Source organism: Paroedura picta, chromosome 1 (genome assembly GCF_049243985.1).
Source record: "Paroedura picta isolate Pp20150507F chromosome 1, Ppicta_v3.0, whole genome shotgun sequence".
NCBI classification, from domain to species: Eukaryota; Metazoa; Chordata; class Lepidosauria; order Squamata; family Gekkonidae; genus Paroedura; species Paroedura picta.
Window position 1 is genome coordinate 45,847,655 of NC_135369.1, and position 65,347 is coordinate 45,913,001.

The 65,347-nt window shown below is 44.1% G+C and overlaps 1 protein-coding gene across 3 annotated transcripts; it reads left to right on the top strand.

Annotated features, from left to right (window-relative positions):
- The first annotated feature begins 2,601 nt into the window (after positions 1–2,601).
- Positions 2,602–44,002, top strand: STPG4 (sperm-tail PG-rich repeat containing 4). Of its 3 annotated transcripts, XR_013230952.1 has the most exons (8): positions 2,602–2,888; positions 12,110–12,166; positions 16,029–16,289; positions 21,612–21,676; positions 24,534–24,582; positions 40,013–40,117; positions 41,270–41,368; positions 43,856–44,002. XR_013230952.1 is itself a non-coding variant. In XM_077336927.1 (7 exons), the coding sequence occupies exons 1-7, from the start codon at positions 2,835–2,837 to the stop codon at positions 43,970–43,972; spliced, it is 708 nt and encodes a 235-aa protein (XP_077193042.1). In that variant the 5' UTR covers positions 2,602–2,834; the 3' UTR covers positions 43,973–44,002. The 3 variants fall into 3 exon arrangements, 2 of the variants coding, with proteins under 2 accessions (XP_077193042.1, XP_077193050.1); XM_077336927.1 differs by lacking the exon at positions 41,270–41,368; XM_077336935.1 differs by lacking the exons at positions 2,602–2,888; positions 41,270–41,368 and adding an exon at positions 10,105–10,204.
- Positions 44,003–65,347: the final 21,345 nt, after the last annotated feature.

Here is a 65,347-nt window from a genome sequence, read left to right on the forward strand (position 1 = left end):
TGTGGGCCACGGACCACATGTGGTTCTTCGACTAATTGGAGGTGGGCCCCGAAGGATGCCTTCTCTCCCCCCCCCCCGGCCCTTTACTTCATTCCCCCCGTCCCTATACAACATACTTTGGGTGTCATTGTCTCCCATCACTCCCAGATGGGACTATCTCATTGCAGAGAAACAAGCTCAGGGTTCCCATTGATTTGTCATTGTCATGAGTTAAAATTTCCATGAAAATAAAATGTTCCTTATGTTCATTGTTGTGGCGTGTCTGTATCTTATTTTGAAGGGATGTTTAAACATTACCATAGCGATCAGAGCGCTAGGGCAGTGGTTGAGAGTAGAGGAGTAAACTACCCCCCCCCCCGGGCCTCAGTAAAAGGCGTTGAGTGGTAGCCGGCGTTGAGTGGTCCCCGGTGATAAAAAGGTTGGGGACCACTGCTCCAGTCTACAGATAATCTGCAGTAATATTGATTTCTCATCATGTCCAATCAGAAATGATAGATCTAACCCCATTGTTGCTGTTTTCTGTTGGACTGATGCTGACCAGTTGGACACAAAGGAATCTTTCAGTAGATTAGAAACCAGACTCCACTGGCAGGTCTTAAAGTACAACCCAAGCCAGTACTTAAAAGTTTGCTTCCATGCTCTTGTTGCAATCAGGTGCTGACCAAGTTCTGTAACCAGGGTTTTATTGTCTACAGCAGTGGTCCCCAACCTTTCTGAGGTTGGGGACCGGCAGGGCATTGGGGCGCGGCCCATGGCCGCGCGGGCCACACCCACGCATCGGGCCGCGCCCGCACGGGCGCAGCCCGCCCCCGATTCCCTCTCCTTGCCCTCCCGCAGTAAGAAGCTTCCCGGGCCGCAAGCTTGCGGCCTGGGAAGTTTTTTACTGCGGGGGGGGGGGGCGGGGAGAGGGAGCCGCGGCCTGGCGCCATAGCCTTTGCGGCCCGACACCGGGCCGCGGCCCGCAGGTTGGGGACCACTGGTCTACAGAATAAGGCACTCCAAGCAATGACTGCAGGAAAGAGGTTTGTAATTATTCAAGACATATATTTGCTGCCTCAATCCAAACTGGCACCCCATAGAAGAGACAAGGCAATATTTTGGATTCGAGGATGGACTTCCGGTCAGAGTGGAAGCATGAGTCCTTGCTCCATCTGGGAGTATTTTAATTTTATTTTAAGCTATATATAGATACGTTTAATTGACCTGTCCTGGCTTTATACCATCTACTATGGTCTAGTTAAGCCCTATCTTTTAGTTGTTGCTTTTATTATTCAGACCTTGAGCTTCTTTGATAGGACCAGAGAGGTGACTACACTTGTGGGCTCAGCACCCCCTTTTGCTTTGGAGCAACTTTCACGGGATTAAGGACTGCACCTCACAGGGTTGAGAAGCTGTAAGTTCCACTGTAAGTGGGGAAGGTGTGGCTGGAGCTGCCAGAGATAGAGAATTGCTGCAGGACTCAGCTGTACCCTGTTTTTCTGACCCTCGATTTCCCTTCCACCTGTGGACTGCCTTGCTGCCTCACTTTTGAATTCCCTTGAATCTCCTCAACCCTTTGTGAGGACTACAGTGGTTTTCCCAGCTCGACTAGCCTGTCGCTCACCTAGTCCGCTTGCTGCCGGTCCTGTGGGCTGAACTCCAAGTATAGCTTCTGCTTGCTATTTGAGCCGGGTACAACGGGCAGCGAGAGGAAAAATGGTGCAGAGACTTCGAACTCCCTGAGGTGCATCTAGTTCCTTCTGAAAAGGCTAAGTGTTGACCTGCACCTATATTGCTTGATAACTTCAGTGACTTGAAAGGTATGACTGAGTTCATTGGGCAGTTCTCTCATTTGTGAGAGTTTTTCTCATGTACAACTTTTAACTGGGAAGAATCTACTCTTGAAATCAAAGTAACAAGCATTACATTTCTCAAGATTTGTGAAGCTTGAGTTGTGTTCACAATCTCTGCTGTGGTGGATTTCAGTTTTGCCTGAAACATTTGGGTGCCAGAAAGTCTTTAAGAATGCAGTGCTTCCTTATAACAGCAGCAGTTTCTGTTTCCTGTGTGAACTGAGAATGTACCCATGGGTCTTTGCAATACAAGTGTCTTAAAATACATGGAAAAGAGACTCTGAACAGGCTTATATAAATCACTGTCTTCGTGAATACCCTTTCATAGAAGGGCAGCCTATAAAAAGCTCAGAAAAAAATCAGTCAACAGACATACTGGTGGGCACCAAGTTAGGGAATTCTGTTATACCCTTTCCCACCTTATATTATGAATTCTATTCTACTGAAAGATCAGGATTGATAAGCACCTGGGCTTTCCTTAGTCAGTGTGTGATTCCATTCCTTTTTCAGGCTTTCCATCACCTGCAGAAGCCATTTGGGGTCTGGCTGCCTCATCTGGAAGCTGTTTTTGGGGTGGCAATCACTACCCCTTCTCAAAATTCCTAATGTGCCCATCAACTCAAAGTTTGGGGACCTCTGGATAGAATATGGACTCTGTTGACAGTACGTAATTGTTAATGTATTTCTGCTTAATGCTATTGTTCCCAAAACTGGCCTCTCTGGTAAGAGGTTAGGGTACTTGCATCATAATGGGAAAACTATATCAGTTGCTAGGCTGGGTGATGGTGGGTGAAGGATGGCAGCTAAGGAAGAAGTACTGTCACTCCTCTGTTTTGCCATATAGGGATGAAATAGATACAATATACAGCCAGTGCTGGAAATGAAGCATAGCAACACCTGTATACATCAGAGAAAACTTGCCAGTGAAGAGAACTTTCACCTACTTTTGGCTGTAGCAGCAGCATAGCAACCAACCATAAGGAGACCTAACACAAAACAAAAATGCTCGGCCGCCGTTTACAAATTGAGATCCCATCAACTGAATCTTTAGAAAAGGTATGTATGTCACAGCTTGTTTCCATTAGGCTTGGGACAATCCTAACATTACTCATACTTGGACCTCAATTGTGATACCATTTAGAAACTGACCTAACAGCTGAAATTGGTAACCTATGTAATCCAGAATGCACTTACTATTAAACTAATGGGAAACAATATAATTGTTAAAACATATTTCAGATGTCCCTCAGGCTAGGGCAAAGAGCTCTGAAGCTACAGCTACTACGATATAGATACACTCTTCCCCCGCAAACTTTTTTTTTTGGGGGGGGGGGGGTTAAGGTTTCTGACAATAATTTCATGGGAAACTGGAATGAGGGGTTCTGGCAGCAATAAGGGGCACAATCTGCTTGCAAATTGTAGTCATTTTTGTCACATCTAAGAGGTTGAGGTCAAAAGCTCTTAGATCGTCATGCTGTTAGGCTCAGATAAGTAGAGGTTTGCCCAATCCCTTTCCTAGTGTTTCCAGTGTCAATGCTTGGTTCAGAAGGGACATTTGAGCAATGCAAGTTGCTACACTAGCAGAATTATCTAGACATTACTTACCTTGTGGTCATTTGGTTACCTTCAATGTTCAGTTGCTAATACATTGCTAGATTACTTTTGCGGAGAGAGCTGTTGTGTGGACATGGTGCTCTCAGCATAAGCCAAGTAGCGCTTCAAGTGTGATGGTATTTATTGTATGGCAGAGTTACACCCATAAGGCAATTCTAGCTCTCCTCCTCATGGTGTACTCTGGATAACGCTAAAGAGCTGGAACTTTTGGCTACCACACGACGAAGGATCTGCTGGCTATGCTACACACATGGAAACCAACAGTCTTTCTTAGGACTACTTGACAAGGTGGAGGAAGCTTCCAAATCTGCCAAATGAATATTGAGTTTAGTGGTGTTAGATTACAACGGGGGAATCTAGATTTGAATCCTTCCTTGGCTGTTACCCTTGCTCACCTTATGCCAGTGGCTCATAATGTTACCTTACAAGTTTGTTGTGGGGGGGGGGGGGAATGCAGGATATGACATATACTCTTGAGCTCCTTTGCAGAGGGACAGTATGAACACCTAAAGTATTTTACATCAGATTTCCTGTAATGGTTTATAATGAAGAGATTCCATTTAATTTAAATGCAAGAGTAAGGAGGGCAGCAAAGGAAACTTATAGCTGGGGGACTCCTAGGAACAAACAGAGCACATGCAAAGCATGTAACTGGTCTTGGGGGTGAGAAATCTACTTGTAACGAGGATAAAATATTAAGCATGTAATTCAAAAGCATTCCTAGAGGTAGCATCAGATCAAAAACATCTGTAAACTGGGAGCGGTAAGAATGAAAGGGTAAGGCCTATGTGGGAGGAGAAAGGGGCGGGGCGATTCCAGGATAAAAACTCGAAGAATGTCAGTCTGCTGCGCGTGGCTCCTGATTAGCCCCTTGGCCCGTCCCAGATGAGCTGGCCCTGCTCTGGGGGGGGGGGCGGCGGAGGCTTCGGCGCAGCCAAAGGAGCAGGCCCGCCGTGTCAGAGACACGGCGGGCCTGCTCCTTTGCCCGCCCTGAAGCCGGGGACTCGGGCAGGAGGCGGGTGGGGGGAAAGACTTTGTGGTGGGGGTCCCGCAACCAGGAGGGGGGCGCCCAGGCCGGGGGGCTGGGGGGCCAGGGGGGCCCTCCCGCACCCAGCCTCTGGTCCACTTGCGCCCGCTGTATTGGGCCTACAACGGGCCTTAAACCCTAGTCTATAATTTGTGCCATTATATAAAGTGATTATTCATTGGAGTGTTTTTCTTCCTTCAGTATATATGTTAATAGAGCCTCTTGTGGCGCAGTGGTAAGGCAGTGACATGCTGTCTGAAGCTCTGCCGATTAGGCTGGGAGTTTAATCCCAGCAGCCGGCTCAAGGTTGACTCAGCCTTCCATCCTTCCGAGGTCAGTAAAATGGGTACCCAGCTTGCTGGGGGGTAAACGGTAGTGACTGGGGAAGGCACTGGCAAATCACCCCGTATTGAGTCTGCCATGAAAATGCTAGAGGGCATCACCCCAGACATAGCCTGTCTTTTCTTTCAAACAGTACATCCTTTTTGAATGGTTGTTAATTTGACCTGAAGGGTGGGAAACTTGTACCTTATCCTATGGCCCTTTCCATGATATCATCAGGATGGGGTAGTGTTAAAACCAACTGTGAAGTTTCTTCTCCAAGTGGTGTCTAAGTAACTCCTAAGTCAAGATGTCTCCCTCCCAACCTCCCCCCTCCCACGCCTAACTCAGAAGCAGAGAGGACTCTGCATACAGGAGATGTTCTCAGGGCCACACTCTTTTAGTTTCATGGAGTGGGCTGATCTCGGCAATAGAGAAACCTCTTAATTGTTTTACTGACCTGGGAAAGGGTATAAGGGCCTCAATACAGACATTATGTTGGATGATGTCATCCATTAAACTGGCTTAATCTCTGCCTAAGGTAGATAGCCGTATTGGTATCTCTCTCCATAACACATGTGCTCAGAGTTCTTTTCTGCAGATTTCACAGCTGGATTGTTTCTGATAGATCATATAGTGGTGTCTATGAATGTAGAGTGGGCAGTCTGAGCAGGATGTATCAGACTCATTACAAATCGTCCATCCAAGACAAGCACATCAGGGTAATTTTTGATAGAATCATAGAGTTGGAAGGGACCATACAGGCCATCTAGTCCAACCCCTTGCTCAACGCAGGATTAGCCCTAAGCATCCTAAAGCATCCAAGAAAAGTGTGTATCCAACCTTTGCATGAAGACTGCCAGTGAGGGGGAGCTCACCACCTCCTTAGGCAGCCTATTCCACTGCTGATCTACTCTGACTGTGAAATTTTTTCCCTGATATCTAGCCTATATTGTTGTACTTGTAGTTTAAACCCATTACTGCATATCCTCTCCTCTGCAGCCAGCAGAAACAGCATCCTGCCCTCCTCCAAGTGACAACCTTTCAAATACTTAAAGAGGGCTATCATGTCCCCTCTCAACCTCCTTTTCTCCAGGCTGAACATTCGCAAGTCCCTCAACCTCATAGGACTTGGTCCTTTGGCCCCAGATCATCTTCGTCGCTCTCCTCTGTACCCTTTCAATTTTATTTACGTCCTTTTTGAAGTGAGGCCTTCAGAACTGCACACAGTACTCCAGGGGTGGTCTGACCAGTGCTGTATACAATGGGACTATGACATCTTGTGATTTTGATGTGATGCCCCTGTTGATACAGCCCAAAATGGCATTCGTCTTTTTTACCGCTGCATCACACTGCCTGCTCATGTTTAGTTTACAATCCACAAGTACCCCAAGGTCTCATTCACACACAGTGTTACCTAGAAGCGTATCCCCCATCCAGTAGGCATGCTTTTCATTTTTCTGACCCAGATGCAGAACTTTACACTTATCTTTATTAAATTGCATCTTGTTCTCATTTGCCCATTTTTCCACTGTGTTCAGATCTCATTGAACTGTGTCTCTATCTTCCGGAGTATTTGCCAGTCCTCCCAATTTTGTGTCATCTGCAAACTTGATGAATAGTCCCTCCACCCCCTCATCTAGATCATTAATAAATATGTTAAAAAGTACCGGGCCGAGCACCGAGCCCTGAGGTACCACGCTACTCACCTCTCTCCAGTCTGATGAAACACCATTGACAACAACTCTTTGAGTGCGGTTCTCTAACCAATTCCCTATCCACCTAACTATCTAAAAATCCAGATTGCAGTCCTTCAACTTATCCATCAGAAAATCATGGGGAACCTTATCAAAAGCTTTACTAAAATCCAAGTAAACTACATCAACCGAATTTCCATGATCCAGCAAACCTGTTACTTGGTCAAAAAAGGAAACCAGGTTGGTCTGACAGGATCTGTTGGAGACAAATCCATGCTGACTTCCTTGGATCACCAAATTGTCCTCCAGATGTTTGCAGATCGCTCCCTTTAATATCTGCTCCATTATCTTCCCCACAACAGATGTCAGACTCACTGGTCTGTAGTTTCCCGGGTCACCCTTCCTCCATTTTTTGAAGATCAGAATAATGTTTGCTCTCTTCCAGTCCTCCGGGACATCTCCAGTCCTTAAAGAGGTCCCGAAGATGATGGACAAGGGCTGTGCAAGTTCTCTGGAAAGTTCTTTGAGCACTCTTGGGTGTATTTCATCCGGACCAGGGGATTTGAACTCATCCAATGCAGCTAAATGCCTCTCGACAACCTCTCTATCCATGTTAACCTGCCACCCAGACACTATCCTTTGGCTACTGCCATCTCTAGATGTACCTAAACCCTTTGACCTGTGGGAAAAAAACAGATGTAAAATAGGCACTAAGCCTTTCTGCTTTCTCTGCATCTTCTGTTAGAGTTTGCCCATCCGCACCCAACAGTGGGCCTATTGCCTCCTTTACTTTACGTTTGCTCCTCACATAACTGAAAAATCTTCTTTTGTTACAATGGGCTTCCCTGGCCAATCTTAGCTCACTCTCAGCTTTGGCCTTTCTGATGATTGATCTACAGTGCCTAAAAACCTGTAGGTACTCTTCTTTAGAGCTCTGTCCTTCCCTCCATTTCCTGAACATTTTCCTTTTCTTTCTTAGTTCCTCTTGAAGTTCTCTGTTCATCCAAATAGGCTTCTTAGAGCTCCTGCAGTGTTTTCGTCTTTCTGGGATAGTCATTGATTGAGCATGCAATAGCTCCTGTTTGAGTAGCGCCCACCCTTCACATGCTCCCTTCCCTTCCAGCATTCTCGTCCATGGTATGACACTCATCATGTCTCTGAGTTTATTAAAGTTTGCCCTACGAAAATCCAACATCCGCGTCTGGCTACAAGCTTCCTTGGCTCCCCATCTCAAAAGGAATTCTATGAGGACATGGTCACTTCCCTCTAGGGTCCCCACCTCCTTCACCTCATCCACCAACTCTTGCCTGTTGGTCAGTATTAAGTCCAGTATGGCTGAACCTCTTGTGGGTTCATCTACCATTTGATAAATTGTCAGCCAGGCAGGTCAGAAAGTTGTATGACTGAGGACTCTTCGCAGAGTTTGTGTCCCAGCACACATCTGGGAAATTGAACTGTTTGCCACTGTTGAGTGTAGTGAAGTTCCAGAATTCTGCTCTTTGGCAAGCAAGCAGCCCAGCCTCTCTGCGGGATGCTTTTCAGAACCCCTGGTTGGGCACTTTGTTCTATGTGTTACCCCCCTCCCCTCTCTTGAGCAGGTTTATACTGAAGATCAAACAGAGGGCTCCCTGGGGGATCCCTTCTGGCCTTGCCAGATTTCTTTCCATCCAGTTCCAGTCAGATTGTTAAAGCAGGGGTCTCTCTTACACCTAAATGTTACAAGATTACATTTGACAGCATGGAAGATTGATTCTTCATTCTCCCAGGGAGTTAAGGCGGTCCTATTACAAAGCCACAAACCCTCGACTAGATACTTCTATGACAGCTACACAGTAGCTGGAAAGCCATGCCCTATCAATATGAAAGCATAGGGCTTGGCAGCAGCTTTTTATACACAAGAGCCAGCTTGGTGCAGTGGTTAGGAATACAGACTTCTAATCTGGCGAGCCAGGTTTGATTCTGTGCTCCCCCACATGCAACCAGCTGGGTGACTTTGGGCTTGCCGCAGCTCTGATAAAGCTGTTCTGACCGAGCAGTGATATCAGGGCTCTCTCAGCCTCACCTCCCTCACAGGGTGTCTGTTGTGGGGAGAGGAAAGGGAAGGCGACTGTAAGCTGCTTTGAGACTCCTTCTGGTAGGGAAAAGCGGCATATGAAAACCAACTTATCTTCTTCTTTGGACATCTGCAAGGCAGCAAGCTGTTCAATAGGGGACATTTTTATGAAACATTACACTTTGGACTTGCCTTTGAGAAAGGATGTGGCCAAGGCTATTCTACAGACTTTGTTCCATTGAGAGACACACTCCGACTCCTCTAGTGAGTAGCTTGCTAATAGTCCCAATGTGGGGCTGCACGAGAAAATGGAAGATGAGAACAGAATCACACTTACCTGTAACTGTTTCCATTGATGTCTTCTGTGTAGACACACATTTCCTTCCTCCTGCCCTACTGTGAACACTCACAGCACCTTTGGGGGGGCATTAAAATAATGAATGAAATAATAATAATAATAATAATAATAATAATAATAATAATAATAATAATAATAATAATAATAAATGTGAGGACGTGGTGGTTTAGCAGGAACTGAGGGACGGGGTGACCCACTGTCGGAACCCATGCAACAGGTGGTGGGAAGCCTGCTCACGTGCTGGCTGTAGAAGGAGTAGAGTGCCCCCACTATGGAGCCTTAAGCTAGAAACAAACTATCCACCATGAGTATCCACAGGCTTAGTCCCCAACGTCTTTCTGCACAGAAGATGACAATGAACCACAATTACGGATAAGTGTAACTCTGTTTTCCTTTTCTCTTCTTGTTGCCTCCAGGTAAGCAAATTATGCAGATTTTCTGCAAAACTGTTAATGGACACAAAAATAGGAAAGATTTCTCTAACAACAGCAGCAATCTGCCTTCTCAGCTACTTTTAGTATCGTAAAACAGGGGTTGTCAACCCCTGGTTCGTGGCCTGAAGGCCTTGGTACTGGGCCGCCGGCAGCCGCACCTGCCTCCCCCACCCCACAGCAAGAAGCTCACCAGGCCATGAGCGAAGCGGCCCCCAAAGCGGCCGCTTCGCTCGTGACCCGGCTAGCTTCTTGCTGTGAGAGGGAGGGGAAGAGGCAGGCGCGGCCTCTGGCACACCAGCGGATGCAAACGCGCATGCGCTGAGCTGCCACACATGCATGTTAGTACCCCCTGCTGATGAAAACGCACATGTGTGGCTACTCTGCGCATGCACGTTTCCGCCACCTGCTGGCGAAAACGCGCATGCACGGCGCCCGGGCTGGCAGTCTCTCCTACCCCCGGAGGCGGTCCTCAACCGCAAAAAGGTTGGAGACTGCTGTCGTAAAAAGTGCTCATTCTGCACACATTGGATGATGCACTTTCAATACACTTTAGAAATATATTTTCCTGTTTTGCATAGGAAAATTCAGCTGCAAAAGTGCACTGAAAGTGCACTTTTGTGGAAAGCTGATGTGGAAAGTGCACTTTTGTGGAAAGCTGATGATCCAACCTTTGTGGAAAGCTGATGTCTGATTCCAGCTTTTGACCACCTTTCCATTCTCCTTCTCTGTGGAAGAACTCTGTATTGTGATGTCACTGCTGCCATTGCGGTGCTGTGGTCACCCAGCAGAAGTAGTCAGTTCCTTAAAACAGGAGAACATGACATCCAGCAGTAGTGAGGGAACAAGCAGACTTAGCAAACATGCTGAGGTAAATGGTAGACACACATCTTTAATTGGGTAGAGGGGGGAGCTGTTAACTTGGGAAATGATTTTTTTCCAAATTAAGAAGCATCCTTTAAGTGCCCTAAGAGTGGATTTTCAGAAGCACTTAATGGAGTTTATTGGGCAATTATCCCCCAGTGAATGGCAGATCCCTCTGGTTCTGGATCTTTAAAAAAAAATGGAACCCTTCTTTTTGTAGTCAAAATGAGTTTCATTGTCCTTAGCCTTACTTGACTCCTTCAGATCCACTTAAAAAAAATGTTGTAAGTGTTACATCTTCCTCAGTCACACCAAAGATTGTAGCTGAACAATTGTATATTAGTGTTTGCATGTTCAGAATTGGGAGTTTTAAAGCCTATTTTTATAGGCAAGTATGATCTGGGGAATGCATTTGGGATGGAGCTGACACTAGTGATTGTCAGGTAGAAGCACATGGGCCATATCTGGTCCACAAAGTGATTCAGAGGAGGGCCCTTAAAATACAATAAAAGCTTTTGAGGCCAACTTTAAATGCTTTTCATAAAAAGTTTAAGGGACTGAGATGCTTTGATCGTGCACCTTTCTTTGAGTGCTGTATGTCTAAGAGCCCTGATAAATCAGACAGAGAGTCCAGGTAGCTGAATACCCTGTTTCCCACAGCACCTGGCACCTGGCACCAAACAAAAACATCTTTATTTTTCTCCCTTTGCCCTCTTCCCCATTTTTCACCTGCTGCTACTACTTAAGTGTTTTTGGTGCCTTGGGCTTATGCTGGTCTCTGATTTTATGCCAGCTCTGTATGTTTGATCTTAGTTATAATTTATCTGACTCTGCTCATTACTGATAGCCACCTGGGGAACCACAGTTGAGGCTTTGTGACTGGAACATTTTAAATGAATAAAGAGTAAATAGGACAGCTGTAACATGATTTTTGAGATCTGGAATGGCACAGTATAGCTCGATTGCATTGGAAGCGAAGCAGAGTCAGAACTTCGATGGAGGACCACTAAGAAGACTACTGAGCCAGGCAATGGCAAACCACCTCTGCTACTTGCTTGCCTTCAAAACTCTTGTTTGCTCTAGGTTGGTTGCAACTTGATGGTGCATATATAAATACACAGAATACAACTTTTATGTCTTGCTCTTAGATTATAGGGAAATAAACCTCCCCAACCTTAAATCTGGTATTTTACCCTCATGATTTCTGTATTACAAAGGAGAACTTGTTTCCAGGGAAGTCTGGAGCATTCCTTCCTTGTTTTGGATTCTTCAACCAGAAAGGCCGACTTCATGAGGGTGGAAAGGAGGTTCAGAAATTGGACTTGAAGGCAGTGTTCTAAAACGGTTATTCTGTTGTTCCAGAAAATCACTATGGCACCTTGAATTACTGTCTGAGGGGATGAATATCTGCTGTGTGGCTCCTTTAAGAGAAAGAGCTAGGACCTAGGAGACCAGCTTCTGGAGAGAGCAGGCTCATCTAAGCAAGGTCCAGCAGGGCAAGGGTGGAAAAAGGTGTTTTATTGTTTAAAAGGACCAGTTGTGCAACTCCAAGCAGATGGAAATCAACATTACTTTGTTGAACAAATTGCACAGCCTGGAATCCTAGCTTGCAATTTGCTATGTCTTTCTTTTGTAGTCTGCAGTTTTCATCCCAAAGCATTGCCTCTAGTATCTCTATAAGACAGTGTAATGTTCTGCTCACACCTTAGAGTCTTTAAATGAGGAGGGTGCAGGAAATCCATGCATCTACCGAATTCCTCCCTGCATCAGGGTGTGTCTGCCTTTGTGCTTTATTGACAAAAATGAAGGTTCAAATTGGTGGACATATACACATATGTGTATAAATAAAATGCATGCATTTATAAATATTTATTCCAAACATTAAACTCTGTGTTTTTTTGCATTTAACAAGGATAAAGAAATAATTGACTCAAATCCAAGAGAAACATGGTGGAGGGAGTCCCTCAGGGTAAGTATGATATTCATTGAATTATTCATAGCATGATAAAAACATAGAAGTTGTATAATGATCAAGGGTGTGTGCGTGCTTATAAGTCCCAGTGTAAATATACACAATATAATTAAATCATCCATTATAATTTTTAAACAAAACCACTTATATGCAGTCCATCAAACTATAGGGCTTGAATATGTTGACACCAATATGCTGAAACTTTGAAACTTCTTCCCCAGGGAGATTAATCTGTCTCCTATCATTGTCTTCTGCCAGCAGGTGAAGACTTACTTTTATTTATTTATTAATTGGACTTATAGCCCCCCACTCCCACGAGGCTTGTGGCAGGTCACATTCAATAAAACCACCATAGAAACTCCTAATACAATAAAATCCCACCTAAAACCAGCCTAACCCAACCTAGACCTCCTCCCTGTCTGCATGCTTTTATTATTATATTAGATAAGATTGGTTTTAATTAATTTTTTTAATAATGCTTTTTAATGTCTGTAATGTTCCTATGTTTTGTTTTAATGTTCTCTTCCTTGGGAACCCACAACTGGGTGGAAAGGTGGAACATAAATGTTTTAAATAAAATAAATAAATATACACACAGTAGGCTTCCAGGTAAATTATTATTTTATCATTATTATTATTATTTGATCTGTTTCTCGCCACTCTCTTATGGCTCGTGGCGGGTTACAGTGTCTTAAAATCCCCATTAAAACCCATAAAACATTACCGACATGGCGGAAATCAGTAAAATCAACTCCCCCCCCCCACTACTGACAGGTGGAGAGGAAGTCCTGATGATGTTCACTTCAGGTCCCAGATCCCAGGGGGGGGGGGGGCATAGATCTATGTTGTCAGCCCTGCCCTCAACCATATACCTGGCGGAAGAGCTCCGTTTTGCAGGCCCTGGGGAACGATGAAAGATCCCGCAGGGCCCGCAGCTCTCCCGGGAGCTCATTCCACCAGGTTGGGGCCAAGACCGAAAAGGCCCTGGCCCTGGTTGAGGCCAGGCATGCTTCCATAGGGCCAGGAATGACCAGCAGATTTTCACCCGCAGAGCGCAAGGCCCAGCTGGGGGCATAGGGCGACACGTGGTCCCTCATGTATGTGGGTCCCAACCCGCGTTAAAACCAAAACCTTGAACTGGATCTGGACAGAAATTGGCAACCAATGCAGCTGCCTCAGCACCGGCTGGATGTGGGCCCTCCAAGATGTGCCGGTGAGGACCCTAGCAGCTGCGTTTTGCACTAGCTGAAGTTTCCGGATCAAGGACAAGGGTAGGCCCGCGTAGAGCGAGTTACAGAAATCTATTCTGGAGGTGACCGTTGCATGGATCACTGGGTTGGATCTGGTATGGGGCGTTGGCTTACGCAAGTTATGCAGAACTATGCAAACCCCCCCAAATTCTAGCAATCTGTTCTAGCAATCAGCAGCAGTTCAAAACAGAAAAGCATTCAAATCCTTCCCCCCCCCCCAGGCCAAACCTGTTAGGTGCTGTTGGCTTGTTCCTAACAAATGCCAAAAAGGGTAGAATCCTTTACCCAAGATGCTGCATCGTAGTACTGGATGGGTCAATGGATCTTGAAAAGCAACCTGCCCAATGTCCAATGCAAGATTTCCATTAACTCACCGCACAGTAGCAATGCTTCAGTAGAGCAGCAATTGCTTCCAAATGACTGTGGCTCCAGTCTACTCTAAGAGCCTCTAGTGGTGCAGGTTGTTAAGGCAGCAGAAATGCTGTCTGAAGCTATCTGCCCATGAGGTTGGGAGTTCGATCCCAGCAGCCGACTCAAGGTTGACTCAGCCTTCCATCCTTCCAAGGTCGGTAAAATGAGTACCCAGCTTGCTGGGGGGTAAACTGTAATGACTGGGGAAGGCACTGGCAAACCACCCCGGATTGAGTCTGCCATGAAAACGCTAGAGGGCGTCACCCCAAGGGTCAGACATGACCCGGTGCTTGCACAGGGGATACCTTTACCTTTACCTTTACCAGTCTACTCTAGCTAGGGTGGCCAACTGCCTGTAGAAAAAAAACATTGTTACTTGAAGATAGATTTAATAGGACAGTACCAATTGATGATATTTACCTGCATGCCATGAAATGCTTCTGGATACCCAGCAGTAAGTCTCTATTAAACGGACTGAGCATTTTCCTGAGTTCCAGGGAGTAATCCTGATTCCAGCACCCTTACTACTCTTGGGAGTCCAGCTTCTTATAGTGAGTGGGGAAGGAAATGGGCAGTTGGATCGCAAGTGGAGCATGACTGGAAAGCACAACCCATTCCATCCTCTCCTCTTGTTTCTGCACTTCAAAAGGACAGGCCAGATTTCTAGTTTGCATATTGAAATGTCTGTACTTGCTGTTTACATAAATAAATGTCTGTACTCACTGTTTGACTATATCAGGGCAAATGAACTAGAAGAAGAAGAAGAGTTGTTTCTTATATGCCACTTTTCTCTACCCAAAGGAGGCTCAAAGTGGCTTACAGTCACTTTCCCTTTCCTCTCCCCACAACAGGTGGGTGAGGCTGAGAGAGCCCTGATATCACTGCTCGGTCAGAACAGTTTTATCAGAGCCGTGGCGAGCCCAAGGTCACCCAGCTGGCTGCATGTGGGGGAGCGCAGAATCAAACATGGCATGCCAGATTAGAAGTCCGCACTCCTAACCATTACACCAAACTGGCTGTCTCTAGCTACACTTAGAAGAGTCCTTGGAATGACTTCCCTAGCATTTGAGTGGTGCTGTATCTTTCCAAGTCTATGGAAACCAGTGGCTCAACCCACTATAGTTTTCCATGTGGTCAGCTTGACCTCTGCATGCTCAGAGGCCTCTTTCAGTGACATCCTCCACATATATATTTAAACTGCCTGCAATGACATCCAAAATGTCAATGGGTTTGCTATTTGGACAAGGGTTTATTAACATGAGAAGTGCTTTGGTGAATTAGAGCAACGCCCAGGAGGATAGGCACGTGCCATTTCCCAGAGGTGGACGAGCAGATGCCTCTTGAGCTTCCAAGCCAGGCATGCCGTTGATACCCTTTTCAAAGTCCGGTGTCCCTAGAACCAGTGTGGTATAGCAGTTAGATGGCTGGACTAGGGTCCAGGAGACTCTGGTTCAAATCCCTGCTCTGCTATGGAAACCCTTACCAGTTTACCTTGGTTCGGTCACACACTCTCAGGCTAACCTGCCTCTCAGGATTGTGAGAATAAAATGCAGGTAAGGAGTGTTGGAATAGGCAAGATCTGTCATGTGTGTGGTCCATAAGGATATGAAGATAATCCTTCAGGGGCATCAGGTGAGATGTGTATTTAGTATTTTCTGATGTTTCTCAAATAATCTCCTCCAGTGTCCTGACTGACTCATTGGAGACTTCTTGCTCCTTTGAGTACACTTCCTCTCTGTTTGCCCCCAGAATGAACAGACTGAATAAATGAAGAACAGAACAGTTAGACAGTTAGTTAGCTCTCTATCTCTCCTCTTTCTGTACTCAGCTTGTTTCTCTTCTTAATAAAACTGTTTTATTCTTTTAGGCAGCTGGGTGCTTTGATTCTCTTGCATATTTAAACTTTGGCAAGGACAATGCTGTAAACAGGTTTGGGTCACCAGAAGAAAGGCAGGATATAAAAGGAATAAATACATTACTTCTGAACACAATTATAATGTTTAATTATCCTGCTTTAATAGCCCTTAATAGGCTTATCTTCTATTAGTTTGTCTAAACATTGTAAACCATCTAAGCGAACTGTGTTGAATTTTGTATGTTAATTATTATGAGTTGTATGCATGTGATGTTTGGTTGGAACCAAACATCTGGAATCCAAGGGCATAATGACATTTACATGTTATATATCTTTCCACCAGCCAACACCGACCCCTGGGTCTTACCCAGTCCGAGACTTTCTTGAAGATGCTCAGCTGAACCCAGTGAAAGCAACATATAATTTTAAAGGTGAAGGCAGAAAGAGACTCTCCATCTTCCAGCAGATGCCTGATCTGACATTGCCAGATACCTTCAGATTCATCCCTCCATCGTTTGTGGAAATAGCACAGAAAAGGCCAGCGACCTATTCTTTTAAGAGCACTTCAAGGCAAAGTCCTACTAGTACATTGTACAGAGACAAGGTAAATGTTAATGAACAATGTGGGCATTTTAATCTTAATGTGTAAACTGTAAAGCAGTATCGCATAGAAGCAAAACATGGCTGGGCTCCACAAGTAGTAATGAACATGGTTTTTCATGACCATGTACTTGTGAGAACCAGAGCAACTGCCTCGCTGGATTAGACCAAGGAATCATCTCAGGCAGCATCATATCTTTGTTAGCAGGCAGTCAGGTGCGGGACATGCTTTCAATCAGCACGTGATCATTAGAGGTATACGGTTCTCAGACATGGGGGAATAAATGGACAGTTCTTGCAATGGAATTATGATGATGCTAATTTAATTTCTATATCACCCATCCCCATATGTGGTCAGGGCAGATTGCAGCAATGAAACCATATTTGGAACTGCTTGCGGTATTAAAATAAAAAGCTAAGGGGTAGGTAGGTGGAGAGTGGATGGAAAATGAGCGGAGAGTGGGCGGGGCATATCCGATCTTTGGGCCCACCCCTCCAGCCCAGCCAGGGGCAATCTGGTGCCATCACTGCCAGTTTGCTCCTGCCCGCTGACGGTGCCACAGGTAAGTGTAGGGGGCTGTGGAGGGGCAAGGCTCCAGTTCCCCCAGGGCCAGGAAGGTCCTCCCAGCCCACCAGTAGGTGCAAGGAGGGGAGGGATGGCTGCACTCCCCCCTGGCCCAGCCTTATTCATGTTTCTCTCTCCTCTCTCTTTCCTTTCTACCTCTTCCTACATCTCTCCTTCTATATCTCTCTCTTTCTTTCTTCCTCTTTCACTCCCTGTCTCACCCTTTCTTATTCTTACTCTTTCATAGAATCATAGAATCATAGAGTTGGAAGGGGCCATACAGGCCATCTAGTCCAACCCCCTGCTCAACGCAGGATTAGCCCTAAGCATCCTAAAGCACCCAAGAAAAGTGTGTATCCAACCTTTGCTTGAAGACTGCCAGTGAGGGGGAGCTCACCACCTCCTTAGGCAGCCTATTCCACTGCTGAACTACTCTGACTGTGAAAAACTTTTTCCTGATATCTAGCCTATATCGTTGTACTTGAAGTTTAAACCCATTACTGCGTGTCCTCTCCTCTGCAGCCAGCAGAAACAGCATCCTGCCCTCCTCCAAGTGACAACCTTTCAATACTTAAAGAGGGCTATCATGTCCCCTCTCAACCTCCTTTTCTCCAGGCTGAACATTCCCAAGTCCCTCAACCTTTCTCTCACTCTTTTACTTTTCCTTTCTCTCTATTGCTCTCTATACTTCTCTCCTTCTTTCTTCCCCTCTCTTCCTTTACTTCTGCCCCTCTCTTAATTTCTATACCTTTCATTCTCTCTCTTTCTCTGTAATTCTCTCTTGATCTTCTTCTCCCTCTCTTTCTACATTTCTCTCTGTCCTTTCTATCTCTCTCTCTTACTTAGTTTCTTTCCTTCTATCTATACTCCTGGCTGACACTCTGTTTCCCCTCTCTCCTTTCTTTTCTTTCTCTTTCTTCCTCTTTTTCTATCTCTCTTAATCACTCCATTCCTTTCTACCTCCCTGTCTCCTTGCTATTTCTCCCCCTCCCCCATGCCCATTGTATCAGCTACCACAGGCTTTAATTCTAGTATACAATAAAATACAATATGATAATAAAATACAATATTGAAACATAGTTTAATAACTGCACCCCTGCCTCCCTGATCCTCTTAACTCCCTCTGCCAGCTACCCCAGACTGGAAACTGCGTACTAAATTGGGGGGGGGGGGAGACAAGGAAGAGGAGATGGACGGAGGCCTGTAAAGCTTTGAACAGCCTTGGCCTCAACCATCGGCCAGGAGGAAGAGCGTCATATTGCAAGTCTTGTGGAACTGCGTCAGCACCACCAGGGCCTGATCTCTATCTCAGCTGGCAACTCATTACATCAGGCTGGAGTCTGGGCCTTTTCGGCTGAGACCAGCTGAATGTCTTTGGGGCCAGGGATGACCAGCAAGTTGGTGGTTGCAGGGTGCAATGCTCTTTGGGGACTACATCAGGAGAAGTGGTCCCTTAGATATACAGGGCTCAGACCATGTAGAGCCTTAAAAGTCAGTACCAAAACTTTGATGCAAGTTATGGGTTTTCAAGAGGATCAACACTGAGACTGGTGCTATTTAATTTGTTCACAAATGGTCTGGAATTAGGAGGTCCACACTGGCCATGTTTGCAGATGATACCAAATTATATTAGATAGTTAAAATATAAGCAGATAATGCATTTATTTATTTCCTTTCTTTACACACTGCCTTTCTCCTCAATGGGTGCTCTAAAGTGCCTACATCATTCGCTTTACCTCCATTTTATTTTCACATCAACCCTGTGAGGTTGTTAGACTGAGGGAGTATGACTGGCCCAAAATTACCTGTCAAGCTTCCATGACAGAGTGAGGATTCCAACCTCCTAGATCCCAGTTTAACAATCTAATACCACAAGTAGAGGTTCCTAAGGTAGGTGGTATGCCTCTCCTGGGTGTCTGTGCGTGAAAGGATTCAGGGGGTCAGTGAGGAATTTTGGGCAGTAGGGAAGAGCAGTCTGACTCTTCCTGCTGCAGTTGAGTTTTCCTAGTAAGAGACGTTCCAAGATAGCTTGCCATTGCCTGCCTCTAGGTAGTAAATGGACTTCCCTGATGCTCTCTCATCCCAGTGCTGACCATGGCCAACCCTGCTTAGCTTCTTGAAGAAAGCAACAGCTTCAGAAGGTGGGCTGGATGGGATCCTATTCCTGCTGAGCTCCTTCCCTTCACAGACTCTCCTTCCCAGGCTCTCCCCAAGATCTCCAGGAATTTCTTAAGACAGGGTTGCCATCCTTTCCCTAAAAATATCTACTTTTGAGAGGCTGGAAAAGCCTTCTCCTTCTGCTCCTGGCCATGAGATTTTCCATCCCCCACCCCTCTAGACTAAAATATGGCTGCTGCACAGTAACCCAAAAAGAAGTGTAGGCAATATAGCATGTTTTGAATTTGCAGTAGACCTAACATCAGGAAAGAGCTGTGTGTTCATATGTGGTGGCTAGAAGCCCAAGTGGGTGGCAGCCCAAAACAGTTTGAGAACCACTGTTCTAAAAGGACAAGAAAAAGAGCTTCTCTGAGCATTTGCTCAGAAAGTGTCTCTTTACTGCTGAGGAATCCATAATCCCATAATCTGAACATGGAGGAGCTAAACGTGATCCAGAATAAAGGCTTTTGTAAAAATTTTGTTCAGCTCCCATTGGGTTTCAAGCAGTCCATGTTGCAGCCTCAACCTGACTAGCTAAAACTGCAGTCAGAGGCTTGTAGTTTCCATGTAGCCCCAAGTCCCTGTGTCTGTAGTGGTTGCACAGGAGGAGGAAGAAGTTGGAGGTTGGAATTTCCCCCTTTATGGTGTTACAGGAACAAACCTTTCCCAGGTGCTCCTTTCAGCATAACTGCTTAGAATCCATACATACTTTTCATTTTTAAAAATGCATATTCTTCCATGTTCTGCCTGACACAGGCCCTTGTAGTGAATTTTCAAGCCAAATTAAAAATGATATATGGCATTAAATAACAATCTGTTATAATAATTGAGAGCCAGCATTCCAAGAGCCCTTGAAACAGCGAGCAGATGCCACCCCAGCCCTGCATGAATAAATCTGAGTTTGATTGATGCCCACAGGAGAAGTTGGTTGGAGAATGTATCCTGAGTCGTGTATTTAGTAGTCATGAGGAGGAGGAACGCAGAGCAGGGCCTTCCCAGAAGATTTGAAAGCAAGGCAAGGACCAGAGAAGAAGAGCTGGATTATTTATGGGGTTTTATTTTATTTTATCATTTTGTTGTGTGTGAACTGCCTCGAGACCACTGGAAGAGCGGTCTTATAAAATCAATCAATCAATCAATCCCTAACACAACTGCTCTGTGAGAACATCACTGAGAGTACTGTGATTAACCCAAGGTCACTCAGCTGGCTGCATGTGAAGGAGTGGGGATTTAAACCTGGCTCTTCAGGGAAGAGGAACTGAGCTTTTTATATCCAACTTTTCACTATCCGAAAGAGTCCCAAAGCAGCTTTCCTTTTCCTGCAATAAGCACCCTGTGCTGTAGGTGGAACTGAGGGATCTGATCTGCAGGCCCCTATTGTTGAATACCCTGAGCATGCTTCAAGGGAGTCACTACACTACAAATGTCTATCTGTACCCTTGAAGGCATTAGTCAAGATGTGTGTGATTCCAGTCATCTGATAAGGTGAGAAATTGGAGACCTTCCCATTTTCTTTGCCTGACTCCTGTCTTCAACCCATGGCTCCGGAGCGGGTTCATGACCCTCTAATAAATTCACCTCATGGTTGCTGCTTTTGGGAATGGACTGCCAACCTGCAGCTGGCGTGCTTAGAGAGAAAGAGTGCCGTGCTCCTGCATCTCTTTGCATGGCTACTTAGAGGGGCAGAAAGATAGAGAGATGAGACAGGGGATAGGATATGTGGTTTTAGTCCCACTAAAACTGCTGTAATGCCAGTACAGAGAAGGGGGATGTCTACAGTTCCTTGCAGCTGGAGTACTCTGAGAGCAGTTCTGCGCATTGAAAAACATAGCGGTATGCCAGTGAAATGACGTAATGCTAAAAATTATCGCACCTCTGGCCATTCCACACCTTCTGGCACTCTCGCTTTTGTCTGCTGCTCTGCATGCCTGCATGAAATGGTGGAAGAGAGCAACACACTTTACACGTGACTCTCTTCTGCCTGTCAGTCAAGCCAGGAAGCCAATCACCTTTCACAAAGTTGTAAAGGGCCCTCAATGCCAGCTAATTTTAAAAAAGTAAAACTTCTCCATTGAAATAATGCTTTTTATAATACAATCCTTTATGGAATCATGAGCCTTGAATCTTTAAAAAAAAATTATTTTTTTTTTGCTTACTGAATGCCTGCATGATTGAATGCCTATTTGTTGCTCCAGGCAGTTTGCTTAAAAAAAACATCCCTGGGAGAAGGGAGAGGGGGGCTGGTGCAAGGGCGGGAATTGGAGGTGGAGATAGTGCTTCTTTGCCTCCACACATTTCCTTAGTGTATGGCTTGCTGGTCGCTCTCCTGTGGCTCTCGCTTTTTAAGTTGGGGAATTCATTTTATGCGGTTTCCCAGCTAGTACTTTAAAATGGAGGATGTAGCTACTGGTTTGCTGCTTGGACCCTGGATGTTGGCGACGTCGTGCAAAATGCAAAAATAAGGTGTCTTCATAAGGTGAACATTTCACTATATTTATTGGGTCCGAAATGGCCCTGATTTTCAACAAAACCATATTTTCATTACATAGCTCAAATAAAATGAATTACTTACCGTTCTCTTGTATGTACTTGTTTTCCCCACAGAATTTAACAACTGACCCTGGACAGTATGATCTTTTCCCTCCTCCAGTTCCCACTTTCCCATCCAAGTAAGTCTTGCCACATCTGGCTTTGAGAATGGATAAGGATGCTAAAATATTATCTACTTGGATTTCCAAAAGGTTTTGGCAAGGTTCTTCTCTGAAGACTCATGAGTAAATGTAACATTATTATTTAAAAAAAATTAATTTGATTTTTTGAACATAAGCAATAGAAAAAGAAAAGAAAGATATAGAAATTCAGACTGATAAAACTGTAGACCCCAACTTATAATTCTTTAATAACATATTTGATTAGCATTATTCTATATCAAAATAGATTTTAAAACAATTATTGTTTTTTTCTGATATTTTAGAAAACAATTCTTTGTTGTTATGTGCAAAGTCGTGTCAGACCCATCGCGACCCCATGGACAATGATCCTCCACGCCTTCCTGTCCTCTACCATTACCCGGTGTCCATTTAAGTTTGCACCTACTGCTTCAGTGACTCCATCCAGCCACCTCATTCTCTGTCGTCCCCTTCTTCTTTTGCCCTCGATCGCTCCCAGCATTAGGCTCTTCTCCAGGGAGTCCTTCCTTCTCATGAGGTGGCCAAAGTATTTGAGTTTCATCTTCAGGATCTGGCCTTCTAAAGAGCAGTCAGGGTTGATCTCCTCTAGGACTGACCGGTTTGTTCGCCTTGCAGTCCAAGGGACTCGCAAGAGTCTTCTCCAGCACCAGAGTTCAAAAGCCTCAATTCTTTGACGCTCGGCCTTCCTTATGGTCCAACTTTCGCAGCCATACATTGCAACTGGGAATACCATAGCATTGACTAAACGCACTTTTGTTGGCAGGGTGATGTCTCTGCTTTTTAGGATGCTGTCTAGATTTGCCATAGCTTTCCTCCCCAGGAGCAAGCGTCTTTTAATTTCTTTGCTGCAGTCCCCATCTGCAGTGATCTTGGAGCCCAGGAAAATAAAATCTGTCACTATCTCCATTTCTTCCCCATCTATTTGCCAGGAATTGAGAGGGCCGGATGCCATGATCTTTGTTTTCTTGATGTTGAGTTTCAAGCCAACTTTTGCACTCTCCTCCTTCACCTGCATCAACAGGCTCTTTAGTTCCTCTTCACTTTCTGCCATTAGAGTGGTATCATCTGCATATCTGAGATTGTTGATATTTCTCCCTGCAATCTTGATCCCAATTTGTGACTCCTCTAATCCCGCATTTCTCATGATGTGCTCTGCATACAAGTTAAATAGGCAAGGCGACAGTAAAACAATTCTAGAGTTCCACAAATGCTTCATATGGTTCTCTGTGCATTAGATTCATTCATTCATTCAATTTTTAGCCTGCCACTCTTCATAAACTCAAGGTGGGTTACAGTTGGTACAAAACCCATTAAAATCTCTACTCCATACCCCATAAAACCGACATAAAAGCAAGCCCCAAGATTAGTGACGCACTCTATAACTCCCCCCTACCCTGCAGCCATTCATCTCAGGGGGTTTCCTCGATGTTGATGCATAGCCTGAGGAGGGGCTCCATAGATCTTAGTCTTGGTCTCAACTGAGGACCTGGTGGAAGAGCTCCATTTTGCAAGCCCTGTGGAACTGTAGTAGCTCTGTCAGGACCCTCAGCTCTCTCGGGAGCTCATTCCACAAGGTCAGGGCCAGGACCGAAAAGGCTCTGTTCCCGGGTCGAGACCAGACATACTTTCCTAAGGCCAGGTACATGCAGGACATTAGCACCTGCATAGCCAGGTGCCCTGCGGGGGTCATAAGCAGACAAGTGATCCTTCAAATAGGTAGGGCCCAAGCCATGCATGACCTTAAAGGTCAGAACCAAAACCTTGAACCTGATCTGGGTTACAACCAGTAATCGATGCACAGGATGGATACAGGCACATGATGGATATGGGCCCTCCAAGGTATCCTGGTGATTCCTCAAACCTTTATCTAAGTGAATTACCAAATATTTTACCTTATCTGGATTCACCAGATATGATAAAAACCAAAGCAGATTATGAAATGCTCCAAGAATATCTCTCCAAACTGGGGAAGTGAGGAGGTGTGTTGCATATTAAGGGCAATGTATGTAAGAATAAACGGATGCACTTTGGAGCAAAAATTGCTCACTTATATATGCTCATGGGGGTCTGAATTGATGGTGACAGACCAAAAAGAAATGTTGGGTCATAATAATGGACAACTCAATGAAAATGTTGACTCGGTGTGTGGCAGGGGTGAAAAAGGCAAATTCTATGCTGGGGATTATTACAAATGGGATAGAAAATAAAACATCCAATATTGTAATGTCTTGAATAGATCTATGTTGTGGCCACAACACAGTAGTAGGACTTTGTGGCACCTAGTTAAGTTGATGGGCAGTGGATTCAGAACAAATAAAAGGAAATAACAAGGAAGTTAACTGTAGAATTAATTGCCAAGAGACACAGCAATGATGGCTTTCCAAGGAGATTGATTCATGAAGGTATTCAGGGGTCTATTAAACTCTGAATACCACTATCAGGAGAGGAAATATCAGGAAGAGAAGGCCTTGGCCTCTATGCCCAATTTGCTGACTTGCCAGGGCAGTTGGCTGGAAACTTTATGAACCAGCATGTTGGATTAGATCTGATCCAGCAGAGTATAATTTATGTGGATTGGAGATGTAGATGAGCTGATTATGACTCCATCAAGTGGCTTCTTCCCTTGTGCTGAACTTCTGCATGGGATGACTGATCCAATATTCTTAACATAGCTGATGCAGTTTTAGTTGACCATAAAATCCAGTGAAACTAGTGAGATGCATTTGTAAAAAAAAAAAAGAAAAGAAAAGAAAGAAAAAGAAAGACTAGGATCTGTTGCTAATACTGCTGACATTTCAAATAGCTTAAATATGTTTGTCTTCCTCCCTAAATATAGGAATTATATGTTTCGATCTGCAGTTCAAAGGTTACCTACTTTTAGACCGGTAAGTACTATGCTGTTAAGTAACTGAAGGATACGAATGTCCCAAGAGGGATCGCCACTTAAATACTTTTCTTCTGTAGTGTTGAAATTAAGACTTTCTTACAGTCAATTCAGTCTTAACTATCTCCTCACCACTGGTTGGACACTCTTAGTTTAAGAGTTGGCCACATAGTATGATGTGAAAATCAGAATGTAGCACTAATTAAATTCAAGTGGATTTTGTTACATTCTCTGCCAGGTACATTTCCAGTGCTTGTATACTGTGGTCATAGTAATTCTGTATTTTTGCAATATTTTAAAAATCATGCAAGCCCATAAAAATTTAAGTTAGTGGATCACAAAGTCCACATCATGAACATCACAGACCTTAGGGAACAAACTACACATTCATGTTTTTAACAGGTTGGGTCCAGGTTCAGGTTTTTAACGAGTTGCATCTGTGGATCCCACCATTCAAAAACTCAGTCCAGTCTTTTCTAAATTAAGAATGATGATGTTGAAAATATTACAAATTCTACTAACACAATATTAGCCATTGCAGCAACAAATCAGCACAAAGAAGCACACACAAGGGTTGCCTGACCAGCATCTCAATACAGTTAATACACATTTGGTCATGTGTGGGTACTTAAATCCAGAAAATAGAGCCTGAACAGGCAAGGCAAATCTTTGTACAAAGCTGAGAAAAGCCCCAGGTATGAAATAGGAAGCCCTACTCTATTGACCAGGCTGCTGGCATTTATGCCAGGCCTTGTCAGTTTTGGGACTCCGTAGTTCCTGCCCATATCAAGACCTGATATTATATAGTCTGTTCTCCTCGATTCCTGAAGAAGGCTTGGAGGCTTGAGTATTCACAATCCACTATAACTCCCTACTGTGGAAAGCTTTGCTCCTAGAACCTGAGATTCCATATTGAAACTAGGGGCAGCCAGCTCTGCTTTGATACATTCCTGGAGATCTGCATGTAGTACCAGGGAAGGAAGGGCTTTTGGAAAGGGAGGAAACCTCCATGAAGTACAACTTCATACAAACCACTTTCTACAAACCACATTTTTTAGGAATGGGGGTAGGAAGGGGATCTTATTATTGTGCTGCCATGTTGTGACATTTTAAAGTCTTTTAATGGGAGTTTTAATGGGGGTTTTAAGACACTGTAGCCCACCACGAGCCATTTGGGAGTGGCGGGAAATAAATCGAAATAATAATAATCTACAGTGGAAAGCATCTGGGTGAAAATAAGCGAGGGGAAAACAAACTGTGGTAGTTGGTGTCTGCTACCGACCGCCTGACCAACGAGAGGATGTGGATGCAGCAGGACCTTGTCATCATGGGTGACTTCAATTTCCCAGATGTGTGCTGGGAAACAAACTCTGCGAAGCGTCCTCAGTCATGCAACTTTCTGACCTGCCTGGCTGACAATTTCATTTATCAAATGGTAGATGAACCCACAAGAGGTTCAGCCATACTGGACTTAATACTGACCAAACAGGCAAGAGTTTGTGGATGAGGTGAAGGAGGTGGGGACCCTAGGGGGAAGTGACCATGTCCTCATAGAATTCCTTTTGAGATGGGGAGCCAAGGAAGCTTGTAGCCAGATGCGGATGTTGGATTTTCGTAGGGCAAACTTCGTAGGGCAAACTTTCGTAGGGCAAACTCAGAGACATGATGAGTGTCATACCATGGATGAGAATGCTGGAAGGGAAGGGAGCATGTAAAGGGTGGGCGCTACTCAAACAGGAGCTATTGCATGCTCAGTCAATGACTATCCCAGAAAGATGAAAACACTGCAGGAGCTCTAAGAAGCCTATTTGGATGAACAGAGAACTTCAAGAGGAACTAAGAAAGAAAAGGAAAATGTTCAGGAAATGGAGGGAAGGACAGAGCTCTAAAGAAGAGTACCTACAGGTTACTAGGCACTGTAGATCAATCATAAGAAAGGCCAAAGCTGAGAGAGAGCTAAGATTGGCCAGGGAAGCCATTGTAACAAGAAAAGATTTTTCAGTTATGTGAGGAGCAAACGTAAAGTAAAGGAGGCAATAGGCCCACTGTTGGGTGCGGATGGAAAAACTCTAACGGGAGATGCAGAGAAAGCAAAAAGGCTTAGTGCCTATTTTACATCTGTTTTTTCCCACAGGTCAAAGTGTTTAGGCACATCTAGAGATGGCCATAGCCAAAGGACAGTGTCTGGGTGGCAGGTTAACATGGATAGAGAGGTTGTCGAGAGGCATTTAGCTGCACTGGATGAGTTCAAATCCCCTGGTCCGGATGAGTACTCAAAGAACTTTCCAGAGAACTTGCACAGCCCTTGTCCATCATCTTCGGAACCTCTTTAAGGACTGGAGATGTCCCGGAGAACTGGAAGAGAGCAAATGTTATTCTGATCTTCAAAAAAGGGAGGAAGGATGACCCGGGAAACTACAGACCAGTGAGTCTGACCTCTGTTGTGGGGAAGATAATGGAGCAGATATTAAAGGGAGCGATCTGCAAACATCTGGAGGACAATTTGGTGATCCAAGGAAGTCAGCATGGATTTGTCTCCAACAGGTCCTGCCAGACCAACCTGGTTTCCTTTTTTGACCAAGTAACAGGTTTGCTGGATCGGGGAAATTCGGTTGATGTCATTTACTTGGATTTTAGTAAAGCTTTTGACAAGGTTCCCCATGATGTTCTGATGGATAAACTGAAGGACTGCAATCTGGATTTTCAGATAGTCAGGTGGATAGGGAATTGGTTAGAGAACCTCACTCAAAGAGTTGTTGTCAATGGTGTTTCATCAGACTGGAGAGAGGTGAGTAGCGGGGTACCTCAGGGCTCGGTGCTTGGCCCGGTACTTTTTAACCTATTTATTAATGATCTAGATGAGGGGGTGGAGGGACTACTCATCAAGTTTGCAGATGACTCCAAATTGGGAGGACTGGCAAATACTCCGGAAGATAGAGACAGAGTTCAACGAGATCTGAACACAATGGAAAAATGGGCAAATGAGAACAAGAAGCAATTTAATAAAGATAAGTGTAAAGTTCTGCATCTGGGTCAGAAAAATGAAAAGCATGCCTACTGGATGGGGGATACACTTCTAGGTAACACTGTGTGTGAATGAGACCTTGGGGTACTTGTGGATTGTAAACTAAACATGAGCAGGCAGTATGATGCAGCGGTAAAAAAGGCAAATGCCAATTTGGGCTGTATCAACAGAGGCATCACATCAAAATCACAAGATGTCATAGTCCCATTGTATACGGCACTGGTCAGACCACACTTGGAGTACTGTGTGCAGTTCTGGAGGCCTCACTTCAAGAAGGACGTAGATATAATTGAAAGGGTACAGAGGAGAGCGACGAAGATGATCTGGGGCCAAGGGACCAAGCCCTATGAAGATAGGTTGAGGGACTTGGGAATGTTCAGCCTGGAGAAAAGGAGGTTGAGAGGGGACATGATAGCCCTCTTTAAGTATTTGAAAGGTTGTCACTTGGAGGAGGGCAGGATGCTGTTTCAGTTGGCTGCAGAGAAGAGGACACACAGTAATGGGTTTAAACTTCAAGTACAACGATATAGGCTAGATATCAGGAAAAAATTTTTCACAGTCAGAGTAGTTCAGCAGTGGAATAGGCTGCCTAAGGAGGTGGTGAGCTCCCCCTCACTGGCAGTCTTCAAGCAAAGGTTGGATACACACTTTTCTTGGATGCTTTAGGATGCTTAGGGCTGATCCTGCGTTGAGCAGGGGGTTGGACTAGATGGCCTGTATGGCCCCTTCCAACTCTATGATTCTATGATTCTATGATTCTATTATTCTAATAATAAATAATGAAGCAGCCATTTTCTCCAGCTTAACTGAGCCCTGTAGTATGGAGGTCAATTGTAACTCTGGGACATCAGAAAGTCCCGTTTGGAGGCTGGCAGCCCTAATTCACAGTTTGGAGTATTCTAACCACTATCTAGGATAATCTCAGAGTCAGTACATAGCAACAGTTAAAGCTGTGCCAGAGCTATACAGCAGAAATCTATTGAAGCCATTATTGAGCGAGAGAATCCATATTATGAGAAGTTTCAGCTTTCACAAACTGCTTGAGAATTCTAGTTATAAGATATATAGATAGGGTCATGACTCTCCTACTGGATAGATCTGTTGATTGTGAGCAACCAGATGCAGACAGAAACAGCAGGCTGGCTGACATTATTGATGGCTCTGTATCTCCAGTTAATAATATCCAGAATTCAGGAGCAGAGACTATGAGGAAGTATTGAGATCTTGTCATCAACATTAAGCAAGTGTATCAGCTGGAGAGCGTATGAGTCACCCCATCATAATCTTGATGAATGGCTTGCTCCTGAAAATGCTGAAAAGAGGGCTTAGACCATACAAATCTTCCCTAAAGACAAATCAGTCATGTCCCCAACACTGTCATTTTGGCACGGTCAAAATTATCTGGAAGACCTTGTATATTACTTGATGCTGTAGCAAGCAATGTGAGCTTTGCACACTTTAGTTTTGCACCAAGGAGACACATTATGTAGTATGAACGTAGCATTTCATATTTGTCAGTAATTGTTTGGGTTCATGCTGCTTTCCCATCACAGATTCTAATTTACAGAGCAGTCAGTAAGGTTTTCTTTTGTTTGAGGAGGATATGGAGGCTGGGGCAAAGCAGGTTTTAGGGGCAGAACACGAGAGAGAAGAAGAGGAAAGGCCCAAATAATGAGGCAAAAGTGGCTGGTTTAGTGTTATTTTAATAGCAGTTTACAACATTAGCAAACGAGGGAGTTCACTGCCCTGAGGACCTTACACTGTAAGCTTTGCCAGTGGGAATGGGGGAAGTAAGATCAATAAGAGATGAATGTGACTGAAATGCAGTTATACTTCTGGAGGTCATCTCCAGTGACAACCTTTTCCAGCTGCTGCATATTGTACCAGATGTTTGACATATTGCATCAGAGCACTGAAGACTTGCAAGTTTAGTGATGAAAGGGAGAAATCCTGGATGTTTTAGGCTGATTCCGCATTGAGCAGGAGCTTGGACTAGATGGCTTGTGTGACCCCTTCCAATTCTATGATTCTGTGGAATATTCAATCTGCTTTGCGTGCCTTCACACAGCGTGATTTAGCAAGGGGGTGGAGGGCTATCCTTGTGCTAAACAGAAACAGTAGCTCAAAGCTCCCACTTCAAAAAGTCCCTCCAATGCATTACTTTCTGGGTTTTTTTTTTTTTTGGAGGGGTTGCCCACCTGATACCAGAAGGTTGCATCCACACACACACACAGCTTAGCTAACTAAGTTCCATCAGTGTCCTTAAAGAGTGCCTGGAGGCAATTGGGATGGGTGTGGGCTAATAAACAGAAATTTAATCTCAACAAGATGCAAGTGCCATTGGTAAATGGAAGGTCTGACTCAAGCTTCAAGGTAACCCCTCTTCTGGATATGGCGGTACTCCTCTTGGCTGGCAGCTGTAACAAGGAGTGCTTTTTATCAGCTTTGACTGGTTAGCCATCTGTGGCCTTTCCTGAAAAGAAAAGATCTAGCCACTTTAGGCCATGCCTAGATGGTAACATCCAGGTTCTAGTATTGCAATGTGTTCCATGTGAGACTGCCCTTGAAAAGTGCTTAGAAACTTCAGTTGGTACAGAGGGCAGCAGCCAGAATGTTGAATAGAGTGAGTTGTATGGACCTAGGCTCACCAGCACTGGGCTGGCAATCCTAGGTCCCTTCTGGACTGGCAACTGCTGGGAGCTGGGGGGGGGGGGGCTAGGCAAGAACATAGGCACTGCTCCAATGGCACAACATTGCTTCTGGCAGAAACCCAGAAGTGATATTCTCCTTGCGTCAGAATGACACTACAGGATCCTCTCTATGGTTTTATAGTTCCCCTCCCATTATTTCCCCTGTCACGCTACAAAGTGGTGGCAGGGAGCAGAGGCTGCAGGTGGCAGGTATCTCACCAAAGCAGTATGTCTGACAACCCTATGGACTGTCACTCTGGTCTTGACACAGCTAAACTGGCTCCCAGTTTCTTTATGAGTCCAATTCAAGGTCTGGTGTTGATCTTTAAAGCACTCTATGGCTTCGGTCATCTTCTCGTGCCCAGCTTCAGCACCTTTGCCTTGTGTGATAAAGCAGGTGAAGACAGAAAAAAGTACATTTCCAGTGGTGGCACTGAAACAATGGCACTCTCTCCCCAAGATCTTCATACCTTCTTGTCACTGTACTCAGCCAACTTTTGCTTTGGTTTGGTGTTCCCTCAGTGATCTTTCCTTCCTGCTCTATGATTTTATTATTATTTTATGTTTTTGGCATGCATTTTAGTTGTAGTTTTCATTTTTTTTAATTGGACCTTTTGAAGCTGTTTGAGACAGCGAGTAAGCAACAGTGACCTGACAAGCATTATTTTGGACTTTCAAAAGGTTTTTGACAAGATAACTCACCAAAGACTCCTGAGTGAATTTAGTGCTCATGGGATAAGCAGGGCGAGTTCTCCTATGGATTAAAAATTGGTTAAATGACAAGAATCAAAGAGCAGGAATCAATGGACAGTTCATTCCAACCTTTGCTTGAAGACTGACAGTTCTCACAGTGGTGGGAAGTAAACAGTGGGGTCCCACAAGGATTGGTATTGGGGCCGGTACGATTTAATATTTTCATAAATGGTCTGCACTAAGAGTGTGTAGTGTAGTGGCCAAGTTTGCAGATGACACAAAAATTCAAGATGGTGAAAGAGCTCTAAGAGGATCTTTACAAATTGGGTGAGTGGGTGACAATGTGACAAATGAAGTTCAACGCTGGTAAGGCAATGCACATTGGGACTCCCCCCCACCCCCCAAAAAAACTTGCTAGGACTGAGAGGAGAAAAGATCTTGGGGCCCTAATGGGTAACTCAATGACAGTGTCAATCCAGTGAGCTGTGCCAGTGAAAATTACAAGCTCTATGTTAGGCATTATTAGGACAGGGGTTGAACATAAAATGGCTGACATGATATGATTTCTGTATAGATTTATGGTGTAGCCTCACTTGGAATACTGTGGACAGTTCTGATCACCATATCTCAAAAAAAGGACATTGAAAAGCTGGAAAAAGTATAAAGGAGGGCAACCAATGTGGTTTGGGGGGTCGAAGCACCTTCCCTTTGAGGGAAGGCTGAACAGTCAGGGATTTAGAAAAGAATCAATTACAAGGGCCCATGATAGAATTTTAGCAAATCATTCATGGGGTAGAAATGTTTTTTCTCTCTCTTCCAAAATACTAGAATTTGAAGGCATAGCAGTATATTCATGACATTAAAAAGGAAATACTTCTTTACACAGAGAGTGATCAAAACAGGGAATTGATTGCCAGAGAATTTAGTGATGGCCATGGGAATAGACCATTTTTTGACTAACATTACCTTTGAGCTAGGAGCCTCTTGTGGCGCAGAGTGGTAAGGCAGCAGAAATGTCTGAAAGCTCTGCCCATGAGGCTGGGAGTTCAATCCCAGCAGCCGGCTCAAGGTTGACTCAGCCTTCCATCCTTCCGAGGTCGGTAAAATGAGTACCCAGCTTGCTGGGGGGTAAACGGTAATGATTGGGGAAGGCACTGGCAAACCACCCCGTATTGAATCTGCCATGAAAACGCTGGAGGGCATCACCCCAAGGGTCAGATATGACTCTGTGCTTGCACAGGGGATACCTTTACATTTACCTTACCTTTGAGCTAATGACCTATTGATATTATTAAAACACTAGTATAAGGAAATACTGTAGGATTTTTCCACACTGACTAACTTTTACTATTGTTACAACAATCTTATATTGGAGGACTCAACCACTGAAGAAAATATATTGAAAACGGAATTTATCTAGAAACCATTATAGTTGATTATATTAAAAAATGCATTAAAATTGAATATATACTGTTAGAACAAGAATATTACCTTGGATAGGTTCCTTGTTATTCTATTGGCCATTGTATCAGGCAGGATGCTGGACTAGATAGACTATTGGTCTGATCCAGCAGGGTTCTTCATGTGTTCTTACGTTCTTAATTGTTTTAGTGCTATGTTTTATCATTTTATGCAGTTTTATTTTAACGGTTAACATCCTAGATGGCCCTCATTGAGCAGTAGAGGATGCTTAACTACTGGAGGGAACATGTCATCGTTCTCAACTAGCCCAAGCAGAACACTCATTAAAGCTGACTCCACACAATGCAAGTGGCTAGATCAATGGAAGTGGATTTAGCTACGTAGAAATCTATCAAGATGACAGCAGGAAAAACACATCTGCAGACCAGCAGTGTACCAAAAGGCCTCAAACGTGTCCTTGTTATGCAGCTTCCTCATTAGCAGATGCCTGTCTGCGATTGTGTGGTGTGAAGGAACTATCACATCATCACCCACTCCTATATCTTTTCCAATGAAGTAGTCCACCCAAGTAGAACATCCTGTACTACAAAAGACAGAGGGGGAAAGTGTTATGGTTTCTGAGCATCTAGCACATGTTGGTGAGCAGAGGTGACAGCCTTCTGCTGGTGATTCATGCATGTATTACACGGGCAGAACAGAAAAAGCATTTTGCTCAAATTAGCTACCAAATCTGCATGCTGTGAAAAGAACACTGCTTGCCTGGTGGTGAGGAACCCAGGGAGGTTGGTGGATACAAGGAATTAAGCCACAAGGGGGAAGAAATAAAAAATGCAATCAGGCACCATAGGACATCCAATGAATTATACATTAGGACAAGGACTAGAGAATTAGACAACAAAAACCTGTCTCAGGCATGAAATTCCATAAACCAGGGGTCTTCAGCATGGTGCCCCCGACACCTTTCCTGGTGCCCACCAAAGGTTTTTAGAAAGCAGTGAAGCCAGTGAGGCTTTTGCTCAGCTGAACGTCTGATTGGCCACTGCAGATTTGATTGAATGTGTAGATTTTTAAAAAGTGGCTTCAGTACCAGTGGCCTCCACAGCAAAAGGAGCTTCATTGCATTACTGTGTATGTACATAAGAAAATATTTTTACAGAATACATTCATTTTAAAAAGATCTGAAAGCAGTTTGAAAGAACAGTTGCTACTTCTGGTGTGGATACTCATCCCCCCTTTTGACCTCTAGCATGGCAGATTTTGTATGGTTTCTAAAACTTGCAGAACTTGGTTGACCAGAAGCAATGGTGGCTGTTTGTGTACACACAGTAATGGAGGAGGGCTGTCTCTCTTTGAAACATGTCATAAACGATTCTATTTTTAGGCTTACTTTCTGGTAGGTATGCTTCCGGTCCCAGCCTTAGTGCTAATGCAGGATAGTTGGTCCCTGCTGAATTGCCACTGACTGTAATATAATGGTTTTCAGACCAGTGGTTTGCGTGATTTTCCTTGCTGTATTATTTCTGCTTTTCTTCAGATGTTTAAAAAAATACCAGTGAACAGAAATGATTTCTATTTCTCTTCTGCCCTTTTGACTTTTAGACATTTATGGTTACATAGCTTTAAGACAACAACAATGAATATCCCCCCTGAATCTGTTCTTGCTGTTTGGGATGAAACTGTCTCTAGCCCCCTTTGACTTCCTTGTTAACTTTCAGATGTCAGCTATGTCAACTCTGCAGTCACTAAGAAAGGGGGGATTTGGATTTAAAGAGCAGCCTTTCCCTTCTTTCTAATCAGGTTGGCCCTTCTGAAGAGTTACAGTGGAGGTCAGATAAAGCAAATCCCCGCAGCATGTATTTTGCAAGTATAGCAAAGGATTGTGTGTAACGCCAATTCTCCAAGGATGTTCTTTGGCTTTTAAATAGATCTTAACCTTTTATTTGAAAATCCTGGAGGATCTCATTAATGTCCTTGTGCCAGGTGGCCTTCTGTGACAGAAGAGAGGTTCCATGTAAACAAGAGCTTCTTAAATGAGTTATTGATACAGCTGCTGTCCAGTATTTTGCAGCAAATGAGCTGTAACTGGCATCTTCAAGTTTTCTTGTCCCCAAGCAGCAGCATCCAAATCGTGCATATTTTGCCATCGAAGCCTGAGATTGGTTGGCTGCTCTTGCTCTGAAGGTACTTGGGCACTTCTTGTTTCTTGCGTTGCTAACAAAATGCCTGTCATTATACGTGTGTGTGTGAGAGAGAGAGATAAAGAGGATGTGTTTGGAGGGAAGACCTCCATAATGCAGGGACACAGTGGAGAAATATGAGTAAGATGCATTCCTGCAAACGGTGCTGCCCTCAGGTGCACCCCACAGAGAAACATACCAGCGGGGTCCATATCCATAGGAACCTACCTACAAGTTATATATTTAAGATCCTCTTCTGCACAGGGAGCATCTTTTCTGTAGGAGTGCCTCAGTTATTCTGCTTCTCTTTGATACATCTGAGAATTGGAATGATATTTGTTTTTAATCAGTGTCACCTCCACTGACTCACATTTATTGGGGAAAAGCAGGATATTATCATACTAATTATTTATTATTATTATTATTATTATTATTATTATTATTATTATTATTATTATTATTATTGGTTTGGCTTAAGGGAAGTGGAATAAGGTCCTAATACAGAAGAATGTTAATGTTCCTTGAATACAATAGATATTTTCTCAGTGGGGGATAATTACTTGAAGAGGTCCACTGAGACCTCTGTTGAAACACCCTTAAGAGCTTGATGAGGTGACCTTCTCCCAGCTGAAGGAAATGGGCAGATGTAGAATTATACAATCATAGAATCATAGAGTTGGAAGGAACCTCCTGGGTCATCTAGTCTAACCCCCTGCACTATGCAGGACACTCACAACCCTATAGCTTATCCATTGTAACCTGCCACCCCCTTGAATCTTCACAGAATTAGCCTCTTCATCAGATAGCTATTCAACCTCTGTTTAAAAATTTCCAAAGATGGAGAACCCACAACCTCCTAAGGAAGTCTGTTCCACTGAGAAACTGCTCTTTCAGGAACTTCTTCCGGATGTTTAGATGGAATTTCTTTTGCATTAATTTATTATTAATTAATTAAATTAATTAATTAGTTTCATGCCATTGGTTCTGGTCCGTCCTTCCGGGGCAAGAGAGAACAACTCTGCTCCATTCTCTATATGGCAGCCTTTTTTCAGTACTGGGTAGAGGATTGTCATGTACTTGGTAGGACACAGTACATGGCTAGTGTGTTTCATTCGGTTTGATATGACACAATTGACATAGACCTGTTGCTTTATACATTTCTGGTGTTGGTTGATAATTGAACAAGCCAGGATTGGTTTCAGGAAAGAAGCTTATTCGTTAGTTCATTTGTTCCTTCAGGGATTTCTATTCTACCATATCTTCTACCTTTATGCAGTGGTATCAGGTTTGATCTTCAGCCTCTCTGGATCAAATCAAGGTTGAGAAAGCCTCTTCATGAGACCTGGGGAAGATCACATTGTTGGTTATAGTACACAATACTGGGTTCGCTGGACCAACAGTATGAGGTAGCCTTATGTGTTCAACCATTTTTGGATGTATGTTTTTGTTTATGTTATATTCCTAATTCCTGTTTCACTGTATTATATTTTTACTAGTAGTAAAGCCTGTTGTGTGCTGTAGTGCAACAGGCATTAGCTCATAGTTTGGTGTGGGTTTTGTTCCTCACTTGGTAGATGGCAACCCTAAGAGGAGATCTTTCTGCACACAACAGTCCTGATCCAAGACAGATTCATGCACACCTAGGAAATGTGGAATTCCAGAACATGCACCTACACCTATCAGGCAGCGTTACCTCCTCTCTGCAATGTTTTCTTGACCTGAAGTAGACCGAGGGCACTATGTGGCCTGTTGGATGGATGTGGAGGCATTATACCCTTTGAGGCCCCACTTTCAAACCTCAAGGGATATTTCCAACCCAGGGATAGCCAACCTCCACGTCTGGCCTGGGAATCTCCTGGAATTACTGCTTATCTCTAGACTATAAAGATCAGCTCCCCAGGCAGAAATGGCTGATTTGGAGGGTGGACTGAAGCATTGTACCCTTTTGAAGTCCCACTTCCAAACTTTGTTTTTACTGGGCTTAGCTAACAGTTTGTTGCTTGGCTGATGATATCTGCCCTTCTGTAGCCTGAGGCCTACTGCTGGCAACTACAATTCCTGTTGTCCACAAAGCCATATTGTGGCCTAAAAAAACTGGAAAACCTAGGGCCATTCTGCACATTACAAAAAAATAGTGTTATGCCAGTGCAATGGCATAACGCTAGAAAAAAATCAGGCCTCCATCCATTCCTCACCTCCTGGCTCTCTCAATTTCGTCTGCTGCCTTCTCGCGCTTCTTGGCACTCTGTACGCCTGCTTGAAATGGTGGAAGAAAGCAACGCGCTATACAAGCAACTCTCCTCTGCCTGTCAATCAAGCCAGGCAGCCGAATCACCTTTCTCCATGTTTCAAAGGGCCTGTGATGCAAGATATTTTTTTATAGCAAAACTTCTCCATTGCTATGCCTATGCATCTAATCAGAGATGCGTAGTACTTATTTTACTGCCAACCCTTTTGGAATTATAAGACGAAGCTTTAAAAAAGTAATCTTGTTCCTGGTTTGTTTGGGGGGGTTTTTTTGGGGGGGGGGGTAGAGAGGCTTGCTTTGTGTGTTAACTGGTGAGGAAATTAACTGGTGGGGGATGATTTAATGCGTATTCATTGCTCCAGGCAGTTTGCTTCAAAAAAAGAAAAGAAAAAAATGTGGGTGTGAGGGTGGGCACTGGAGGCGGAGATAGCACTACTTTACCACCACACATTTCCTTAGCATGTGGTTGCTGGTTCCTCTCCTCTGGCTAGGGATACATTGTTGGGGAAATCCACTTTTGTGGATTCCCCCAACTAGCGCTTTAAAATGGAGGATGTAGCTGCCGGTTTGCTGCTGGGACGCTGGGTGTTGACGACACCATGTAAAACGAGAAAAAAATTTAAATTAAAATAGTATCAGCAAAAGGTAAGCCTTTTACTATATTTTCCGGGTGTGGAATGGCTCCTAGTTTTCCCCAAAGTCTCACTGTCTACTTTCCATTAAATCTTTTGTATGCAAACTACCAAGTCCACTTGAAATTCTGGGCCACTTAAGCCTTCTATTTCATAGGACCTTTATGGTAAATAGTGATTTTTATTTATCAGGCCAGGCTTCAGCAAAGTTACTTCAGCCCCGATGTCTCTCCAGCCAGTTGCTTGTTCACCATGTACATTTACAGGGTCTAAATATTCATTGTTTAGATCTTCCTGTACTTTCCAGACTTGCCGGGACCGTTGCTGGTCTGTGTAAAAAAAAAAAAAGTGTTGCTGGTAAGGGCTGACCAGAGCCTTCAGCCCAGGTGGGACACACCTGTGCCACTCCACCCCAACCCCAGCCTGCAAGCCTCTGTCATCATCTCTACTATTTAGTTGGTCTGTCTGTCTGTTTGCACCCCAACTGCTGGTGGTAAGGAATGCCTCTACCTTTGTCTCTACAATTGTTGCTCATCTCTACATTGTAAAGATCAGCTGTGCAGGCAAAAATTGCTGCTTTGAAGGGTGGACTCTGAGGCATTGTGCCATTTTTAGTCTCCACCTCCAAACCTCAGGGAATATTTCCAACCCAGGGTTAACCAACCTCCAGGTGGGGTCTGGAGATCTGGAATTAGAGCTCATCTCCAGACTATAAAGATCAGCTCCCCAGGCAGAAATGGCTGCTTTGGAGGGTGGACAGGGGTGTTGTGTAAAAGAAACATTTGAGGCTCCCACACAGGTTGTTATGGAGATGAAAAACTTGAGGCCTACATCAATTGGCCCTGAGGGGGGGGGAGATTCCACCAATAGGAGGCTTCGGAATCTTCAGCATTTTGTCGGTATACAGTCACAATGTTATGTATATAGAAGATAGGCCAACATGGGCTTCCATAGTCATATGGTAATTTTTTTTTTACTATATATGTCTCATGATACTTTAGTTGAAATGAAGCCTATGTGGGTTGTGAAAAGACCCTAAATCTTCTACAGGCTGTCGCTGAGCGTTTTCTTAACGTCCTCTGTTCCTAATGTCACTTTGTTATGGCTGAGTGAAATTCCCAGAGATCAGTGCAAGCGTCTAACCTCTTAAACCTTTCCTGTGCACAAAACAAAATGGAGCTGGCAGGGAAAGGCAGGTTGGAAAAATAAAATTATTATATTTGCCACACGGAAAACACACACACAACCCCATGGGAGATGTCACACAATTTCAAATGTATTAAAAAGCATCATTTTAATGCTTGAAGGAACATGACAGATGCTAACACGTGAGTGGGGGAGGGGGAATAGACAGATATTAACCTACCTACTGGATATAAATAGATGGATTTTTCTTGGCTTTATAACAATAACATAGTAGCATTGCTTGATGAGTTCGTGCCACTTGTGTCTGAGATTGATGGGAAACAAATGGACTGGTGTAAATGATTTGGTTTCAAAGCAATGGCTCATGTTCTTTGTCAGTGGCTCATACATTAAAAGATGTGTTTGTTTCTCTTTGAAAGATAAGACTGATATATCCTGTAATTACTTTGGGGCCTGGAAATCTGTCAGAATCAATCTAAATCATTCAGATCTTCTGAGACTAAAGGATATATAATTTCTGCCTTTGTGGAGCACAGTGAAAGAAGTAGTACTGGTTGTCTGTACCAATCGGCTCTTGTCATTCCATGGTTGCTTCCTCAACAAGAAGATCTGTAATGGTAGACAAACATCCTTGAGACATAGCTACAAGGAATAGTTCAGTGTATTCCAGGGCTGCACTCTTCAATGTTTTCATACCCATGACCTACCTTTCACCCCAACCTGTTACATACAATTTGGTTTTAATCTTTTTCATGCCCTTCCTTGAGTGACACATACAAAGGAGGAAAAACTTTCCCAGAATCCTCTGCAACATTCAGAGTTCCATCTTCTGCTATATGTGGGTTCCTCAGCAGTCCAATTGATGTGGAAAAGTTGGCACAATGTTTATAATCCTCTAATTGATACCAAGTCTAGCATTTTCCAAGGAATTTTGACCAGGGAGGGGCAACTTGCCATGGGAAAGCCATTCATCCCTACAGACCATGGGGACCCAACTATGAAGTCAAAAGTAAACAGCTACATGGAACTAAATGCAAAATATGATTCACATTTACTGGTCATATTTTGCAGTACAAAGCGGACCAGTCACTTGATTTCGGTGTCTGGCCATGACAAACAGATTTCAGGCCCCAACTGAGACTGGTAAGCCTATATGCAAAACACGTACTTTGCCAAAGAGCCACCAGCAGATCTTCTCCATGGGCACTGAAAATCCAGAGTGCCATTTTCTACTTCAGCTCTTTGCACATTATAAAAATGGTTCAGGTCTTCTGCAAACTTGAGTCCTGATACTTCACAGCCAATAAAGCAGCATCAATGACACAACCATGTGGGCATAATAAATGGTATGTATTTTGTGGAGACAAGCAAATGTATGTAACCTTTTCTGTATTGCAGAAAGAAGGTCCAGGACCAGGTGACTATGAAATAAGGGAAAGCCTGCCTCCACCTATTCGGTCATGCTTTGTCTCAAAAGTATCACGGTTGTTACCAGCCCATACCGTGAGTATAACATGAAACATGATTATGAACTAATATAGTATGTATTCTGGCTTCTTCTAATTACAGGGCATTGCCTTAGCCTCTGAGGGGCCTGTGAGATTCTGTACCTTTCAGTGGTGTGCCAAGCCCCTGAAGTTTCAACTGCCTTTAATAATGAAGTCTCTTGCTATTTTATTTGTGGAGATTAAAGGAGGCAAATATCTACTCCCGAGATACTTTCTGTCATCCAGAGCTCTGGTCAATGGAATCGAAACAACAAAAGCAGGCAGCTTCCATACAGGAATTTTTCTTCATCTTTGTGCCTTCTGAGCAGAAAGAAATGGGACCAGATTTGCAAAAGTCTGCAGTGGAGATCTTTTATTCTGAAAGCTCTCTAGAAGGTTCAGAGCACTCAGTCCCTCCCTCTCATAGGCTGGCTCCTTCCCATCCAGCTGACACATGACAGGGCGGAGTGAGCTCCTTACCCCAGTCCTTTCTTTGCCTCTGTGGAGAAAGGATATTGTTACTTTCTTCTGTCTTCTATGCCTGGGCAAAGCCCACAACCTTTCTTCCTGCTCTCTTTGCAAGCAGTTCACTCCAAATTCTCCTTGGGAGAAGGATTTAGTGGCTCTGGGGAAAGATCAGGCCCCTTCTATAGAGCTGAGCCCCTCAGAATTGGACAAGGAAAAGCCTCCATTCTCAGGCAGTAAAGGTATCCCCTGTGCAAGCACCGAGTCATGTCTGACCCTTGGGGTGATGCCCTCTAGCGTTTTCATGGCAGACTCAATACGGGGTGGTTTGCCAGTGCCTTCCCCAGTCATTACCGTTTACCCCCCAGCAAGCTGGGTACTCATTTTACCGACCTCGGAAGGATGGAAGGCTGAGTCAACCTTGAGCTGGCTGCTGGGATTGAACTCCCAGCCTCATGGGCAGAGCTTTCAGACTGCATACCTGCTGCCTTACCACGCTGCACCACAAGAGGCTCTTAGGCGGTACCAATGCCTTTGAACCATCACCCAATGAATGTACTGAGGACCCATCATCTATTTCTCTAACCAAAGATCTCCATCTCTGTTCCAAACAATTAATCTTAATGGCTAATATAAATGTCCTCTGCTCAGGACTGACTACATCTAATCCCATTTTGAAAGGTCCTTTCTCCACCCGATACAGGTTTAATCATTGTCTTGATGCTGCAGAGATTGCTGGACATATCCAAATCTATCAGGACCAAACCAGGATCGGTCTTCCCTACTGCCAAGAAAATTGACAGTATGTACAAGGTCTTAGAGGAGGACTGAGATTTCATTTTCATCCCAGCCAAGCAATGCTCCAGGCCCTATTCCTCACCATTCTGCCAAGAGGGATGTAAGCGTAATGGCCTTGTCTGCAAGATCTAAACTTTTGTCAGTCCTAACTTTGCACATGGCAAACTTGAATGCCATTATGGGAGGCTACCAAATGTTCCTGTGGGAAAGGATGACTACATCGTTAAAAAAATTACTTTCAGAGGAACATTAAGTTGTGGATAGTTTCAACCTCAGAAAGCAGCAACTAAATGCCATATGACATATCACAGATTCATGTGGTGGATACACTGTGTGCTGCCTGGTATGGTCAGGTATGTTGTCACAGCATGGTGCTGAGTCAAGAGGGAAGACTAGAGCAGGAACAGCTGTTGGGTGCAGGCTTTACTGAATCCAGAGCTTCTTGCAGCCAAGGGGATTGCACTGAAAGGAATGTCCAAAGCCATGGTTGCAAAATAGCCAGAGAGCGAGTCCAATTTCAAACTGAAGAGTCAAAGCCAAGAAGTTCCATACAGAGGTTCCTAGACCTCATGGCCTCAACTACTATGGTGATCCCCTTTGCCTGATTCTTCATGAGGTCCCTTCAGAAATTGTCCCTCAGTTCCACCAATGTGCAGTCACACACACACACCCTGGAAGAAATTATCTATTCCTAGAATAGTAATTTGTTGCCTGGGGGGGGGGTCATCTTGGGAGAACGTGCTGACAGCTTTTTTCCCCCTCCCCAACATCAGACAAAGAATGAACTGTACACATGCCAGATGTTTATAGGTCACTAGTTTTTTATTTAGACCATACTGCATCATTGTTGTGGGATCCTTGCGCTCTTAAGTTCCCTCCATGATAGCAAAAAACGACTGAGGGGAGAAGTGATTATCCTATACTGTCATATGTCAGTTGTATGAGAAGGAGCTACCTGTGAGGGGGCTGAGATCTCTGAACATTCTAGAGAGCTTTTAGAGGACAGGATCTCTGTGGCACAACCGTGGTTCCTATATACAAGGCCACTTGATGAACAACAGTTACTGGTTAGACCAACTTTGTTTTCTCAGTATAAAGAGGAATATCCTAATGATGTCACACATATTCTATTCATGGCTTGATTGGCTCTTGTATCCCCCCCCCCCATTTATTCTGACAAAAATATAAACTTTGTTTTCTCTGAAATAGAGCGAACATTATGGAGCAGTTGTGGGTGGAACGTAGTGATAATTTGGCCGTTCTGCTTGGATTTCTATATAACCTTGTGGGTACTGTCATTTATGAATGAATTGGGGTTATTTATTCCAGTTGTTGTTCATAGAACATGTCTTGAATGACTGACAGCAAAAGTACTTAAAACATTAAATATATTACAAAATCACTTACATCAGTAATTGAGAACAACCTGGAGGTGATTCAAAGAAAGAGGGAGAGCTAACAGAGAGAAATTCAAAGACATGCCAGTGGTGGTGAAGAAGAGAAAGAAGAGTGCATTGTAGGGCATTGGAAAGAGAGGGGGAGATAGCAAAGAATGGACAGAGACTGCTTCCGCACGAGGGATTTGGCTGGCCTCACTGCCTGATGGGGATCAGGGCTAATTTCTGCTTCCAAACAGAAGCGGGGCGGTCCAAGGCCTGGTGCAACTCAGGCCCTCAGTTGGTCCGTGACAAGGGAAAACAGATAAATCCATGTTTCCTTTTTTGCCTTGGGCTTCAATGGGGCATATGTTGGGCCTGAGCCATGTGTCTGCAGAAAATCTGAGCTGTCCCCAGTTGTGGTATTGCTCCTAGCCTCCCTCCGATCATCACTTCCGTCCCTCGCAACCTTTAAAAAACAAATCCAATCACGTTACAACACGATTCCAAAGTAATAAAATAGCAACTCCCTCATGGAGACACTCTGCATGTGTATGTTTGGGGCGGGGGGGGGGATGGCATGATAATACAGCACTTTTTAAAAATCCACTTGTGTGTGTTGTAATGGTTTTGCATTTACAACACAATCCTGGTAATAAAAAAAAACCAATTTCAGACTTGGAGGGTTTAGGACCAACTCCAAATACCTGCAAATGGCACTGGAAGGCGATTGGGAAGTTCTTGCCATGTCACAATGAGTGATGACCTAAACGAATGCCAGGAAGTTTCCACTTCCTGTCCATTGGCTACCTCGTGCAGTAGTGAAAATCTGGGGCAGGCAGGAGGGTCGCAGGGCAAAGGCTTCCATGCAGTAGTGGGAAGACTCAGGGCAACTAGCCCCAGACCAAAAACTAGGCGGCAGCACAGCTTTGCATCCTCCATACGGTAACAGTCTGGGAGAAAGCACTGAATGAAAATAGTAACAAGAACGCCCCCCTCTCCCAGTAAACATTTAGAAGTTCTCAGAGCTATTTGAGTTTTGCAGCCCCCTGCACTGCTTTGCTATGTGCCATGCAAACATACTTTATTTTATCTGGTTATCTTGTTTCTTTTAGAAAGTACCTGGTCCAGGAACTTACTGGCCTACAAGACAGACTCCAAAACAACCGAGAACAATTGCCAGCCTAGGTCGAGAGCACAGTATCTTCTTCAGCAATATCCATGAGATTTAGAATAGACACTGTTGCCAGTATTCTACTGTCTATGAGCCCTGATTCTGATTTCCTGTATCCCTGGTGTTGTCATACCTCCCTACACAAAGGCAGATCTGCTTCTTTTCATTCGTGTGCTTTGAAATGGGTTATGATGCTCTTGTGTTACGTCACTGCTATTTTGTTTACTCAGCTTCCTAAGTCCTAATTACTGGATCGCTGTTGGTATCATGGATTCTTCATTCCTGTTGTCATTATCCACAGCTCCTTGCATTTATCAACTGTCTTTGCTCTGTTTAGTAAGGAGATAGGAAATAATGCTGCTGTCGTTTGGTAGCAGTTGGATTGGGGTCATGATCCAGTTCAAGGGTACCAGGTTTCATGGTCTTTCATATGAAGTTGATACAATGTCCCTGAATTTGCTCCAAAGAAAATTGAGAACAACACTGGTAAGATACAAGATCTGCATAGGAAACGAAAACAGTTTGCTAAATAATGTGAAAGATCAGCTTTCACATCCCCCCTTCTTATGTAGGACAACGTATTGCTAGTCTTTTCCTGACATATCGTTTTCCATCCTCAATCCAACCCGTCCAGTCAGTCAAAACATTCTCTGTCATGCAAAACCATCTTTTTCAAGAGTAGTGGCACAGAAATCAATAGTGGCTCTACAACAGGTGGTATAAAGATATTAGTGCTGTGCTCGTAGTAGAATTTCAGACCTTTTAATAGACATAGACTGAAAGCAAAAACATTTTATAACTGTTCAAAGGAATTTATTTTGCAGGCCAGGGAGGGACACAGCGGTAGAATGCAGGAAATGTCTAGGCTTTTTAAATTAAAACGATAGTTACTTTAAAAGATGAGCATTTTTCATTTATGGTAATTAAAGACTGTCTATATTGCTATGCAGGTTCATTTACAATGTTATATTTGTGATTGCTGTTTTGCAATCCCTATTATAAGTTTTATTAAATTGATGTGAGATGCTAAAATATATTGGACTGTCAATTCAATTTTATGGGCTTTGTAATGTTAGGTCTGCCTCTAAAGTAGGGGATTTTGAGCTAGTTGTGCCTGTCAGTTGAGAAGGTATAGTGGGCACCACCACAGAATGGCTGCCGTTGTGGTGGCATCTCCTATGGCTGCTATTTCTGAATGTTCCCTGCAGTCCTAAAAGTGTTGCTCTATGGCAGGGATTCCAAACCAGGGGATCCGTGGACCTGGGGGTCTGCAGCAGCTCCAGAGGGGTTCATGTTCATTCACCTCCTGCCTTACTGGACTCGGCCACAAACTAGAGAACCACCTACTTCAATTTGCCCCTCCCGAGCATGAGTTCTCTTGTGATTTCTGTACCTGGGCAGGGGCAGAGCCTGCACACCTACTCCTGCCTTAAACCACCTCCTGAATCTCTCCCCCTCATCCTCCTTGAGCCTGTCTGCTAACACAGGTGATGATGTCACTTCCAGTGAAATGTCCCTTCCAGGAGCATGGAGGATGTGACAGGAAGCCTTGGTCAGCTGACATCACTTTTGGAGCTCCTCAAAGCCTCAACGATTATTTCAGGGACTCCTTCATAGTCAAAATGTTGAAAAAGGCTGCCCTAAGGAGTCTTCTGAAGTACCTTCTGCTCCAAGGAGGTGGAAGAAAGCCAAGAATGTTTTAGGTAAGAGTCCCATTAAAGAAGCAAATGGATGTCAAGGCATACATTGGTGGTCACCAGATGCATCTTGTTGGGAACCATTCCTCTCAAATTTCCAGCTCAGGCGGAAGCTTGGAGGTCATAATAATTTTCCTTAAAATATTTTGAAAAAGGGATACTTTTTTCAAAACTGGGGATCTAAAGAAGGAAAGCTAAAGTATATTATGATAAAGCGTGTTTCTTTAAAAGAATAGAATTAAAACAGATTTATTTCAGTATTTCTACCATATCTTCCTCTCACCATGGACATTCAAAATAGTGTACAGAATTAAGTGCACATAAATTAAGATTTAAATACAAACAATACTCTGTAGACCTCAGTATACCTCCTTAGCAGATGATAAAGTATATGGTGGTTCTGGGCTGGAGCTGGTTCCACAGAAGGCCATCATGGTGAGCAACAGATAAAGGCCTGAGATCCCTTTCAGTCATGCCAAAGGCATTTTTCTGGCCAAGCCCAGGCTCCAGATACCTGCAAAATTGCTTAGGATAAATATTATTTAACTGGCTCATATGTTCTTGGATCCTTAATATTAGTTCCTCCCAAATCTTAAAAACTTCATAGATTAATATGATATATAGTCTATCAATCACAAAGGCTAAGAGTAGTGGAGTTCACACAGAAGTGGCTCTTCTAATGTGATGTTGATTTGTTTAAATCAATGCATGCCTTGAGGTTTTTTGTAATAGTAATGAGAATCACAGAAGCTGGAGAAATCAAAACAGGAAACAAGTCAATACATTGATAGTTTATGCTAAGTAGCAGCAGTGTTAACTAACTTTGGATGAAAGTCCATTTACAAAATTAATCAACTTGTCAGAGTTTTTTTAGGAATACATATAGATAAGGTTTCAAGACCCACTGTGAAGGTGGGGAGGGTTCCTTGTTGCCAGGCCTCACCTCCCAATCACCAATCAGCTGGTCAGCGGTGGGGGATTTACCTGGAAAAAGAATGAGGCCCAATTGACATTGCAGCAACATGTCTACATAACTTATGACATGACCTGGCGTAAGTTATGTAGAAACACTGGAGCGACATTCTGTGGTAGAAGCCAGATTTGCTATACAGTTTTTGCCCAAATATGAGAGTGTTGGCCCAATGTCACTGTGTGATGATGGCACTTCTGATGTGACCTGATGTGGACATGTCACTTCAATGTAAGCTGGGCCTTCCTCCTGTTCCTGGTAAGTCCCTCATCCCCTGCCAGTTGCCAAGAGGGACCTGGCAACCCTACATATAGATATAATAATGAAGTTGAAGGTAGCAATATAGTAGATGATATTTGTTTCTGGTATTTGAGATCATCTTTTCAGGAGAAAAAAGAACAATAGAAGGGTGAGAGTGAGGAAAAACGAAGGAAGCAAAGGTGTGTATCTGACACAACCTAATCTTTTTATTTAAAAAAAAAGGTTTTTGTTTTTCAGTTATAGATTATATGATTTGAATAATTTATAATCTAAAATAGTTTTGGAGGGTAGCCATGTTGAAGGGTAGCCATGTTGCAACAAGATTTTCAGGGTGTAACATTATGAGAGTCAATCAAACATGAGTAGAAATGGATCACTCAGTCCTTTCATCCTAGTCAAAAGGGAGGAGGGTTGTTTTAAAGAATGTTTGGACAGGATGCAGTTATGCATATTGTAATCAGTCTGAATCTAACTATAATCTTTAAACCGCTCCTGCAGAGTGGATTAAATAAAAGGGCAAGGGCTGTCTGGGAGGAGTTAGGGCGGGCCGTGTCCGGGATAAAAACTCCGAGTGTCCAGCCAGGCCCAAGCAGCCAGGCCCGATTGGCTGCTTCCCCCGGCTGGAGACTCACTGTGCAGACTGAACTGGCAGGCCACATGGTGAGTCCTCCGGCCGGGGTCCTCCTCCTCCAGCCATGCTCCTGGGTGTGGGGGCGGGAACCCCACCTGGAGCGGCCGGGAAAAGGCCGCTAATGCTCGCCGCTGGGGGGGGCGCTCCGCCTTCTCCCGGCCGCTGGAGCAACCTCACAAGCAGCCGGGAGAAGGCCCCCCATGCTCCGCCATGGGGGGCCATGGTTCTAGCGCCCGCTGTATTATCACCACAGCGGGCTTTATTTCTAGTCTAAATATAATTGCAAAAGAACAGAAGATCTAGTATCAATGAGCTGTGCCCTTGATCTCCTTTTACACACACTCATAAGTTTCACACTAATCAATTGCTCTCAGAACTCCTTTCTGTACATCTTCTCCCTGTTAACCGAGAACTTCAGTCAGCAAAGAAATCCATCAGGAAGCAGATAACGAACTGATAAGTGAGCTCAAAGTCTCCCAGGATATTTGATCATTATCCAAGGAAAACTTAAGAACAGACCTTTAAAATAAAGGTGCAGTCATTTTGTGCTCCTTATAACTATTGTATTGCCAGTCTACTTAATATCAACTGTGTCCAGAAGGGCTGTTACATTTCATTAACTTGAAAGCAGGCATCAAAGTTCAGCAAGTCACTGTTGATTGAGAACATCAGCACTTCTGTGGTGTTAATGTCAAGTGATAATGCGGGCATGTGCCAGGGGAGGGAGGGCTGAGTTGCTTGTTGGCTCCTTAAAAAGCTGCTGCTGGCCCTTGAGCAGCTTGACAGAATTCTTACGACAAGGTTGCGGAGTGTCAATTAGGGCAGGAGCAGGGCCTCACAAATGGCAGTAGTAAGAAAACCCATGTGATTCTCCCGAAGAATAAAACAGATGTGATACCTGAGATTGGATCGTCTTACCAGTGTTCGTGGCTGTGCGGTGGAGATTCCAGTTTGGAACTGGGTCTGCTGAAAGAGGAGTGAAGTAATGACAGCATGGGGAGGGGGGGGGGATGATGGTTAGCATTGGTGACACTCTGTGGGGTTGGAAGAATTAACCCCATTCTCCCTTGCAAACTATAGCCCTGTTCATTCAACATATCTGTTGGAAAATAACATGTACAGAACATGTATGGGACGGAGTGAAGTGGCATGCAGTCATCGGAACACCAGAATGGAAAGGCATATGCTTCATAAAGCATCATCTTTCCCCATCTGTAACAGCTTTCACTGTTAATATTTGAGCAGAGCCCTCCTGGGTGGAAACTGTCTGGCCTTCACTTCCTGTCTGGCCTTCACTTACATGCATCCTGATTGGCCTGGCCCCGCTGGCACCCACCCCCCAACAAGGGGCAATCTGGCACAATTGTTACTAGTCTGCCCCTGACCTCCGCTGGGAGTGGAGGTCAGTAGGGCTGCCAAAGGGGGGGGGGGGCGGAGGATTGGACAGGCTGTGCCAGCCCTTTTCGCCCCCAGGCTGTCCTGATTGTCACGTCCAACAACTTCACTCACTTTGTCTCAGACGGAGCTGGCTGGTAGTTGGTGAATGTGATCCCTCCTCCCTCCCTTCAGGCATGCTGTGAAGGAGCCTCTGACAGCCCCTGACTGAGGGGAAGGAGGTGTTTCTGAGAGCCATGTGTATTTCTTCTTTTGTATTTCTGCGGACTTCTAATCTGGCAAACTGGGTTCAATTCTGCACTCCCCCACATGCAGCCAGCTGGGTGACCTTGGGCTTGCCATGGTGCTGATAAAACTGCTCTAACTGAGCAGTGATATGAGGGCTCTCTCAGCTCACCCACCCCACAGGGCGTCTGTTGTGGGGAGAGGAAAGGAAGGTGACTGTAAGCCGCTTTGAGCCTCCTTTGGGTAGAGAAAAATGGCATATAAGAACCAACTCTTCTTCTTCTTCTTCTTCTTCTTCTTCTTCTTCTTCTTCTTCTTCTTCTTCTTCTTCTTCTTCATGACTCTGTAGATTTGAGGCCTACTATTGTGCAAGCGAAACTGGATGCTGATGTGGAGGTTCTTTTTCCTCCTGTTTCATCTAGAAGAAGAAGAAGAAGAAGAGTTGGTTCTTATATGCCGCTTTTCCCTACCCGAAGGAGGCTCAAAGCGGCTTACAGTCGCCTTCCCATTCCTCTCCCCACAACAGATACCCTGTGAGGTGGGTGGGGCTGAGAGAGCGCTGATATCACTGCCCGGTCAGAACAGTTTTATCAGTGCCGTGGCGAGCCCAAGGTCACCCAGCTGGTTGCATGTGGAGGAGTGCAGAATCGAACCCGGCATGCCAGATTAGAAGTCCACACTCCTAACCACTACACCAAACTGGATCTACACAACAACTCTGTGCAGTAGGCCTCAAGTGTTTCCACAACCACCTGTGTGGGAGGCCTTAAATGTTTCTTCTCTACAACAGCCCTGTCCAAACCCACACTGGTTCCAAGCCAGTTCTTTGTCAACCATATGGACCAGCAGGGACCAAGGCAGTCTGAAGTACCCTGCAGATCTGGCCCAGAGACAGCAATGCATCAGTGTCCTCTAGTATCATCTTTCAGGTGTGTTGCACAACAATTTGCTGACATCTTAATCAGGAAGCTCTAAACTGAAAGGGTCACTGGAAAAAGCATCGCACCGAATTTAGCTAGCATGCAGACTGCACAGCTAGTGTTGGCCCTTCAGTTGTACTTACTGGCCATACCAATGCAAGCGGTCCAGCACAACTGCTAGATGATGACATGTGTATATGCAGCTTCTCTTCAGCACTCCCCTTTCTTTCCCACTCTACCTCTATGTGTGTTTTTCCTACGTCACAAATTCGAATACTGAGTGAAAGTGCCTTTTATTTTGTGAGTTGTCATTGATCATACTTGTGCTTTTAACTAAAGTAGTAATGCATCGGCTTTGTGTCAATATGTGCCTGCCAAGTGTAGAATTTGCTCCATAGTGTGGCTCTGAGGCAAAAGGTCTGTTTGGCATTCCCAGAGTCTGTGTTTCTAACAGTGGGGCTGGAACAAGAGCTTCACAACCTTGTCTTTTGTTGGTCAAAGGAAGTTGAAAAGATGGCATCAGAAAGTTGTCTATGGCAGAGGCAGGGAGGCAGTCTTGAAGAAGAGAGCCTCGGTTGTCTTGCTGAGGCTGAGAACATGTGACAGTAAATGATTTGCCATACCTGTGGAAGAATTCTCCTCTGCAGTAAAGGAAGCTATGGAGACTAGTACTGTGTACATGAAAACTTGGAAAAGTACAATGAAAAATAAATGAAAGATGGCAATAAATGAAACATCAATACTTTTCTCACAGCTAATCTATAATGGCCTTAATTTTCATGTTGGGAGACTAGAAGGAGATGAGCAGCTTTCTCTTTAATATGGAAAAGAAGCGTGAACAGGACAGTGATCATATGCAAAGAGGGGTAGAGCACCACATTGCTTAAAAGAATAAAATAGTTTTATTCTGGAGAGAAGCAACTTTGTATAGAAAAATTAGAGGAGTGTCCTAGCACAACTAACTGTTGTTCTGCATTCAGTCAGTTGTTGAGGCGAGCAGGAAGGAATGACTCCCAAAGGAGCAGGAAGTCTCCAAATAAGTCAACCAGGACACTGGAGGGGATTATTTGGAGAACATCAGGAAGTTCCTATTGATGCTAAATGTACATCTCCAGTGCTCCCTGCAGGACACTTTTCATATTCTGTTTAATCATGTACACTGCAGATCTTTTTTATTCAACCACCTCTTCTCAAGACGAAGTGTGCAAAGTCCATGAGGTTTCTCTTCTTCTGTAAAGTCTTCTGGAATTCTTCTTAGAAAACCCATCTGCATCCCACTGCTTTCTTGTCTGGAGGCAGGTCTGTGAATGTCCATGTTTGTTTCTCAATTGGAGCTCCAATTTCCTTTTCTGTGGTCTTCTTCCAGTCTCCTGCATGGTTACTGGGCATTCTTTATGACTTCCCAGGTGGGAAATTTTGACACAGCCTCTGATTTGATTAGATATAGACTGTGTTACAGGTCTTTATAGTAATTCCTGGATTAAGGATCTTGTAACCTTTATATCTTGAGGCATATCCTATAAAACAATCCTGCTCAGTTTTCATGCCCATCTTGCTTAAAGCACATTCAACTAGGGCACAAGCAGCCTGAGCAGCTTATATCAATAGGGTCTTCCTGCAAGGCAGCAACTTGGTCATCCCCCCTCTCCATGTTTTGAAGCACTACAGGATAGATGTGGACTTCAGGAGGAAGGCAGCTGTAGAAAGAACAGTGTTACAATCACTATTCTGCCGATCAACCCACTCTCTTTTCCATGAACTTGCTATTCCTCCATGTGGGACTGCACAGAAGTCATGAAGACAAAAACATAGTTGCACTTCCCTGTAACAGATGTTCATTGAATGATATTCTGTGCAGGCACACATCCCTCCTTTTCCCACTGTGGCCTGCTTTGCATTCAGGATTAAACGTTCATGGTGGTGAAAGGAAAGTTGAGGGAAGACTGCTTCACCTCTCCCAGTTACATAGTGGTTTGGATGGGAGAGCTGTCTCTGGAGCAGAGGGCTCTTGGTAGTTAAAAGGCTCTGGGAACTTGCAAAATCCTCTTTGTGGCTTGTCTGCGCATGTACAGTCCCATGTCTGTCTGCACAGAATACCATTTGGTGAACATCAATTAGAAGGAAGTGCAATGATGTTTTAAAGCAGGGGTAGTCAAACTGCGGCCCTCCAGATGTCCATGGACTACAATTCCCAGGAGCCCCTGCCAGCGAATGCTGGCAGGGGCTCCTGGGAATTGTAGTCCATGGACATCTGGAGGGCCGCACTTTGACTACCGAATGCTGGCAGGGGCTCCTGGGAATTGTAGTCCATGGACATCTGGAGGGCTGCAGTTTGACTACCCCTGTTTTAAAGAAACTTTAAAGCCCCAAGAGTTCTGATGAAAAGCTTGCCTGCTAGCGGGCACAGCACCATGGCAGGGAGCAGGAGATTAATAAGAGCCAATGTTTGAGGTAGTAATTGGTACACATGTATTTATTGTTAATTTTGGGTTGCCAGCCATTGTCCAACTGGATGATAAAAGCATGACAGATAAACCGTATTTTTCCTGTACTGCTTTAGGACAAGCAGAAAAGCTTTTGTTGAATGTGTGTCACCTGTGTACACTGCAAGAATGTCAATATTTGGAAACAGAGCACATAGAATCATAGAGTTGGAAGGGTCATCTAGTCCAACCCCCTGTACAATGCAGGAACTCACAGCTACCTGCCTACCTACAGTGACCCCAATTTCATGCCCAAGTGATCCCCCCCCCCCAAATCTCTAGAATCTGGCTTGGCCTGGCCTGGAGGAAATTCACCTACCATTTCCACATTGGTGATCAACAATTCCCTGGGTATGCAAGGAAGGGCCACAAGAGACAAACACTGGCACATCCCTTCATAATGAATACTGAGTATTCATAATGCTCATTCATAACCAGCTTTCCTGCTCTCAAACCTCATGCCCTTTGATAACTGGGGAACTGTGTGATGATGCATTGCTTCTCTGTCCTGTATATACTCTAGGAAATGATGAAGAGTAAAAAAATCGGGGTTCTTTGCTGAGCTTGCCCAGTAATGAGCTTGCTTTGTTGAGCTCGCCCAGCACTTAACCCTTCCAGCCCTTTTGCTTGTGCAGAAACTCAGCTTGGAAGGACACATTTTATGACTGTTGACTCTGGAGGCGTGTTGTTTGAGGAGGAACTGGTGCCCTTGATTAAAGTCTCCTCACTGGAGACAAAGAATGCAAGTCTCAAAGGACTTGGAACTTTTTAGAATGACCTGTGGAAGGAAGAGTCAGAGCCACAAACACAATGAGAATTCTTCTCACTGAACAAAATTGTTGCGGGTTGGTTTAAATGAACCTCTCTTGGCTTCACTGCTCCTTGTTCCCTAGTCTCCTTGTTTGTTCCTTCCTGCCATCTAAAAACTGCTACTCCTGTAGTGTATGTATGAACTTCTCTCCCTTTCTTCACCAGGATGGTTTTCTGGAACATACTAGTTAGAACTGGGTGACTCCAGCTATTGTTAAGTCTATGTTGTTCTGCATATATTGTTCTGCATATGTAAGACATTTTTGAAGACATCCTGCCTGTTGCATCTCTCTGGCCCTAGGGCAGACCATTTATCCACTTCCTCAGCAAGTACACTATACAGAGGAGACAAAGACCACAAAGTATTAGATGTGGGTCTTCTCCTTCATCAAACCTGACTCAGCTCTCTTAGGGCCTGTTCAAACCTGTAAGATGAAGTGTTCCAAGCCTCCATCCGAGGTGGTTTTGATTGGCAATTTGGGGGAGGATTGGAGGAGATGGGAGCAAAAACTTCATCTTTACTTCCCAATATCCAATACAATAAATAAACCAGAAAAACAGATGATGACAGTTCTACTGCACTGCAGTGATGAAAAAGCCTTGGAAATGTACAATGATATGCAGAATGTATTTGCAGATCCAGCCAGGAAATCTCTGGATGCAGACCTAATTGTCCTTAAAAATTACTGTGAGCCCAGAAAAAATCCTGTTTGAGTTGTCTAAGTTCAATGAAGTAGATGGCATTGATACAGCATGCTAACCTCTGAAGGATCAGATTCATGTTGAAAATGGCTTGTTAATGATTGGCCTGAAAATAGTCATACCCCAAGGACATGACATGTTGAAGTTCCTGCACTCACCACATAAAGGGATCCAGTGTACTAAAGCATGGGCTCCACCTCTCATATATTGACCCAGCATTAATTCCTATATCGAACAATGGGTTGCCAAGGTACCACTAAAGAGCTCTCACAGTACCATTTGGTATCACGGTACTGCGATTGGAAAATGCTGTTTTAAATAGCTCTTCAAATTTTTGGGATTATTTTCTAGGCAGGACAAACAAATTATCCTGGGCCTGCCTCAGCCAGCAATGCTGCAAATCTTCAAGTATTTAAAAGGCTGCCATATAGAGTATGGACCAGAGTTGTTCTCTCTTGCCCCGGAGGGACAGACCAGAACCAGCGGGATGAAATTAATTCAAAAGAAATTCCATCTCAACATCCGGAAGAAGTTCCTGACAGTTAGAGCGGTTCCTCAGTGGAACAGGCTTCCTCGGGAGGTGGTGGGTTCTCCATCCTTGGAAATTTTTAAACAGAAGATAGATAGGCATCTGATGGAGAGGCTGATTCTGTGAAGGCTCAAGGGGGTGCCAGGTTACAGTGGATGAGTAATACGGTTGTGGGTATCCTCCATGGTGCAGGGGGTTGGACTAGATGACCCAGGAGGTCCCTTCCAACTCTATGATTCTATGATTCTATGAAATTTAGTTACTGCCTTGCACATTGTGATGCATAATGCCTCCCTATCTATCTGATCTTGAATTATCAATAGCTGGCAAGAGGCATGGTGCAGAATGTCTAATGGGTTATGTGAGGATGGTAAAAAAGCGTTCTATCTCAGCAGTTCTGATGCTTTTGAAAAACTCTCTTTGTTTTGGTAGCCTTACAATCCATCTGAAACACTACAAACTCATAACTGGAACTAACATGGATGATGAAGAGCTGTTTTTGAACCCTGCTTTTCCCTGCCCACAGGTGTCTCAAAGTGGCTTATAAATGCCTACCCCTCCACTCTTCACAATAGACACATTGTGAGGTAGGTGAGCCTGAGAGAGCTCTGAGAGAACTATGAATGGCACAGGTTCTTGAGGGCTATTTTTCAAAGGGTATTTGGAGTCAACTGAACAAAACTGAAACAATGTGCTGTCAAGGGAGTGCTGTTGAGATGGATTTAAGGCTGTTTTCTGTGCTTTTTGTATTTATAATATTTTAATATATTTGAACAGCATGGTTTATACCTACATCTTGAAGTTGCCTTGAGCCATTGTTTGATCATGAGAAAGGCAAGGTACAGATATCGTAATCCATAACATAAATCATAGTATTATATGCAAGTGATTGGTTCATCAGAACATCACTGTTGGCCAGCCCTGTACTTTTTAGATCTTTCCTCAGAGATGCCGGCCTATAGCTTTCTCTTTTGTAGGTACATTCTCTTGAGTGCTTGGGTGAAGCACCAACTTTTGTTTTCCTGGCTTCTATGATTATCAGCATATTATCAGAGCTAGGTTGGTGTAGTGGTTAGGAGTGTAGACTTCTAATCTGGTGAGTTGGGTTTGATTCCCCACTCCCACACATGCAGCTAGCTGGGTGACCTTGGGCTCGCCACAGCACTAATAAAGCTGTTCTGACTGAGCAGTGATATCAGGGCTCTCTCAGCCTCACCTCCCTTACAGGGTGTCTGTTGTGGGGAGAGGAAAGGGAAGGCAAAAGGAAGGTAAGCTGCTTTGAGACTCCTTCTGGTAGAGAAAAGTGGCATATAAGTACAAATTCCTCCTCTTCCTCCTCCTCTTCCTCCTCCTCCTCCTCCTCTTCTTCTTCTTGTTATTATTATTATGCTTAGGTGTGTGATTAATTTCTTCTTGGATGCTTGCATAGAAGTTTTCAATTTCTTCCTCATCATAATCTGTAGTTGACATAATTTTGAATGATGGTTATATTGATAGGCTTTCTATTAAATCTGATTGATATCAGTCAGTCAGTCTTTGCATTATAGTCCCTGACTGCCTGGGTTACATCATACCACACTGTTAGACAGCTTGGTGTAGTGGTTAAGAGTGGTGGCCTCTAATCTGGAGAACCATGTTTGATTCCCCATTTCCACATGCAGCCAGCTGGGTGACCATGGGCTAGTCACAATCCGGTTAGAGCTGTTCTCACAGAGCAGTTCTGTCAGAGCTCTCTCAGCCTCACCTACCTCACAGGGTGCCTCTTGTGGGGAGAGAAAGGGAGGGTGATTGTAAGCCACATTGGGACTCTTTCAGGTAGTGAAAAGCAGAGTATAATACCAGCACTTCTTCTTCTATAGTCACTCTGTTTCTTCTGTGTTTCTAATTCCCTTAGTAAAACACTTTAAAATTTTCTGACTGAAAAATATCCCAAAGCAGTTTGCTTTAATCTGCTCCCTCCCAGGATTGCAATGTTTAACTATCCCATCCCTCATTGTATGATTTTGAGCTTACCTTGATTCATACTTCTCATGTTCCTATTGCTATTGCTGTTCCTCCACAAGTGCACCTGGCGGTAAACTGGTGGCCAAACACTGGGCAGTGGGAGACACAGCTGCATGGCCTCAGTATTGGGAAAGGGAAACTGGGAGCTCCGACCCTCTAGGCTGAATATTTGTCTTTCTCCTGTAGTCTAGAACAGACAGGAAGATCTCCTGCAAGAGAAGAGGGGGGGGGGAGGCAGGGAGAGGGAGGTAGATCAGCTTGGCATCTCTCACCCATCCCTGCTGTTTGTTTCTTTGGTATTGTTTCATTTTGTTTTGTTTTCTAAGCCACTTTAGACCCCATTGGGGAGAAAGGTGGGATTCAAATGAATAGATGAACAAATAAATGAATGTTTGATCATGTGAGCCACAGAGGTTGTCTACATTATGTATTTATGTAGAGGGATCTGCAGGTACTGAGATGCCCCATATGAAGCAAATAGGTCTCAAATGCATGCAAAGAGTCCCTGCCCATACATTGATCCACAGTCAGTTCAAAACAAGAGGCATATGAGAGAGAAAGAGATGTGTTTGTGTACCCAGACAACATGAATACGTCTTTTCTCCCCTCCCTCTAGTGAGTTGGTGTGGTTTTCCTCTAAGGACTGAGCTGCATCTGACTGAATGTTGCTGTATTGCTGTTTGATTTCCCATTAGTTACGAAGTGTGGGGGCTTCTTTCCTCCGCTCTTGGCATTCTAAAGTGGCACTCCTGTGGGCTTTTCTTCTCTTTTTGTGTAGGTATTATGGCGAGGATTGTTGTAGCAAACAGTTCTATTTTCAGAGCGTGAAAACATCAAGATATGAAGCGGCTATTGTAAACGATGTGAAGTAGGCTTGCCATCAAATATAATAGCTTGTAAGAACGGGGAATAATTCTTTGGACTCTTTAGCTACTGCTTACACCTACAAGCTTCTTCACGGTTTGTAGATGGGGAGGAACACAAAAGACAAAAAAAGCAAAAGACCAAAGATGTTCAAATCCAGCGAGTAGAATACTTAAGGACAAGACAGTCAAGTATTCCTGGACCAGTGCTGGACCATCAGCGATGGAGAGGAGGGCTAGCTCCCACGGGAATTCCAATAGCATGAATCTCCAGTAACATCTTTCCACAAGCTATGCAGACCATTATATCCATGAAAATTCTTTTCCAAAGACAGGACAGAAACTAGTTTCCTTCCAGTTTATTGCTGCATTTTTAGAAAGGTGTTCAAGAAAGGCATACATATGGGGAAACCCCACCCCCAAACCCCTAACCAATGGTGTTTCTAAAATTACCTTCTGTCAAATAAGCATCCTTTATGGCGGCATGCTTATTTGGAAGAAGGTACATTTTAGGCATACTGTTGATAAGGGTTCCCAACAGCCTGAGAGAAGAAAACGTCCTTTCCCTTTAATAGAAGCTCACCAGGTAATAGGATACATCTCCATGACAAGGAAAACTTCAGTTGCCCATTTCAAAACATTACACCTCTATTAAAAGGAGTAGGACATATTTTTCTCCAGGTTGTTGGCAACCCTAAATTGAAGATCAAACTTGATAAGATCCTCTGCTGAAGCCCTGCTCTCTGCACCCCCCACCTGCAGAGGTGAGGCAGGTGGCAACCAGAGGCAGGGCTTTTAAAGTAGTGGCACCTCACCTTTGGAATACTGTCCTCCCCAAGGCTTGCCTGGTACCTTCGTTCCTTTTCAACCAGGGTTTTAACTAAGGAGTTTCATCTCTTTTAGTTGATCTGCTTCCTGACCAAGGACTGTTTTACCAATTTCATTTTAGTCTGATGGATGTTTTATGCTGTTTTTATACCCTGGCTTGTTTTTAGTGGCTTTGATTTGGCATTAGTGGCTTTATTTTGTTTTTAATGGGTAGGTTTTAATGGTTTTGTTGTATTGTCTAAGTTGTAAGCCACCTTGAGCAGGTTTCTGGAGAGGACAGCACATACATTCTCCAAACAAACAAGATCCATGATTATGATTTCTTGCTTTACCAAATAAATTAGCAAGCCAAGATAAACTAGCCCCTTATCTGTAATTAGCACTGTAGTATGGGTTTCATGATTAGCTCAAAGCTCATTGGGTGGCTTTTGGCAAACCACTGTTTCTCAGCCTAACTTACAATACAGGGTTGCTGTGAGATTTCACTCTCCTTATGTTTATATCATCCCATCAGCAGCACACATCCCCCCCCTTCCCAAAGCCACATGATGATTTCCTCTCTTTTGAAAAGGTGAACAGATTTTAACATTGGTAAAGTGGAACACCATTGACCCGGGGGGGGGGTCTTGATTAAAAATTTGGTCTATATGGAGCAACAAAAAGTTTCATAGACTGCATAGAATGCAGAAATAGTATCATAGTATATATTTTTAAATTTCAACACAAGTACAATTTGCCAGGTACCCCCAGATGTCCCTCCAAAAATGGGACAACCTGGTCACCTTACTTCTTTTCCATGTATGGCTCTTTCATCTCCCATCCCTGGTCCTCAGCCCCTTTGTCTTCCCATGCAGTGCAGATTATTTCTTATTTCCAGATCTTGAGTATGATTTTCCACCCAAACCAACTGATTTTCTGCTTCTCTCTGAACCAGGTACACTGATTTTCAGTATTGTATGATTAGTTTATACTCTCATCTATTAGGATGTTCATTAACATTCTATAGCATCAGAGCAGCTCAGCCAATGGCTGGACACAGAAACTCATAGCTAACACTTAAAAAAAATCGTATTAATTGAAAGGCAATCTTAACCCTCATGTTAGCCCCGAATTAATGGCTTTAGTACTACAATTATGCAGTATCCTGATAATCTAAAGAGAGGATTAACTAGACATGAACTCAGCAACCCTGGGCAGACCTTTCTGTGTGTTCTATTAGAGGTAGCGTTGAGTAGGGATATGGAAAAGGTGATTTCCGCAATATATACTCCTAATTAATTTTCCTACCCCTACATCACCCATTGCATTGCAAGCTGCCTAGAATAACAGCTGCCACCCCTACCATGTAACTGAGAAGGACCTGTGACACTATTGTATCTGGTTTCTTATCCCTTACTGAGAGGATCCAAGTATCCACTGTGCAGACGTATCCATCAAATATGAATGAGACAGATAGAGTGGCTGTTTACACATCTGAAATCTATTTTGGTTACACTGAAAATACACACAAGGCAAGGGGGGCTGGTTCAACGTGGTGGCACACAGAGAACAACGCAAAGGGAGTTTTTCATTGTTGTTTTAATGAGATGTGAGCATTGGTTGGGTTGACACTTTGGTTCTACGTACTGCAATTACGTAAATGCAATTACGTACTTGCTGAATGCACAAATGCCTTATTTCACACAAAAAGGTGTGTACATATGTGTACAAGAGCATGACAGAATAATAATAAATGTATTGTTTCATTTATAACCTGCCACTCCCACCAGACAGCGGGTAATGGTCCTAAAACCCTACAATAAAATGGGTATTAATAAAATATAATGTGTGTATAAATATAATGGGTGTAAATAAAATATAATGTGGCATAATTACTAGCTGCTCAAAAGCTGTTATAGTGAATTTACCTCAGCCCAACAAGAGAGAGATGTGTGTGGGTGTGTGGAGCTCCCTGGGTAACCCCTGGACCTTTTCACAAAGCTTTCCTCACAGTTTTGAAAATCAAATAAGCATATGAAGATTCCTTATTTGAACCCAAACATTTGGTCCATCCACTCTGGTTCACAGCAGTACTCTAGGGTAGAAAGACCAGGACTCTTGCTTCAGCCTCCCTCTTAATTGCCAGAAACCCGGAAATACTCACATTGTGCTTATGGTTCAACATCACTTTCAGTAAACATCTGGTTTTACCAGAGAGTTTTGTCCAACTCCTAGAGAAGGGGTGGCCAAACTGTGACTCTCCAGATGTCTATGGACTTCAGTGCCCAAGAACACATGGTAATTGTACTCTAAAGACATCTGGAGAGCCACAGTTTGGCCACCCCTGTCCTAGAGCATCACCTTGGCATCATATCTGCAAAGTGACATCATTACCAGATATTCACTGGAACTGACATTGCACTGTTGGTGTGATATTATTCTTTCCATATCTACGTCCTCCCTCTCGTGCTGGCAGCTAGCCAATGACTGGCTACCCTAGTATAGATGCACAGGCAGGAAAAAAAATCCCTTTTCAGCCCTGAGATCCTTCGACTGGAGTTTATTTAAACCTGTTTTCACCCCCGCTTTTCTCTTGCAAGGCAGGACCTAAGGCAGCTTCTAAGAACTCTAAACAGTAAACTGCGCTGAAAATCACCATGACATAGATCAAGTGGGACAGGTTGCAGTCCTTCCCACCAGACTAAAGTTCTTTCAGTGCCCCAGGCACAGAAAAGAGCAGGGCTGAGCAGCTGGTTCCTTTCAGCTGTGGCTGGAACCCTCTGTCCTCTGGCAACATGGATTGCAGGCAGAACATCTGGGGAGAAGGGATGACTAGGCTCTCCCCAGCCTGCTGATTTCCCATAGGAACTGTTATGACATCCTGATATTTTGCATAGCCTCAGTCCTGGCAGCCAATGACAGAGCAGGGTCAGGAAGCTGCGACATTTCGGGTAGGAAATCACAAAATATCATGATGTCAGGCTTCAGGAGTAAGCATTGTTATCATCTGCAGAAGAGGAAGTACCATATAATATCAATACATAGAAGGGGAATCGTCTTCTAACACCACTCTTACAAGCTCTTGGGTCTCCCAAGAATATTAACACCTCAGTTTGGGAACAATTTCTATTAAAATTATCCTTTTACAAAAATGGTGAATATGCATTTAGGCTTTCTGTTTACATAACTGTACGACACTACATAATATGTGTCAAACAAAAGTTCCTAGCCGCTGAAGCAAAACAAACAGAGCCACACGGACTGAGTTGATTACTGCCTACCCTGCACAGAATCCAGTGGGAGAGGAAGCTGCTAAATGCTGAAGAAAAATAATTGCTGTCATGCTCAAGGGGGATTTACTTCGTAAATGTTCCTGTTGTTAAAGGCAGACGCAGTGTTAAAAACTGAAGTGCTGGTGTGTAGCTAGACATTTCAGCAGAGATTATGTACTCAGCATCGAGAGAGAGGAACGTCAGGAAATGTTTACCAAAGTGCCATTTTGGAAGAGGCAAATGGTCGTACATAACAACAGGAAGTCCTGATGTGGATGCAGATTCCTTCTGACAGAAAGAAGCTAGTGATGTTATCACATTCGGGAACCCCCAAGAGCAGCATACATTGGGATCAGAGCAAAACATGTGCTGCAGGAGATGCCATAATTTAAAATGACTGAAGAAAGACACATAGAATCATAGAACCATAGATTTGGATGGTATCTGCAGGGTCATCTAGTCCAAAACCCTGCAGAATGCAGGGAACTCACAACTACCTACCCACCAAAAGTGACCTCAATTCCATGTCCACATGATGCCTTCCCACAAAACCTGAATTCTTGGCCAGTCTGACCTGAAAGAAATTTGCCTCTGAACCCCAATGTGGTGATTGGCATTTCCCTGGGCATGAAAGAAAGGGCCATAAGAGCAAAACATGGACACAATGCTTTCCCTCCACAATCTGCCTAAGTTCACAGAATCAGCACATAAGTTCAAATGATGTACATGTAAACTAACTGCAAATGAATGTAGGTGCTCAGGTTGAACAAAAGGGCACATTGCAGAAACTGTTTGGGAACCACAGTTCTGTAACGAACCCTTTAAAAGAATGAATGATTCCCATCAGATCTATTCTTTGTCTCTCCTACCAACACGATGTGAAGTAATCAGCAGATAATCCTTTGAGGCACAGGCTGGGTATGACAGTTAACAAAACACATGACTTGCTGAATAGTAACCAAGTAATTGAAAATGTAATTTTAAAAAAAGGCCCCCTGTGGAACACCTGGATAAACCTACCCATCCGTCACCATCTTGTCTCATTTTAATAAAATAATCAGTTAAAGGACATACCTTCCATTCTGGAACAACAACAAAAAAAGAAGCTGGGCGAAGGGATTGTTGACTGTAAATAATCCTTACTCTCAATTGAAAAACTGCCTGGAAGCATAATTATTAACAGACCACAGAGACAAAAACAGTCAAGAAGGAATGATGGGAGATGTAAGTCAGCGACTTGCATGCAGTGACAGAAATCGTGCTCATTCAGAAGTCTAGATTGAGTTGCAAGATATTTATGGAATAGGATGCACTAGAATTTGAAGCATGTTGTATGATTCGATTTTCATTGATCTGGCAACAGCTTTAATGATTGCCAAAGACAAAGCATATAGGCACGTGCCGGCATGATCTCAAGGCAACAACTGGAGCGTACAAAGCAGATGCCTCTAAGAGCAACTTCAAGCTTCTGTCAAGGGTGCAGAGTTGCTTCTATGGTTTTGCCCTGGGAATCTCCCTTGCTGTTGGTCTTTTTTTCTTTTTTGGTGTGTATGTGTGTGTGTGGGGGGGGGATGGGGGTGTTTATAGATATTGCAAATAGTAATTAGAATTAGAATTAGGGGTGCCATTTCAAATTTCAATAGGGGTAAGAATGTGGCAGCTCACATCTAGTTTCAAAGGTCTACCCTTTGATATATCTGATGAAAATTGTTCACAAACAATATACCAGTCATTTGTAAAGATAATTTAGAATAATTTTTCAATGGAAGCATTCCAAAGAATAATTGCATATGGCCTGAAATGGGGAACGAAGGACCAGGCCTCCCCTTTTTGTTTTAGAATTCTGTTAGTACTGAATAACTTTGGAAATTGTGGTAGTCGGAGCTTCCAGACAGGGTGGCCATCTCCAGTTTGGGAATTTTTTGGGAGATTTGAGGTGGTCCTTGGGGAGGGCAGACTTTGGGGACAGGATGGAGTTCAGCAGTTGTGATGCCATTTCCTCCAAAGGGATCCCTGTAGTTTGGCAATTAGCTACAATTCTAGGAGAACTCCTGTCCCCATCTGGACCTTGGCAACTTTTGTTTCTGAAACTGTAGCTGTTTTGAACGATCACGGGGCTGTTCTTGTTCACTGTTGAGTTTCATGTCAACGCTGTCATCAAGCCGAATCACTTCTTGTGCCTCAGCTTTGTAACCTCATTGGCACAATTTCCTCTGTGCATGTGTGCATGTGATTTTCATTTTGGCTCCCACATACTAACACAGCTACTCCAAGGGAATTTCTCAGATTTGCAACATTTTAACTCAAGGCTACGAAGACGAGGAAGAGTTGGCTCTTATATGCCGCTGAGATAGAAGGTAGAAGAAAGGAGAGGGGAGAGTGATGAACATCAGCTCAGACAACTGAGAGCATGTGGAGAGAGCTACTGGAGAGAGTTGCTGCTGACCAGGTGAGGCTATTGTTCTGCCTGGGTGAGGTGATTGCTGGGTAATTGTTGGGAGGCTTAAAAAGGGCTACTCCTCACCAGAGGCAGAGCTCAGACAACTGAGAGCACGTGGAGAGAGCTACTGGGGAGAGTTGCTGCTGACCAGGTGAGGCTATTGTTCTGCCTGGGTGAGGTGATTGCTGGGTAATTGTTGGGAGGATTAAAAAGGGCTACTCCTCACCAGAGGCGCGAGCCTTTGGCGCGAGACAAAGGGCTCTTGGCCGAGCAATTAGAATCAGTAGATTATATCATCAGTAGATTATATTTCCCTAGTACTTCCACTGCCTAGACATTACAATGGACCTCCAGAACACTCATCCCATCATCTGCAGTGAGTGTGACATGATTGCCTTCCTCCCAGAAGACAAGATGGACTACAGCTGCCCCAAGTGTAAGCTGGTAAGACTTTTGGAGGAAAAGATTAGGGCACTAGAAAACAGAATTATTACTCTGACCCAAAGTAAAAAAGGGGAGGAGTTCGTAGTCCAGAGCTCTGCAACATGGAATAAAGAGAATATAACCAGTCCTGAAGAGGACAAGGAGATTGACCACAATAGGGAGCCTCTGCAGGCAGTTCGGAAAAAGACTGAACGGCGAAGGGCGAGACAGTTCTCGGGGCCTTTGGAGCTCCAGAATAGATTTCAGGCCCTTGCAGAGGAGGTGCAAGGGTCAACAAGGGAAGAGGTCCCAAAACAAACTCTAAGACAAAGGGAAGAGGCCACGGGGACAGAAGGAAATGGAGTTGAGAAGAAAAAAAAAAGGAGAGTACTGGTAATTGGAGACTCCCTGCTAAGAGGAATGGATCGCCATGTGGCTGGGCCCGACCCCCTAACCCGAGAGGTGTGTTGCTTGCCAGGGGCGAAAATTAAAGATGTTTCAGAAAGGCTGCCCAAACTCCTCAAATCTACGGATCGCTACCCATTTGTGATGGTCCATGTGGGAACGAATGACATGTCCCTGAATACCATCGCTCCTATTAAAAAAGACTATCAAGATCTGGGGAGGAAGCTCAAGCAAATGGGGGCACAAGTGGTATTCTCTTCAATCTTGCCTGTCAAGGGAAGAGGAATGCGTCGGGAGAGGAAGATAATGGAGGTGAATCACTGGCTGCGTAGTTGGTGCCGGCAGGAGAGATTTGGTTTCTGGGACCATGGGATAGGCTTTCTTGAGGAAGGCCTACTAGCACCTGATGGACTGCACTTATCGAAACTGGGGAAGAATGTGTTTGGCAGGAACCTGGGGAGATTCATCAGGAGAGCTTTAAACTAAAGCCACTAGGGGAAGGAGACGATCAACATAGGGAGTGTATGGAAGGAAAACGATCGGAGGCAGCCCAACCGGCAAGGCCAGCTCATAGGGAACCAAAAGTAAAAGGATTC

Bases quoted from the DNA above. Each gene is read 5' to 3' on its own strand.
- STPG4 (XM_077336927.1), top strand. From the start codon at position 2,835: ATGCTCGGCCGCCGTTTACAAATTGAGATCCCATCAACTGAATCTTTA. The intron at 2,889-12,109 runs GTATGTATGTCA...GCATTTAACAAG, and splicing joins CAACTGAATCTTTAGAAAAG to GATAAAGAAATAATTGACTC. The intron at 24,583-40,012 runs GTAAGTACTATG...TCTGTATTGCAG, and splicing joins GGTTACCTACTTTTAGACCG to AAAGAAGGTCCAGGACCAGG.